The 71,812-nt window shown below is 44.3% G+C and overlaps 1 protein-coding gene across 1 annotated transcript; it reads left to right on the top strand.

Annotated features, from left to right (window-relative positions):
- Positions 1–17,894: 17,894 nt before the first annotated feature.
- Positions 17,895–62,111, top strand: N4BP1 (NEDD4 binding protein 1). The gene is made up of 7 exons (XM_030833042.2): positions 17,895–18,329; positions 44,775–46,468; positions 53,737–53,867; positions 55,436–55,532; positions 57,668–57,775; positions 59,429–59,536; positions 61,356–62,111. Exons 1-7 carry the CDS (start codon positions 18,132–18,134, stop codon positions 61,711–61,713), a joined length of 2,694 nt encoding a protein of 897 aa, XP_030688902.1. The 5' UTR covers positions 17,895–18,131; the 3' UTR covers positions 61,714–62,111.
- The last annotated feature ends 9,701 nt before the right edge of the window (positions 62,112–71,812 follow it).

Here is a 71,812-nt window from a genome sequence, read left to right as displayed (position 1 = left end):
CTTTTTTGGAGTATAATTGCTTTACAATGGTGTGTTAGTTTCTGCTGTATAACAAAGTGAATCAGCTATGCATATACATATATCCCCATATCTCCTCCCTCTTGCATCTCCCCCCCACCCTCCCTATCCCACCCCTCTAGGTGATCACAAAGCACATAGCTGATCTCCCTGTGCTATGCAGCTGCTTCCCACTAGCTGTCTATTTTACATTTGGTAGTGTATAATATGTCCATGCCACTCTCTCACTTCGTCCCAGCTTACACTTCCCCCTCCCCGTGTCCTAAAGTCCATTCTCTACCTCTGCATCTTTGTTCCTTTCCTGCCCCTAGGCTCTTCAGAACCTTTTTTTTTCTTTTAGATTCTATATACATATGTTAGCATATGGTATTTGTTTTTCTCTTTCTGACTTATTTCACTCTGTATGAGTCTGTAGGTCCATCCACCTCACTACAAATAACTCAATTTCGTTTCTTTTTATGGCTGAGTAATATTCCATTGTATATATGTGCCACATCTTCTTTATCCATTCATCTGTCTATAGACACTTAGGTTGCTTCCATGTCCTGGCTACTGTAAATAGAGCTGCGAAAACATTGTGGTACATGACTCTTTTGAATTATGGTTTTCTCAGGGTATATGCCCAGTAGTGGGATTGCTGGGTCTTATGGTAGTTCTATTTTTAGTTTTTTAAGGAACCTCCATAGTGGCTGTATCAATTCACATTCCCACCAACAGTGCAACAGGGTCCCCTTTTCTCCACACCCTCTCCAGCATTTATTGTCTGTAGATTTTTTGATGATGGCCATCCTGACTGGTGTGAGGTGATACCTAATTGTAGTTTTCATTTGCATTTCTCTAATGATTAGTGATATTGAGCATCCTTTCATGTGTTTGTTGGCAATCTGTATATCTTCTTTGGAGAAATGTCTATTTAGATCTTCTGCCCATTTTTGGATTGGGTTGTTTGTTCTTTTTTGATATTGAGCTGCATAAGCTCCCTGTATATTTTGGAGATTAATCCTTTGTCAGTTGCTCCATTTGCAAATATTTTCTACCATTCTGAGGGTTGTCTTTTCCTCTTGTTTATGGTTTGCTTTGCTGTGCAAAAGCTTTTAAGTTTCACTAGGTCCCATTTGTTTATTTTTGTTTTTATTTCCATTTCTTACATTTAGGTCTTTAATCCATTTTGAGTTTATTTTTGTGTATGGTGTTAGGGAGTGTTCTAATTTCATTCTTGTACATGTAGCTGTCCAGTTTTCCCAGCACCACTTATTAAAGAGGCTGTCTTTTCTCCACTGTATATTCTTGCCTCCTTTATCAAAGATAAGGTGACCATATGTGCATGGGTTTATCTCTGGGCTTTCTATCCTGTTCCATAGATCTATGTTTCTGTTTTTGTGCCAGTACCATATTGTCTTGATTACTGTAGCTTTGTAGTATAGTCTGAAGTCTGGAAGCCTGATTCCTCCAGCTCCATTTTTCTTTCTAAAGATTGCTTTGGCTCATCAGGGTCTTTTATGTTTCCATACAAATTGTGAAATTTTTTGTTATAGTTCTGTGAAAAATGTCATTGGTAGTTTGATAGGGGTTGCATTGAATCTGTAGATTGCTTTGGGTAGTATAGTCATTTTCACAATGTTGATTCTTCCAATCCAAAAACATGGTATTTCCCTCCATCTGTTTGTTATCGTCTTTACTTTCTTTCAACAGTGTCTTATAGTTTTCTGCATACGGGTCTTTTGTCTCCTTAGGTAGGTTTATTCCTAGGTATTTTATTCTTTTTGTTGCAATGGTAAATGGGAGTGTTTCCTTAATTTCTCTTTCAGGTTTTTCATTATTAGTGTATGCAAGAGATTTCTGTGCATTAACTTTATATCCTGCTGCTTTACCAAATTCATTGATTCACTCTAGTAGTTTTCTGGTAGCATCTTTGAGACTCTCTATGTGTAGTATCATGTCATCTGCAAATAGTGACAGTTTTACTTCTTTTCTGATTTTGGATTCCTTTTATTTCTTTTTCTTCTCTGATTGCTGTGGCTAAAACTTCCAAAACTATGTTGAATAAGAGTGATGAGAGTGGGCAAACTTGTCTTGTTCCTGATCTTAGTGGAAATGGTTTCAGTTTTTCACCATTGAGAATGATGTTATGTTGGCTGTGAGTTTGTCATATATGGCCTTTATTATGTTGAGGAAAGTTCCCTTTATGCCTACTTTCTGGAGAGTTTTTATCATAAATCGGTGTTGAATTGTGTTGAAAGGTTTTTCTGCATCTATTGAGATGATCATATGGTTTTTCTCTTTCAATTTGTTAACATGGTTTATCACATTGATTGATTTGCATATATTGAAGAATCCTTGCATTCCTGCGATAAACCCCACTTGATCACGGTGTATGATCCTTTTAATGTGCTGTTGGATTCTGTTTGCTAGTATTTTGTTGAGGAATTTTGCATCTATGTTCATCAATGATACTGGTCTGTAATTTTCTTTCTTTGTGACATCTTTGTCTGGTTTTGGTATCAGGGTGATGGTGGCCTTGTAGAATGAGTTTGGGAGTGTTCCTCCCTCTGTTATATTTTGGAAGAGTTTGCGAAGGATATGTGTTAGCTGGCAGGTGGATTCTTAACCACTGCACTACCAGGGAAGTCGGAATTCCCTTTCTTACAGTCCAAGTCCTTTTCCCCAGCTCCGTTCCCTCTTTTCTGTGTAATTCAATCTATGGTGGACTTAGCAGTTTGGAGCAGCTATGTTGTACTGAATCATTTTAAAATTCAAGCTCATTCAGATCCATAAACAGAGGTGTAGCACTTTGTGGGGGAATGCACATGGCAGCAGCCTTTCTCAACACACAGCCATCTTCCCAGAAATACAGTCAGTCCTCAGCTCAGCATTTCCCCCAATGGCAGTCATGTGAATACACCTTCATTATTCTGCCAACATTGTTATATTCACTTATCACCCAACTAATCTAATTTTCTTTAAATCAACTTCAAATCAGTTTTTTTTTGTTTTTTTTTTTTGTTTTTGTGGTACATGGGCCTCTAACTGCTGTGGCCTCTCCCGTTGCGAAGCACAGGCTCCGGACGCGCAGGCTAAGCGGCCATGGCTCACAGGCCCAGCCGCTCCGCGGCGTGTGGGATCTTCCCGGACTGGGGCAGGAACCCGTGTCCCCTGCATCGACAGGCGGACTCTCAACCACTGCACCACCAGGGAAGCCTCAGTTTATTATTTTTTAACTTAGCTCACTCTAAACAATAATAACCATGAAGTCATGAGTATGATATGTTAATATTTTCCTAATTTAAAAAGTTATATATATAGAATTACATTCATCCATATAACCTCTAACATCATTTCATGTACCACCATGTTCCACATACCACACTCTGGGAAACACCACCTGAAGTCACCACTGTGACCCAAGACCAGGCCTCAACATGATAGTAACACTAGTCAACCCAAACCCCCTTTTTATTTTTAATTTTAATTTTTTTATTGAAGTATAGTTGATTTACAATGTTGTGTTAGTTTCAATTGTACAGCAAAATGATTCAGTTATACACACATATATATCATTTTTTTTCAGATTCTTTTCCCTTATAGGTTATTACAAAATATTCAGTATACAGTAGGTCCTTGTTGGTTATCTATTTTACATATAGTAGTGTGTATATGTTAATCCCAAACTCCTAATTTATCCCTTCCTGCCTTTTCCCCTTTGGTAACCATAAGTTTGTCTTCTATGTCTGTAAGTCTATTTCTGTTTTGTAAGTAAGTTCATCTGTATCACTTTTTTTAGATTTCACATATAAGCTATATCATATGATATTTATCTTTCTCTGTCTGGTTTACTTCACTTAGTATGATAATCTCTAGGTCCATCCATGTTCCTGCAAAATAACATTATTTCATTCTTTTTTATGGCTGAGTAATATTCCATTGCACATATATACTACATCTTCTTTAACCATTCATCTGTTGATGGACACTTGGGTTGCTTCCATGTCTTGGTTGTTGTAAATAGTGCTTCAATGAACATTGGGGTGCATGCATCTTTTCAAATCATAGTTTTCTCTGTATGTATGCCCAGAGTGGGATTGCTAGATCATATGGTAGTTCTATTTTTAGTTTTTTAAGGAACCTCCATACTGTTCTCCATAGGGAGACCCCATTTTTTAAACAGAGCTTCCACTGTATATGCTCTGTCTGGATTGAGGTTATTGCTTTTGGAGGCTTATATTAGTCTGCTAGGGCTGCCACAACAAATTACCACAGACTGGAAGGCTTAAACAACAGAAATGTATTTCCTCACAGTTCTGGAGTCTGTAAGTCTGAGATCAAGTTGTTGGCAGCGTTGATTTCTCCAGAGGTCTCTCTCCTTGGCTTGTAGATGCTGCCTTCTTGCAGAGCATGCAGAGATGCTATAATGTAAACAGCTCAAATAGTATTACCCCCTCTTCTACAAACTCAGAAAGATTAGGTGAATGACTTACCTGCAACTCCCTGGGTAGAAGAGAGGGGCGCTCATGCCAGAACCCAGGTCTCTGACTGCCCGGCTCCAGTAAACAAAATAGCACAGGTCTAAAAATAGTCGAAAATTTGGGGGTCCACACCAGAAAGGCCTTCTTCTTTTGCTACAGAGGAAATATATCAAAACTGTTATAATTGTTTGCTCTAGAGCCAGGCTGCCCTGAGTTCCCTCCCAGCTCCAGCCTTCACCTCTGAGGGAGCCTGATCAAATCACCTCATCCCTCTCTACCTCTGCAACATGGGGGTAACAATAGTACCTGCTTCAAATAAACTAATCCATGAGGAAGACTTGGCACAGTGCCCGACATATAAGAAAGGCTCAGTAGGATGTAGCTATCAACATCCTGTTACCACAGACAGAAGTCACTCAGTTCTTATCCTCACCAGCGGCTTTCTGGATGGTAATGCCAGGCTCTTGCCACAGGGTGGCACTCTTGTCTCTGACCTCCTTTCTTGCGTGAGTCACTAAAGCTTCATTTCTCAAAATTCCAGGTTGGGCAAGGATGAAAGACAGACCCAGAAAAAGATTAAAAAGTTTGGGCACTACAGCCAAAAGAGTGTCTACCCTGTCACATCAAAAGTGCAGAAACTGGGCTTCCCTTGTGGTGCAGTGGTTGAGAGTCCACCTGCCGATGCAGGGGACACGGGTTCGTGCCCCAGTCCGGGAGGATCCCACATGCCTCGGAGCGGCTGGGCCCGTGAGCCATGGCTGCTGGGCCTGCGCGTCCGGAGCCTGTGCTCCGCAACGGGAGAGGCCACAACAATGAGAGGCCCACGTACCACAAAAAAAAAAAAGAAAAGAAAAAAAAGTGCAGAAACTGCTTCATTCACTCACCTCTGCTGGCTCTTAGAGCTGGGTTCCCAAGCCTGGCTGGTCCCCAACCTTCAGAAGAGGCTGAAGGAGCTGATAAAACTGGATGGTCCAGCCTCACCCCCGCACACCATGCAGGGTTTCAGGAGTCAGGCCTGGGATTCTGAGGGAGAAGGGGGATTGAAAGTCATTGCTACAGAGCAGAGCTCTCTCAGACTTTAATGCACTTGCAAATCACCTAGGGACCTTGCTAAAATGCAGATTCTGATTCAGCTGGTCTGGGGAGGGGCCTGGGATTCTGCGTTTCTAACAAGCTCTCAGGTGATGCCCATGCTGCCTTGAGTACCAAGAGCCTAAAGGACCTGGCCCATTGCCTAGCAGCATACACTCTTTGAATGCTTACTCTGTGTAAGCTCCTCATATGTCCTAATTCACTGAACCCTCACGATAGCCACATGCACTCAGTACTATTGTCCCTGCTTTATGGATGAGAAACAAAAACATTAACTAACTGTCTCAAGGTCAAAACAGCTAATTAGTAGCAGAGTGAGGCTCACAATACACTTTTGCTAAAGCAAGTATTAAAGTTAACACGATCCAGCTTTCCTCCCTCACTTTCCAGGACAAAGAGGAAAGGTCACGGAGGCAGCAGAGCAGTGAAGAGGACAGATTCTGGAGCCAAACCTCCCAGACTCACAATCTCAACTCTGCCACTTAGGAGCTGTGTGACTTTGACAGGTAGCCTGACCTCTCTGTGCCTCATTTTCTTCATCTCAAAACTGAGAATAACAATAGCACCTACTTCAGGGAGTTGTTACCAGGATTAAGTGAGGCAATTGAATAAGGTGCTGAGCAGGCCCCTGGCACGTGGTCAACACCCAGCGTTGCCTGTGCCCCAGTCATACTTTCAAGGCTGTGAGAATGGCAAGGAACAACGAGGTCTCCACTTTGGGTTTTCAGGAGCTCACGGTTTAACGAGGGACAGTGGGAGAAAGCGCTAATGGAAGGGCCATCAGAGCACCTATGGAGAGTGACCACTACCATGCAGCACAGCAAGAGGTGGCACCCCAGCACCCTCGTGTGCAACTTACATTAATTCATTTGTATGCATCTTCCCACCTACCCCCCAAAAGAAGTTTAATATCTTGAGTGACTCCACCCACCACTCCACCCAACAAGCCCAGAGAGGGCATGAGATGGGGGCTGTGAATCTGCTGGGCCCTGTATGCCAAAAGTCTCTCACGGTGTGAGCTGACCACAACGTGGGTGACTGCAGTGTGTAAAGACACTTGATTTGGACCCCAAGGCCCCTAAATGCACACCTGCTACTCCATATGGCACGTTATCCATTCCAGCACTGGAGGAAAAACAGCCTGGGATTTACTGAGGCAAGGGGCCGAGTCTTGAACATGGGCTGTCGGTTTTCAAGGGTGAGTCTAAGCCATACATTTTATTTTGAGGTCATGGTTTAAACTCTAGGTAAGTTGAACGGGCTCCTCTGGGTGCTAGTTACCAATATGTCTTCAAGAGACTGGAAAATATCTTAAGGCCCATCAGCAGGGGAGTGGTGAGCAGAAACTATGGTCTCTGTACAATGAGCTACCCTAGCAGCTAACAGAAGCAATGAGCTGCGGCATTATTTACAATAGCCGAGATGTGGAAACAACTTAAGTATCCATGGGTGAATGGATAAAGGAGATGTGATGTATATGTATATACACAATGGAATACCATTCAATCATTAAAAAATAAAAAAGAAGGAAATCCTGCCATGTGCAACAACATGGGTGGGCCTTGAGGGTATTATGCTAGGCGAAGCAAGTCAGAGAAAGACAAATACCATATGATCTCACTTATATGTGAAATGTAAAAAACAAGCAAACGAAAACCACACCCATAGCTACAGAGGAGGGGGTGGGAGGATGGAGAATATGGGCAAAGGGGGTTAAAAGGTACAAACTTCCAGTTAGAAAAGAGATGTCATGGGGATGTAATGTACAGCATGGCGACTCTAGTTAATAATACTGTACTGAATATCTGAAAGTTGCTAATAGATATTAAAAGTCATCATCACAAGAAAAAGTTTCTGTTAACTAGACTTACTGTAGTTAAGGTATAAGATGTTGAATCATTAGGTTGTACACCTGAAACTAATATAATGTTACGTTGATTATACCTCAATTTAAAATTTTTAATTATTAATTAATTTTAAAAAGGAATGAGGGGCTCTTGAAGTTCTGATATAGAAAGTTCTCCAAGATATAGTGTCCTATGACAATAACAAGATGCAGATTGGTACGGACAGTTTGTTACTCTTTGTGCAAAAAAGGAAGGGGGGGGATGTATTTGTATGTATTCGTGTGTACTTTAAAAAGGAAAGATCCATATAAAACTAATAGCGATGGTTACCCATGGTGAGGGGTCACCAGACAGACAGGGGACAAAGGCAAGAGAGAATCCTCCTACTGAACGCCTCTTTTTAAAAATTGTGGTTAAAAAAAAAACACATAACATAAAAGTCACCATCTTTAAATTTTCAAGCGCAGTTGTCAGGAATGTTAAGTGTATTCACATTGCTTTGCAATGGTACTGAATATATTTTAGTACTTTGAAAAATTTTTGAACCACATACCTGTATTGCCTATTTTAAAAATTAACTCTAAAATCGTTATACCCAAATAACGTGAAAAAAGAGAATTGTTGTACTGGGAAAAGTTAGAGAAAAAGTGCTTTGAAATCAGAATGAATTGAATTCCAATCCTGTCCCTGCCATTTACTGGACTGGGGCAAGTCAAGTAATCCTCTAAGCTTTAGTCTCCCCTTTCTTTAAAATGTACAGAAAGACGGTGCCCCCTCAAAGGGCAGTGGTGAGCATTAAATGAGAATTCTCATGAAGCCCAGGTGCAGTACCTTGCAGGAAGTAAGTTCCCCATCCACAATCAATTATTTTTTCACTGCGCCTGGAAGAAGCCTGGACAAAGGAGTGCCTTTCAGGCCAGTGCAGTGGTGTGCAACCCTTGAAGGACAAGAATCGCGGGGGGGAGGGGCGGGGGAGACTGCCTCCCAGGACTCCACTCCAAACCTACTGCCCCAGAATCTACTGGTGAGACCAGAGTACTCCGATTCTAACATCCCCCCTCCCCACCACCAACTCAGACCAAAGCGAGAGAACACCTTAGGTGGAGAGCCTGTGCTCCTGGTTGCACCCCGGCATCCAGCTGCAAAACCTACCTGGACTTTGAGCTGTTTGCTCAAGCGTCCACCAGGCGAAGGAGGGCGGGCGCTGGCGGTGGGGGCGGGAGGTGGCAGGCCCAGGCGGACGGACATGGAGATGTCATTCTGGACGCAGAGGAGTTCCAACCTCCTCGCTGAGACTGCTGAGAAAGAGAGCTTTGGGGAGCAATTTCCGTGTGTGTTGCGGGGCGGCGGGGGGAGGAGGTGCCTTTTCTGTACCTTGAATCTTGCATCGCTTTCCTTTCCACTTAAAGCAGCGAAAAAGAATGCACTGTCCCAATTAAATTGATTCATCATCCATTTATTGAGATTCTGATGCAGCTCCCCAGCTGCTCTCTCCACACCCGGGGATGCGGTGGGGAGCAGACCCAGTGCCCCTTGGTCGCCTGGAGGTGCCAGTGGTAAGCGTTTATCCCAGAGAAAAGCACGGCGAGACGCGGCGGCGGCGGCTGCCCACTTTCCTTCGGTTCTCTCCGGGCCCCTCCATCCGTGGGAGGCTTTTCTTCCAATTGCCCACATCCATTTACTTTGCATCCCCTTTCGGCCTTCCCAACTGCTCGCAAAAGACCTGCGTCCCCGGATTTCCCGGGGATTCTCATCCTCTCCCTCCGGATGAAGGGGGCTCGAAATCGGAGGCTGCACTGGCTCCATGGGGACAGCAGGTGGCGCCCTGGGCTTTGGTGGCCGAGACAAGACGGCCTTAAGTAACGACTTTCCTAGAGAGAGCAGAGGTGCCCGGTGCACAGAGGGGCGCAAGGAGTATTTGATAAGGAAGCGAGTGTGCATGTGAAACATGAAAACGTTTCCCCTTACACTGTCTCCTGGTCTAAGCTCCAGAGCTGGCAGGAGGGTGAAAGAAGGAGAAGGCGCCGGCTGGAAGGGCAGCAACCTCCTCAATTGCAGAAAAGGGGAACTCGGCCCAGAGCCAGGAGGCTCACGCAGGCCCCCAGGGGGAATGGCACAGCCAAGACTCCTGTCCTTCCAGCTCCTGGGCCGGCCTAGAGCCAGCCCTTAGACTCACCAACGGGGCTCTTCCAAAAAATTTGCCGGTATTCGCACAGCCCTTCTTAAGAGATGGTGTACTGGGCTCTGAACTAAGATGAGTATTTCCCACGCTCGAGCCCTTTACATCCTTGTTTGTGATTCTGGCCGTATCTCCACACCACCGGAGTTGTTAACCGGTTAACATTTTTCTTAAAATCAACTCACGTTTTAAATTTAAATATAATTATGAGGGAAATATTTGATTGTTGTAATAACTGGAAGCCCGGTATTTCTTGCCAAAAACAGGACTGTAGAAAGACATACATAACAATTACGATTCCTTAGAAGTCTGGCTGTTTCCCAGTGAAGATCGTTTGCCATACCAGCAGGGACGAGTTTTCCACACTTTAGGAAAAACTGGAATTCCAGTACAAGCTCTCCCAGTTATTCTGAATGAGAGGAGACAAGAGGTGGTGATGGGAGAGAAGGGAGCGGAGCTGGAGAGAGAGGCAGCTACATTTTTTACCGCAGTTGCAGAACAAAGGGAGCCTTGACTAATATTCCATGTCCTTCCTGCAGTATGCACATACTTCCGGGAACAGCAAGTTATTTTTTACTCTGGGAAGCCGGAGGCAAAGGGTGGTGACCCAGCTTCCTGTGAGCCTGCCCCACCCTTTCTATGGAAAGAAAGACAGCATCTCAGGGTGAGGAGGCCCTTAGATGTTGACCAGCCAGAGAGTTGGAGGGGAACCGAGGTAGGCCTCTACCCTTTCTGCTTCTGCGGAGAAGTCTTCAATACTGAAGAACTGCTGTGCCAGTCCTGCCTCTATCACTTCCTGGTGGCGGGGACTTCAGACAAGTTCCTTAACCCCCCTAAGTCTCAGTTTCTTCATCTGTAAAATGGGCATGATGCCTACTTCATAGAGTTGTGTGTAGGCGCTAAACAGGATCATCTGTGTAGAGTCAGCCAATCAATAATTTGCAGAACACCTACTGTTGTAAGTGCTGGGTGCATAGCCCAGTTCCTCACGTAGGGTTAAGCCTGCAAGGAGTATTTGGAAAAGCAGTGTATATAATATACTCGTAAGTTTGTATAGCATATCTTCCATGCCACAGCAACTTCAGCCAATCCCCTTCTCGTATGTGGTCTCTGCATCTTCTGAGGGCCCTCAGCACTCCCTGTGGTGGTGACAGCATTCTCCCTTTCATTATGGAGACATCACCTTCCTTCTCCTTCTCCAGGAAGACAAGCAGAGCCCACTGTAGTCATCGCTGCCCCTCCGTCCCACCCAGTGTCCGTAGAATGCCCTGAACATTACATAGGCACTCACGTGAAGTTTGGTATCTGAAATTCCACTGCCCATGTGGCTCAGACCGGAAGTCTTGCAAAGCAAACACCTTTTGTTTGGCCATTTTGTTCTGAAAGTGCCTGTAACCAGCCAGGTGTTGGACCCGATCGCAGTGCACGTGACTGAGCACCTGGAGTCTCCACCCCTCCAGCTTGGTGGCCTCACCAACACACAGGAGCCCTGCAGCCCCTTCTTCCTGGCTCAGCCACACCTCCAACAAACAGGAAACCTAACTACCAGGACACTGAAGCCCTTGCCTTTGTGACTTGGAGACCCCACTTATCAAGGAACATTGATCACCTTCTGGTGACTTCCCATCACATGTAAAATAAAGTCTGACATCCTTCCCAGGTACACTTGGCCCCCATGCTCTGGCCTCTGCCCACCTCTAAACCTCAATCCCTTCTCCTCTTCTCATGCCCCGCCCCCAGCTTCAGGCACACGGGCCTCCCTGCTGCTCTGCAAACACACTAACCACTGTCTCTGCCTAGAAGCTCTTCTCCAGATGTCCCCACGGCCCCCCATCCAGATCACTGCTCAAATGTCAACCCCTCAAAGAGGTCTTCCCTGTCCAGCCTGTGTTGAGTAGCACAAACACAGCTTCTCCTTGGCAGAGCCCTTGTCACTGCTGGGACACTCTTTTTCTCATATTCGTCATATTTCCACGTGGAGGAAGACCAGTCAGACCATCTCTGTTGGCCTGTCTCCCTACCCATCACTCCCTGTTCTCTGTGGGAGGACTGAGTTGTCTGATGGATGAGTCTGGGGGAAGACACTGAGCATGCTCAGCTTGGCCGCCTTCTTCGGGGAGCCAGCCTTTCTGCCGAGAGCAAGTTCTCGTCTGCTCTCTGTCTCACAGAAGGGGCCTCCCCACCTGCCCAGGAGGGAGGGGGAAGAAGAGAAGGCCTGAGGGTATCCAGTTGTGCCAGTCACTGGACTCTGTCTAGTTCATGAGTAAAGCATTAACTAGCTATATCCTCCAGTCAGCGTTACCAATTATAAGTTTAAATATCTGTTGGGCTCTTATGCTGGCCTGTCAGTGGTTATGGATTTAGATGTGTCTCTTTTATCTATCACTGCATAACAAATCGTCCCAAACTCGATAGCTTAAGTTAACAATTTACTATTTCTCAAGAGTCTGTGGGTTGACCAGATAGTTCTTTTGCTTCCCAGGTTGTCAGCTGGAATGCTGGACCGGCTGGAAGGTCCCAAATGGCCTCACTCACATGGCTGGTGTTTGGTGCTGGCCACTAGCTGGGAGCTCATCTGGGGCTGTCTGCTGGGGGGGGTGGGGGGGGGTGGGCGGGGCTTGGCTCTCCTCCACATAGCTGCTTGGGCTTGGGCTTCCTCCTGGCATGGCAACTAGGTTCCAAGTGGGACTGTTCCAAAAGCAAGTGTTCCAAGAGGAAGGAAGTAGGAGCCAACAGTCTTCTTAAGTCTTCTTCTTGGTCATAGAAGCCCTGGAATATCACTCCTACTGAATCCTATTGGTCGATGCAGTCACAGAGCCATCCCAGCATCTTGATGTAAAGAGCAGTCTGCACATACAGGGAGGGAAGGGCCTTCTTTGGAAACTACCTACCACACATGGGGGATAGACTATTGATCCGTCCAAACCCCTACAGTTACACCCCCACACTACATCATTCATTCATTCATTCATTCATTCATTCATTGTCTCTTCCCTTCTAGTAAGTTCACGAGAGTAGACACTTTGCTTTGTTGATTGCTGTATTCCCAGGACTCAGAACAATGCCCGACACATAGTAGGGGCTCAGTAAATATTTGTTGAATGAATGAATTAAACAGTCATTCAACTGCCCCTACCAGCCACAGGAAGTTGAACAGGCCAACAAGGATTCATGGAAGAAGTGAGACTTAAGCTTGGCTTTAAAGACAGCTAGTCCTGGCAAGAACATGTTCTGCAGATAGGCTGAGGAGAAGCAGTGATGGGTAAGGAGTGATGGGAGTTGTGTTGTTCAGTCACTTGCCTGGTGGACACACGACTGACCAGGACTCTCTTAAGCCATGTTGTTCCATATTCAATACAGGGAGGACAATAAGTCAAAGGGAACTCAGAGAGCTTTCATTATACTAGACGTGTGTGTGTGTGTGTGTGTGTGTGTGTGTGTGTGTGTGTGTGTGTCCCACAGGGAGTATGCAGAAGGGAGTAGGAGATGGAATCTGAATTCCCATTAGCTCAGCCCCAGGGACAGGGCTTTCCCTGAACTTGTAGAGACCAGTGGTTCTCACTGGGGGTAATGGTGGGGGTTAGTCTCTCCCCACTTCCCCAGGGGATATTAGACAATACCTGGAGACATTTTTGTTGTGGGCACAATTGCGGTGGGAGGGCACTAATGGCATCCAGTGAGTGAGGCCAGGGATGCTGCCAAACATCGTATAATTCACAGGACAGGCCCCCACAACAAAGAATTATCTGCCCCAAATGTTGACTGTGCCATTGTTGAGAACTCCTGCTGTAAAGGGTGATGGGAAAATACTGAGAATTAGGAGCATCAGGGAGCTGGCAGGCAGGCAATCTTTGTAGTAGAATTTGGTCCAGAAATTGCGTCCCACTTAAGATGACTGAATTTTATAAATAACTCCCCTCAATGCTGTAGTAGTAGTAGCAGGTGGAATTAATGTTAGGGGAGTTTCAACAGCATGGATAATGAAAATGCAAAGGAATTATAAAGGGAGAAAAATACATGATGAGAAGCAGCAGAAGCAGCAAGTTTTTTCTGCAGCGAAGGAAAAACAAGTCCCTTGCACTTTAATGTCAAGATTCTACCACCAAAATCCCTCTCAAATTCCCCCTCTTTGTCTCCATTCCAAAGTCCCTAGTCCAAGCCACCATCATCTCCCTCCCAGACCAATATCCCCTAAGTGCTCTTCCCAGGTTCACCCCGCCCCCCTCCCCCCCCCCAGGCTTCCTCCCCCGGGGAAAGGAGAAAGATCTTGGAACATAAAATAAATGGTGCACTTGCTGTTTAAAAACATGGGAAAGGACTTCCCTGGTGGCGCAGTTGGTTAAGAATCTGCCTGCCAATGCAGGGGACACAGTTTCGAGCCCTGGTCCGGGAAGATCCCACATGCTGTGGAGCAACTAAGCCCATACGCCACAACTACTGAGCCTGTGCTCTAGAGCCCGTGAGCCACAACTACTGAGCCCGCATACTGCAACGTCTGAAGCCCACGTGCCTAGAGCCCGTGCTCCGCAACAAGAGAAGCCACCGCAATGAGAAGCCTGCACACCGCAAGGAAGAGTAGCCCTCGCTCGCCGCAACTAGAGAAAGCCCACAAGCAGCAACAAAGACCCAACGCAGCCAAAAGTAGTTGGCCCACCAGGTTCTGGAGGATCCAACCCTATTTTACCTGCGGGTGCCCCGCTGCCTCAGCACATTCCAGCCATGAAGGGCTGCTCTCCATTCCTGGAATACTTCTAGCTCAATCCAGGCTCAGATCACTGGCCCCCTGGAGCTGAAGTTCTGATGACATCTGGAGATGGACATGCACCAGTCATATCACACAAATGCCTGTAAAACTGGCCCTAGTGCTGTGAGTGAGAGGGCCACAGTGCCCCACGAGCCTGGGACCAGGGGACTTGACTCATCAGAGAGACCAGTGAATGAATTCTTGAACAAGTCACTCCCAGAACTGAGATCTGACGGCTGAGCAGGCGTTAAGTCAGTGAAAAGAAAGCTAGAGGAAGCAACAGCTTGTGCAAATACCCTTGGGCAGTATAACCTGGGCCAGGTGGAGGGAGGAGGAGAAGAAAGCAGGGGGTGGGTCTTGCAAGTGCTGCAAGCCAAGTTAGAGTTTGAATTTTATTCTGAGCATAATGCGAAGCTCTTGTAAGGTCTTAAGCAAGAGATTAACTGATGAAATTTGTAACTTGAGAAGATTACTCTGGCCACAGAGTAATTTCTCCCAACCTTCCAGCAGTTGTAGCTCCTGAAATTTAGAGAGAGGGCAGGAAGAATGTGGGAGAGACCCCACAGCTGTCAAAGGGAGAGATGACGGTAACTTGGACTAGTGACAAGGGAGATAAGAGACATTGAACAGTTTGCCAATGTATTAAATTTTCTGTGAGGCTGAAGCGCAGTTGTATTCCTGTTCCTTACTCTAAGCCCTAGGTGTTATTACACCAAAAACAAAGAACCCAGGGAAACACTCCATCTTGAGTCTGTTTATTAGACTGGTTGGTGAGCCAAGCAATATGACAGGTTCAAGTCTGTCTGGTTTTGAGAGCATCCCAAGGCAAGGAGGGTCCAAACATTAAGGGGTTAGTCATGAGAACATATTATTTCCTCTTGCTTTTGTACAAGGGCAGAAAAGGGAGCCAGTTGCGTATATAACACCCAGTACAGAGTCAAACTGCCAGGATTCAAATGCCTATTCCTAGCACTTCACTTACCAGCTCTGTGGAACGTTCCAGAACCTATCTATGCTTCTCTTTCCTCATCTTTAAAATAGGAATGATAAAAATATCAACCACTGCTGGAGTTTTAGGAAGCCAGTCAACACTCTTCCTGACCCTCCTGCATTCAGGACTGAGAAATAAAAGCAGGTGTCAGACAGTTAGAGATCAAAGTGTCATCTTTATTACTGACAAAGCTGGACTGGAGGATGTGGTTGAGTGAAAATACTTCACACAGTCACTGACACCGTGGGCAACCGCAGACAGCAGATAATAACACACCCTCTCTGGGGGCAGGGTGGCCCAACCCAGCACTGATCCTTCTCAGAAAGTCAGCCGTCAGTGGGGTCAGAGAAGTTCTTCTCCTGCCCTGGGGGAGACAGGGCGAGGGGCACTGCATGTGTTCTTCCACAGTCAGCCCTGCTGGAGAAAAGGGTAGGAATCCACCGCCTGCCCTCACAATGAAAATATGAGAAGGGGAAATAAGTGATTCCCTCAACACCCTCTCATGGGTTGTTATGGAGATTAGAGAAAACAAACAGCTACAGTATCTGGAATATAGACTCCGTGAAGGTCTTATCCCTGGTGCTAACTGTCCTGGGTGGTGAGGCCAGCCAGGTAGGCAAGAACGGCCAAGTGACGGAAGTTGTGGTTCAGAAACTACAGGAAGCAAGGGAGTTTCCTAAAAGGGGATTTCTCTCTCTCCCTCTCTCTCCTTGTTCCCTACACTCAGGAAACCTTGAGAGTTCCCTAAAGGGAAATGCTGACCAGATATGAACTGGCAAGTGTTCTAAACAGAGGGAAAAAATCCCAAAGCTGTGTCTCTGGCGATACACCAACCCAGTGCCTTCTGAACACAGTCTAAAGGCCCAATTTTCTTCTGTGGTTGTGTGTATGAACTACTAGTGTTGTTTTAGGGCAGGTTTCTTGGGGGAAAGGGTAAGGAGCTGTAGAGTGTTTTTCAAAGCAGCCTCTTCTCAGCCCTAATAATTAAGCAATTAAGACTCACCAGCAGGGAAGTTGCTGGGAGCAAACAGGAACTGCCCTGGGGAAAGCCCTGTCCAATCACTGAACAACAGCAATTCCATTTAAGGTGAGTGCACCAGGAAGACAGGAAATAACACGTTGTGCTGACTCTTGCTCTGGGTGCAGTCTATCTGCAAGGCCACACTCTCCACCTGACCAGCCAATCTCAGGTCATCTACCTCATAGAGGAAGGCTGCTGGCTGTGTGGACACCCAGGGAAAAGCCCAGGGGAGCAGGAAGTTGTCAGTCCGTGAGCCTAGTGGCTCTCTTCCCTGTGCTGAGTCATCCTTTGGTGGGGCACCAGGGGACCACACCTGTCTGAATTTCTGAGGCATATGGAAAACCCCAGGAGCCCGGATCCTTGAGAGGTTTTACCTTGGGTAATCCCTCTTACCAAGACCATTCCCACTTGGCCTTTCCAACAGCAACATCTTTAGTTCCCCTTCTTTCTCCTCAAGGGGGAATCTATACAGCGGGAGGGGGCTCCCAGGCCCATTAAGTTCAGTATGGTTGCATAATCCACACAAAGCTTTTCTGTGAAAATGGAGCCTTAACTATATTGCTAATTTAACGATAATAATAGCTAGTATTTAATGATCATTTACTGTGTCCAGGTACTATCTTAATTTTCACAGTAGGAAGTACTATTGTTACCCACATTTCCAGATGAGAAATTACGACTTAGACAAGTTAAGTAATATGCCCATGGTCCCTAACTATCTACTATACCCACAATATTTAGCCCAGAGAAAGGAAACCACTATCTTCCACAATCTGTTTTCATGGACACAGAGAACATAATATCTGGAAAAGAACTGGAGATAACTAGAGCAACCCTTGAATTTACAGATGGGAAAACAGACCTGGAGAGGGCTTAGGGTGTACTTGCCCAAGTACCCCACTAAAATCACGGAGAAGCCCCTAGTCCCACACTTCTTGTACCTCTTCTATAACACATTCTCCTCCTCCCTTCCCAGAAGAAAACACTCTCTTGACCTTTCCTTAATCATTTCTTTGCTTTTCAATTCTCCATACACATTATTCCCATTTTCTTCTCTTCCTGTTACCATTTTTACTGAAAAAACAACGGAAAGCAAAGGAAAGGGAGAGAAAGAGAGACAGAGACAGAGAGAGAGATAGAGAGAGGTGGGGGAGGGATCGAGGGAGGAAGAGAAAAAAAACATCTATCAATAAATGAGAAGCTGGATAACTCAGTTTGCTAGAGTGCTATATTGGGCTTCAAGCTGTCTGAAAGCAAGCCAAATCCCTTGTGTGACACTGGGTCAGTCCCGCCTACTGGCTCGGAGCCTCAATTTCCCCATCTGTAAAACCATAAATTCATCATCCACCAGGCCACGCAAAAGCGTCGTGGCCTAACCAAAGGCCACCCAGACCCCCCTCCACAGCCATCGTTGGGCCCTCAACAAACATGGCGACTGTGCGTGACGTACACTTTCGTCGCCTCCGCGCCCCCCCCAGGGGGTGGCGACACTCAATGACGGCGGCGGGCGGGGCGCATGCGCGGCGGCGGGGCCCGGCCCGCGGCGGCGGCGGGGGTGGCGGCGGCGGCGAAGGGGCTTTTTACCCGCAGTTGCCCAGCTGCGGCTGCCGCTGCGGGATGGTGTAGCTGGGCGTCCGGCCAGGCGGCAGGGCGCGGGCCGGGCCAAGGCGGCCTGGAGGGCCGACGCCGCCTGACGAGCTCGGGTACAGGGGCAGCACGCTGAGGGGGCGTCGCCGCCGCCGGCCCCCGGCGCCGCCGCGGGAGGCCGCGCCCGCCATGGCGGCCCGGGCGGTACTGGACGAGTTCACGGCGCCCGCCGAGAAGGCGGCGCTGCTGGAACGGAGACGCGGCCGCATCGAGGGCCTGTTCGGCGTGAGCCTGGCCGTGCTTGGCGCGCTCGGGGCTGAGGAACCGCTCCCTGCGCGCATCTGGCTGCAGCTTCGCGGGGCGCAAGAGGCGGTGCACAGCGCTAAGGTGAGTCCGGCCGCCGACCCCGCGCGATCGCCTTCCCCAGCCCGGCCCCCGCGGCCTTCTGTCGATCGGGGTCCCTGGGCGTCCCCACCCCCTTCTTTCCTGCCCTTCCTGCGCTGACCGAGCCAGGCGCGGTGGTGAGAGCGCGGTCTCCCGAGCCTCCGCTCTAGAGCCATGTGACCTTGGGCTAGCGGTTTCATCCCGGGCGCCTCAGTTTCCCCATTTGTAAAGTGGCGCTGACGAAAGCAGCTGACTCGGAAGGCCGTCGCGAGGATTGGAGTAGGTGATGTGCGTAGAGCGCAGAGTGCAGTGGCTGGCAGGCACGGAGTGAACGCTTTGAGAGTGTTGCCTGTTGTTATCTTTCCCCCCAGCCCGCGGGCTGGTGCGCAGGGCCTGATGGCTGGGCCCGCAGCCTCCTGGCCTACCACCTCAGCCACTTATCTCTTCCCAGGTCTCCGCTACAGGGATTCTGAACCTCTTGGGGATGTCAGACCCCTCTGAGAATCTGACAAAATCATCACAGTAGTACAGTACTCAGAGAATATCAAGAAGAGATAAGGATGATTAATAATAGTATTAAAAATAGCATTATTCCATGTATTGATTTTGTGTACCACTAGCATTTATCGAACGGTTGTAGCACATCAGACGTTATGTTCAATACTTCGGAAGGATTATCGAATTCAGTCCTTAAAAAATCCAGTGAGGTAGATTTTATTATCTTCCTGTTTTTAACAGCTGGGGAAACTGAAACTTTCGAAGAGGTGACTCACCTTCTCTCTAAATCAGCATTTCACACTTAGACTTACTTCGGGCACCTTCAGCTACTCCCTTCCCTCCCCAAGCCCAAATACTGCAAGAGTACATCCTCCCCCTCCCGGGGAGCCAAGTTTCTCCAGGTTTTCCCATCGAGTAAGTGGGAGAGCCAGGATTCAGACCGAGGGAGTTTGTTTCCAGAGACCTTGCTCTTGATACCTACCTCCCAGATGCTGAGCACTGGGGGTGGGGATCCATTTTTGGCGTCGTACTTCAGAAATTTCCCAGTGCCCTTGAAGAATCTGATTAGCTGTGACTCTTGACTTTCTTAGATTAAAAAAGAAGGCTGTATGCTTGCTTTTAACGTGCTTAGAGGAGATAGGACACTTAACTGTATGATTCTTCTCCACAGCTTAACTTAAAGCACAGCAGATGTTGAATCAAGTTTGCTTTCCTGTTCTTGATTTTTTTGAACCAGTTGTCTGGTCTAACTCCTTCCCAGTCCCCTCCTTGTTTTCTCCCCAGCTACCCAATTTCTTCCCACTCCCCAGGGCTAAAAAGTTTGACATGACTAAGTCCTATTATGGCTTCTGAAAGTCTCTTACATGCATTCATTCCTTCCTTTTCCATTATTTTTGCAGCAGTTAAGACCTTCTTTCTTGGTATGTGCCCTCTCCCTTATTTCATTGCCTTCCCTCCCTCCCCAGTACAACTTGCCTTAGACTAATCCTCCCACAAAAAGTCATTCTCCTGCCCTGGGATCTAGTAGAGCCTCCTGTTGCCTATCTCATTCACTCTAAACTTTTCTGATTTACAAAACACTTATTTATTCAACCCCACTTTGTTTTCCTAATTCTCTGCCTTAGCAGGTCTCAGCTTAAATCTCCACTGTAGCCTGACTAGTCTCACTGCTTTTATTGTGTACTCTGCCTGATCCCAGTTCAGCTTTACTCAAGGCTCACTGCAAGCATGGCAAGTGCTTCTTTTGCTCTACAGAAAAACCCTGCTGGACCCTCCCAACTCCAGTTGCCTCGCTTGTCCCTGCCATGCAGTTCAGCATAAGCTAATTGGAAAAGGTGTGTCTTACAGTATATTGGTAGTATGTGTCACCTGCCCATTTATCTTTTTGATGTGTGCTACTCATAATCTAACTCTCCCACTTATAAGAAATCCTTTTTTTCCCTTTGAGATTTATGGGGAAAAGTTGAATGCCATACTCAAGGGGTTTTTGTTCTTGTTAATTCATTTTGGAGTGTGTTTTAATTTCTTTAAGGAAGAGAAAACCATTAACTTGATTTTTAAAAATTAAAAACAGAGGGAAAGGGCTTCCCAGGTGGCACAGTGGTTAAGAATCCGCCTGCCAATGCAGGGGACACGGGTTCGAGCCCTGGTCCGGGAAGATCCCACATGCCTCACAGCAACTAAGCCCGTGCACCACAACTACTGAACCTGCGCTCTAGAGCCCACAAGCCACAACTACTGAAGCCCGTGCGCCTAGAGCCCGTTCTCTGCAACAAGAGAAGCCACCGCAATGAGAAGCCCGCACACCGCACCAAAAAGTAGCCCCCGCTCGCCGCAACTAGAGAAAGGCCACACGCAGCAACGAAGACCCAACAGAGACAAAAAAAATAAATTAATTAAATAAATTAATTGAAAAAAAAAAAACAGAAGGGAATTCCCTGGCCGTCCAGCGGTTAGGACTCTGTGCTTCCACTGCAGGGGGCACGGCTTCGATCCCTGGTCGGGGAACTAAGATCCCGCATGTCCCGTAGTGTGGCTAAAAAAATTAAGAACAGGAGAACAATCTTCAGCGTATACAATATTTTAAGTTAAGCTGTGGAGGAGAAGAAGGTTTGGGGGAAGGAAGATTTAGAGTAAGGACTTTTTTAACTAGCTGGTAGAGTCTCCAAGCAGCTTTGTGGGTCCCATCAAGTGGTTCGTGTCGTTTTCCTCCTTTAAAAATGTTAATTCACTACCCTTTAGAAAATGCTTGAGTAGAGGAGAATGTGGAGCTTTAGTTAGTTAGGGCTCCATTCACTGGAGAGAGGTGAGATGGGGCTACTGGTAGAAAGTGATAATGTCCTGGGAAGTTTTTGTTTTTTTTAAAAAAGGCACATGCTCTTGAGTGACCACTTTTGTCAAAGGGGAAATTTGTTGGAGGAAGCAGTACTTGAGCTGGGCTTTGAAGATCTGGGAAGATTCCCAGGTAGAGGTGGTTGCAAGCAAGGGCCTCGAAGCCAGAACAACATGGAGTGTCTGGGTAGGAAGAGTCATGCTGCCCTGTGAGAGATGAAGCCTCCAGGGACCCAAATGCTGTGCTAAGGCCACTGGGCCTTATCAGTAGGGAGTCAGTGAGGCTTTGGGAGAGGAAGGATTTGCTTGAAACTCTGTATTTGAAGACAGGCAGACCCAACTGTGGAAGGAACTTTGTTCCAGTTTAGAACTGGACATGGGTGGGGTGACACGGTTTTCACTGGGACTTGGCAACTGAGTGGATGCAGGGATTGAGGGAGAGGTTTGAAGCCCTGGTGTCAGGAAGGATGGTGGATACGTTGTTTGACCTGTAGGTTGGTGGGACCGGGTAGCCGATACTTAAAGACAACTTCTGTGCCAGGAAATACACTAGCTGTTGCCTCTGGACCTCAAGGAACCCACAGCCTAGTAGGGGAGAAAGTTGGAAACAACATTTAAGAGTTGAAGTATGTGCAAGTAATATAGGAGAGGAAGGGTTGTTCTGCCCAGTGGGATGCTGGAGGATGAATGAGAGTTTTCCAGAAGGAAGAGCATGTGCAAAATCACAGGGATATGAAGTAGTCCCGTTTTTTCATGGATTCCTCAAGTGAAGGACAGGAATGGGGGAAGGTGCCAGCTCACAAAGCACGTGCGACCTGCTAAAGAACATGGATTTTACCAAGCAGGGAGGCAGCGGAGAGTAATGGAAGGTTGTAAGAACAGCAGTGATGCTGTCAGATTTACATTTCAATGCCTCCATCATCAGGTCCATTGTTGGCTACTGATGATATAAGTATAGAAATTGGGGATAAGTGTTTAGAACTTTTATAGCAATGTGACATTACTACAAGGGCTAGAGAAGCAATGTCTGAAAGTGAGAGGGAAACCAAAAGCGGGCATTGTCCATAGGGGCCCAGTGGGAGGGGACTGAAGTCCAAGGTGGCAGACGTCATGGAAACAAAGGAAGTTGAGGATTGAACGTCAGAGAAGAAGTAGAGGCACTGACCGAGCTGCCTCATTCACAAAGAAATCGAAGATTCAAAGCAGGGGTGGGATCTTGGAGTCTGGCCTGGGTGAGGAGAGATGAGGCTGAAGAGATCTCTGTCCTGGGGAGTGCAAAGAGTTAGATCCTTCCCTTAGATCAAAGAGCCCCTGGGACTAGGTGGGGGACTGCATAGGGAAGTGGCTGGCTGGTCGGAAGGAACGGGTGAACCGAGATGCTCATGCCCTGTGGGAGAGGGCAGACGCTCATGCTCAGTATCCGCTGGTTACACATATGGGCCTAGTGATGTCTGATCTTCTCACCCAAGGGAAGCCAGTAGTCTGCATTTTGTAATGGGAAATCTGTTTTGTTTTAAGAGGCAGCTAATTTATGTTTTAAAAGCCACGTATGCTATGAATTACATCTCAGTAAAAGTTTTGCACTAATACATTCTTTTTAAAGTACATATTCTAAAAAAAGAAATATAGGAAGCAACCACATATGCTAAACAAAACATGGCAGTAGACCAGATTCAGCTTTTGGACTGCCTTTTTAGGACCTCTGCTTTAGGTAGTAGGAGACAAGATAAGTGAGGATACACATTTTTTTTCCTATTTGGTGAAGTGGGTAATTGAAGGCCTTAATGGCCTATAGTACTGTCTTAGTAAAGTGGGATGCCAGTTTATGCCCAGAGAGGGAGGGTGAGACCTTGAAGACAGTGCAGTATGTCAACACAGATACAGTGGAACTGTTGGAAGTGCATTAGAAAAAAACAAAAAAGGACTGTGGACTTGAAGTGAGGGCCAGGGAAGGTTAGGTGGTTTGAATTTATAGTATCACTTGATCCAGAAATTCTCAAGTAGGTGATGATTTCCCCCACTCAGGATGTTGGTGAAGCCAGCACATAAAGACTAAAGGAATCTGAAGTGCAATTGAGCAAGGCAAAACGGGGCCCAGGAACTGTTTCTGAATGGTCAGCCTTATTTGAGCTAGGACAGTCCAAAAATATGCAAGACTTACCTTCTACTGTTAGTGAACTAATAGCTTGAGAGGTTCAGACTGGAGAGGAGGCAGGTGAAGGCAGAAGGGCATAATGAACTGTAAGAATAAAGGGAGGGACAGGACCTTAGACCGTGTCCCCTCCTAGACTCAGGGAATCATGCAGGCAGAGGACAGTTTCAGTAAGTGTTGGAGAATTCTAGAGGTGGTAGTTAAAGAAGCATTTCATAGATCAGAATCTTGGATCTGGAGGAATTCTGAGAACCAAGGGGTGGTACCTCAGTGGTCATGGGTGAAGTGGAAGCGTTCCTTTTAACTTAGAGAAGTGAGAGGCTAAAGGATGGACGTGTGAGCCATCTGGAGATAATGCAGTGCTGAGATCATGGAGGTCCATAGCAGGGAATTGGGTGCTAAAGTTAGTTGGTAAGCTAGGAGCCTGTCCTGGAGGTTAACAAACAAAAGAGGAGTAATTGGAAGTAAACAGCATGGCTACTTGTTGTATGGTTTCTCCCTGAACCTTTAGGGTACTGAATTTGCTACCTTCAGCTGCCCATCAGGTGGTGTTATTTCAGGCATTACTTCATGGCAGTGAATAGCCACTGTGAAGCATAGCCAGTGACCTACCAAGAACACCAATCTGGAGGACTTATAAGGAGAGTAATTTGGAGGACTCATCAGTCTTAAACATTGAAATTACAATGCACCTGAGAAACTGTGGTAAGGTAGGCTAACATCCAGTCTGCTTTTTATTTGAGAGGAAAAGAAGAGAGGGTCTTATGAAGAGTTGATGATTGTCCTTTACCTGAGTTTTTGCTTGCATATTTGTGGAGTAAGAGAGGAGAAAGATAAGGGTAAAGAAAATGCAATTCCAGTAGAAGTGGCCTGTTACTTCATTGACTTCAGAGGGTTAAGATGGACCCTATATTGTTTTATTTCCTTTTCCGTTAGGAGAACTTGGTACCTGGTTTCATGAATGAATTCTTGAACAGTAGATTTGTTCATGGAGGAAATAATTCATAGATGTAATACTGGGTAGTGACAGAGTTTTTTGTTTTGATTTTACCAGAAAGGAGGTTGGAGGCCTTTTTGCTTTTTCTAGAATGATAGTTTTTAACTCACCATGGTTGTAAATCATCTTCTCAAGAAACAGAGGTTTGTTCAGTCTCTTTTATGGTTAATATTTTGGGGTTATACCAGAATGTTGAAATAAGGGATACTCACGCTGATTGTACTAGGGTCAAAGTGATTGCTCATGACTGTAGCTTCCTCTTCCCTATTTGTTTACCAGCTAGTATTACAGGGTTTTAATTAAATCAGGGACAACATCTTGTTCTATGTTGACTTTTTACTAAATTAATATAATTGTATGAAGTTAGAAGGCTTGCATTTCAGAAACAGAATTATAGGGGGGAAATCCTTACAGTAATTAATTAAAGAACTGTTTTTTATAAAAATAAGTTATGTCATATGGAAACAACATAGGAAAATCCTTTTGTTTAAAGAAACTGAATTATTTCTTTTAATTGTTAATTTAAGAGGTTCCTTTGAACTTAGAGAAAGTTTTGTTCAGTCTTAGTGCTTACAGAATTACTTACTTTAATTGATGAATAAGAACTGTGTGGATTCACATCTGAATTTTCTATGTAAAAGTCAGTTGTGATTATGACACCTTTTCATCGAAAATCCCTATCTACCAGTCATCTGGGATCTTCATCCATTCTTGAACCTACGTGTTTAGTTCACTGTATGTTTCATTATTAACCCTGGTATTTTTTAAATTAAGATAATAAAGTCATTACTTTGTTATAATAGGTTAATGCAGATGATATATCTCTAACAGTTAGACTGATAGATAGATCAGGATTTGGCTGCAGTGATAGCAATTATACAAAATGGTTTAGTTTTCTTTCACTCAATAAAAAATCTTAAGATAAACAACAGTCCAAGGCTGAGCAGTGGTTAGGAGCTGTCAGGGTGAAGGTCTCTGCAGTTCTTTTGGCCTTTCCCTCATGGTCACAGAATACCTACTGCAGCTCCAGCCATCAAGTCTCTATTTCAAGAAGGAAGGAAGAAGCCACAACACCTTTCTACAACACCCCAGCAGACTTTTCCTTGTCTCTTTCTGGACAGAACTATGTCATATGGCCAATACTTGCAGGAAAGAGAGCTAGGAAATGTTCAGTTTTAACTAGACACATTGCTGCCCTGAACAAAATCTGGGTTCTGTTTGTTAAAGAAGCAGAACGTGGATATTGGTAGACAATAGGAACGACTGCCACATCATATTATCTACTTCTCAAAATATGCCTTGAATCCTCACCATTTTTTTAGTTTTGTTTTTGTAAATAGGAATTTTTTAAATGAGCACTTTATTTTTGGTTGTTTTTTGTTTTTAATTAAAATGTAATTCCTAAAGATACAAGGTGAGCACATGCCAAGCATTTATTTATAACTCATTTTTGAGGGAACTAGCTGGATAGGAAAACTGGTTCAAGGAACAGTACAGGAAATGAATATAGGTACTGAAAAAGAATGTTGAAATAAGACTGCTAGATTGGATACAAAACTTGTTCATGTCCTACAGGATAATGAAACAGTAATTTGGGGGTTGTCACAGAAATCATCTGTGTCTTTACTGGACAAAAATATGCAAGTTAAATGTGTAATTTCACAGATTCTGGGCCTTTTTCAATATAAATAGTATGTCAAACAAAAAACACATTCCACTAGAGCATACAAACATGGGCGAGCTTTTTCTGTAAAGGGCCAGGCGATAAATAGTTTCAGACTTTATGAACCATACAGGGTCTCTGTCTCATATTCTTCTTTGTTTTTGCTTTTTACAACCCTTTAAAAGGTAAAAACAATTCTTAGGGCCCGTACAAAAATAGTTTGAAGGCTGGATTTACACTGTCCAGTGTATTGCCACTACCACATGTGGCTGTTTAATTAAAATTCAGTGAAATTAAATATTCATTTCCTCAGTTGTATTTCACGTGCTCAGTGGCCATAATGTAGCTATTGGATACCAATTTGTACAGTGCAGATACAGAACATATGTCGTTACAGAAAGTTCTATTGGACAGTGCTGCCCTAGCTATGAAATAATCCTTGGTCGGGCCTGCTAGACAGTTCTCTAGTATGACACTGAGAGAGCATGCAGCTATTCTTTTACCTTACTTCCAGAGTTTCTGTAATTTGTGTTAATTGTGCCCTTGTAGTTATAAATGGCTTCAAAGATTACTCTTGATCACATACACACACACACACACACACATACACATGCATGTAGACTAGCCTGATTGTATATAGAGTATGGCAGGAGGTATTAGCAATTACTGACACTAGAGAATTATCCTCTCTGGAAATTTCATAAGGAACCTTAGGTTACCTTTTCAGTAGCTGGGTGGTTTTCATTTGTTTTTGGTTTTAGTTGTCTCTTTTGTCTCTTCTATTTTAAAGCTAGGAAGCAAATCTCCAAAAAAAATCAACAAAATCATCTCTACATATTTCACCTGTAGCATTTATACATTTGGATGAATGCTTCTCTCCTCAAGATTCCCAAAATATGCTAAAATTTCTTGCCTGCCAGGAAGGGACTTTCTTTATACTGCATGCCACAGAGTAGGTACCAGAGCAGTATCCTGAGTTGGTTCCATAGATGAACTACAATCCTTGTTTTTTAATAGTAACCTTGCCATACCTGATTAAGTGAGGTTTATTCTTAAATATGACATTCTAATTATGGTCTGTGTTGCACAATGAATTTGTCTGATTTTGTCCTAGTAAAAGGGAGGACAGATTCTTAATGATCCTGTGCAAGTAACTACATTGCCATGAAAAGTAAAGAGACTCAGTAGAAGTAGACCAAGCTTCCCTTTTGATTTGACACAGTTAGTAAGTGTGATTTAAGAAATTCAGAGTAACCCAATGAAATTAATAGTTTTAGCATCCTTATAAGGTGAAAGACAAATCTTTGTGATTGATTGCCTGGGGACCTTTGCGAAACATCGAAGATAGTTTAGGTGTAAAAGACATTCAGAGTGGTATACTACATAGCAATAGAAAAGAGCAAATTACTGAGACATGCAGTAATGTGGATGAATCTCAAAAATAGTATGCCAAGTGAAAAAAGCCATACACAAAAAGAGTGCATACTGGGCTTCCCTGGTGGCGCAGTGGTTGAGAGTCTGCCTGCCGATGCAGGGGACACAGGTTCGTGCCCCGGTCCGGGAAGATCCCACATGCCGCGGAGCGGCTGGGCCCGTGAGCCATGGCCGCTGAGCCTGCGCGTCTGGAGCCTGTGCTCCGCAACGGGAGAGGCCACAACAGTGAGAGGCCCACGTACCGCAAAAAAAAAAAAAAAAAAAAAGAGTGCATACTAATTCTATATGTGACATACTAAGCAAGACAAGAATTGTGTAATTATGGTGGGGAAAAAATCAGAATAATTAGAACAGAGCAACTGGAAAAACACATTAAATACAGACTGGGTATTAGATGATACTAAGGAATTACTGTTCATTTTCTTGGGTGCAGTAATGACATTGTGGTTATACTAAAAAGAAAACGTGTAATGTGTGTGTTTATGCTTGGCGACTCTCACTTGGAAATTAGCCATGTATCCAAAGAGTGTCCATTAGTTAACCATTTACTGTTGGTCCAACCAAGGTCTTAAAGTTAACTAAGGATGTTGGAAATTATGCTTAAGCTGACAATTACTGAGCAACATAACTTCTGATATCAAAAAATGTAGCAGTGTTATAATTCAATTTAGTTTAATGTATAAATTTTTATTTTTCATAATCAGTCTCTTCATGAAAGAAAACTTTTAAGTTAAAAAAATCTTATGATGCATTGTACTCTGCACTGATAAAATCAGAGAAAGGCCATCTATTTTTAAGTTAGTATTAAAATTATCAAGTCAGATTGATTTGTCCAAGGATTTTTTTTTTTTTTTTTTTTTGTGTGGCCATGTCTTACGGCCTGCAGGATCTTAGTTCTCCAACCAGGGGACCAGGGATTGAACCTGGGCCACAGCAGTGAATGCACTGCTTCCTAACCACTGGACTGCCAGGGAATTCCCTAAGGATTATTTTTATTACATGAATTTGGATTCTAAATACAGATGCCTTTGAATTTTCAGCTTCTGTGCATTTTGCATTGTTTCTCTTTTGTCCTTAAAAAGCTAACACATTATAAGTTTGGATGTTTAGTTTCTTTATTTTCTAAGAGTTCTAGATATATAGATTTATGTAAAAGCTTGTTCTCTATAAACCAATTCGAACAGAAATTCTTTTTTTTTTTTTTTTTTTGCGGTACGTGGGCCTCTCACTGTTGTGGCCTCTCCCGTTGCAGAGCACAGGCTCCAGACGCGCAGGCTCAGCGGCCATGGCTCATGGGCCCAGCTGCTCCGTGGCATGTGGGATCTTCCCGGACCGGGGCACGAACCCATCCCCTGCATCTGCAGGCGGACTCTCAACCACTGCGCCACCAGGGAAGCCCCGAAGAGAAATTCTTTAAGAAACTTTATTATCTACTTCATTAATAACCCCTGGAGATAGGAATATATTTCACATTCACACCATGAAGAAGTAAAGGCTTTTTCTCATTTATAGAGACAGACACACAGAGAGCTTTCAGCTTTGGTTCCGTAATTGTAGCCACAGGTCGAAAGTAATCCAAAAACACAAAACTGGCCCAGATTTCATAAGGGCTGTTCTTCTGTTAGTAGTCCTGAGACATGTTCTTGCACAAACAGAAGAACAGAAAAGACTAAAACCAGATTTTCCTGTAGTCTCTCATGCCACAGAAAGTGGATCCCTGTTATCTGGTGACAGATCGCCACATGGTCAGACACCTAAAACTCAGATTCCTGCAGACTAGATTCATGTGTGAGACTGACCTGGTAGTCTGTAGCCACTTGGTCCCTGAGGCAGTGTGGAAACGGACATGTGGCGAAGAACCATAAAGTGAAAACACAAAATCAGAAGGGAAAAGAACAGGGTAACAGCATTAGTAAAATTCACTTCCTGCTTGGGATTCACTCTAGGAGCCAAAATTAGGTAAACCTGGGCTCCCAGAGCCAATGAGGTACCCTTCTTGGGCCACTCAGTTTAATAGCTCCAAGCAGGTGAGCTCACTTGGACATCTCCATTGGTCCTACAAGACTGCCAAAGTGAAAATTTATTTTAAAAGTTATAAACATGACTTTCAGACAGTCAGGTATCTCATAAATGAGGGAACCAACAGGAACGGAAAGGTGTTTCAAAGAGCTTTTGAGGATCTGATTATTTGAGGCTCTGAGTATCTGCACCAAAAAAAAAGAAATGATGGAATAAAATTGCATGTAGATATAAACTGGCTAATATCTTACAAAGCAGTGAAGTTATAACTGTTTCTACCAGATGGAGATAATTGGCATCTCGGCTGGACAGAAATCTACATTTTGACATGTAGCATCACAGTCCGGGCCCTAATCAATAATAAATGGTGTGTAAGACAAAGGTACATTTCCCAGAGAAGTAAATCATCTTTGGGTGGGCGAAAGAGAGTGCTCCGTTGTGATTGAGAGGCCATCCTTTTGCCATATTTAGAAGTGTTTGATAATTTTTCTTAATGTTATGCAATCTATTAAAATGAACACCCTCCCCCACTTTTTCGTCATTTGGCCACACTCTCTCTTCAACAATGTTACACACATCATTGATACTACTAGGCTGGATGTCAGCCTGTGTTCCCAAACTTCCTAATTCCTGTTTTGATATGTATTTGTTAGACATTTATTGATTGATTTCAGGTTTTCTCAACAGTGGCACTATTGACATTTTGGTCAGCTAATACTTTGGTTGTAGGGGGTTGTAATGTACGCTGCAGGATGTTTAGCAGCATCTCTGGCCTCTACCCCCAAGGTGCCAGGAGCACCTCTTCAGTTGTGACAACCAGAATTGTGTCCTGACATTGCTAGTTCCCCCAGGAAGAGCAGAAACACCTCTGGTTAAAACCAAGGCCAGTACCCGCACTGTCTAGTAGAGTTATGATAAATGCTGTTGTTTAAATAATAAGATACTGTTGTGTGTAGAAAACAGATTAACATCCTCCCACCCCATTTTTGCCAATTCTTGAAGGAAGGGTTAAATTAGGCTCCAAAAATAAGAAACCATGCTGAAGTCCAAACCAACAAAGACTTTGAGTATAATTCTGAGGATCTTGAACATTAATCCTTCTCAGTGAGGAGCTTTAGAAAGTATTTGAGTAAGGAGGTGAAGGGTGTGTTTTCAGGCATAGCTTTTATACTGTTACAAGGCAGTGGAGTGGGACAAGACTGGCAACAGAAAGAAGAGGTTAGTGTTGGTTGTAGTGTTCACATGCAACTAGGTTTGTGAAGGATTGCAAGTGAAGGAAGAGGAAAGAAAGCTTTGAATCTAGGCATCTACGTTTCATAGAAAGGAACTTGGACCAAAGATGGAGTGGAGGAGAGCTGAGAGCTCTGATTCAGACCTGTAAAGTTTGAGGCACTTGTGGGATAGGTAGAAATACCCAGGGGATAGTCTGCAGCCTAACAGTATTAAAGGCTAGAGGTGGACATTTGGAGTTACCATCAGAGAAATAAAAGTTACGGTTGGAACTTGAAAAGCCTATTAGAGTATAATTGAGGGAGAGGACCAAGACAGAACCTCACGGAATATCTACATTTAATGTACGGTAGGAAAAGGCAGCAAAGGATTTGGGAGGATAGTCAGAAAGATAGGAAGTAAGGACAGCTAGTGGTATCTCAGAAGTGTGGAAGGGCAAGAACTTGTCAAGAAGTTGGTCAACGGTAGATATCGTGCTACCTACCAAGTAAGTAGAGAGCCCAAGTAGGAGAGTACAGAGAAAAGGGCCTTTGGGTTTGGCATTAGTTGTCATTCAGGAAAGTGGTTTCAGCTTGAATGGGGGCAGAATCCAGATTTCAAGGGGTTGACAGGGAAAGGGCTTTAGGCTACTTTTTCAAAAAGTGTGAAGATGAAAAGACCGAGTGGTTGCATGCATAGGCAGGCGGGCTGAGGGAAGTGTTCTGGGGGATCAGGAAGGCTCACGCATGTTTGTAGACAGAGGGGCGGGGTAGGTGGCTAAAGGGGGAGGGATGAATCAAGGTCTGGGAAAACGGCATGGCTTTGAAGCAGAAGCAAGGAGAAGAATTTGTGAAAGGTAGAATTTTTAGATGAAAACAGAGAGGCAGTCAAAGGAATTCATATCTGTTGGCCTCCAGGCTCTGGTAAAATCACATCTTTTACGAAAAATGAGAAAATTGACAGAAATGAGGTTGGGGACCTGAAGACATTATTTGGGTAAGAGTGAAGATAAGTTGCTCAGGAGAGCTGAAAGTTTTGGAAGCTGTAGAATTTCAGAGATTTACAGATGTAATGGGGATGAGGTCTAGGGTAGAGTGTGGCCCCTGGTGTGTCTCCAGAAGTAGACTCAGAGTGAGCATGCAGGGAAGTCCCTGTGGGGCAGTTAAGGTGCTCCTCCTGGGGAAGAACTCGGTCGGCATTTTGGAAATAAGATTGAGGAGGAAGATGGAACAGAAAGCAAATGTTGGAAATGCATTGGAAAAATGACTAAAATGGTTATTTTTATTTTATAGTGATATTATTAATGTAGGTGACCAGATAGAGACATGTTATCTTAACAGGTTAAAATGGACCTGTTACAGATATGTAGGTAATGATATTAAAAGTTTGTTTTATCTAAGGCACTATGGTGCTTCTAATTTATGTACGTTCTGTAGGACTCATATGTCAAAGTCTAAAAATCATATTAATCCTCCTACTTTCTTTTCTCTTAGAGATAACATATATCACCATTTATGCGAGAGTATCTTAAGTTATAAGAAATCTTTAGAATCCTGAAGTGTGCAGCCAAAGCAGAGAACTGCCGGTCCGAACAGTTTTAGAAATCTATCTGTAATGTATTAGGAGCCTCCTTGCCTTTGTAGTTTCTCCCTCCTCCTTGATTTGTGGTGGACTTGAGTATCTTCGGTTATATTTGTGCCAGGGTGCAGTTATGCTCCTGGCAGCTGCCAGAGCGTGTCAGTTCTACACTCATGATAGATGATCTCAAGTTGCTATGTTTTTTAACCATTATGTCTTCCTTATTTTTGCACCTGTGCTGTCAATTATCATTTGCTGTTGCGTGCTCTGCAGGTAGCACCCTATGCTGTTCCTTTTGTATTTTCATTCAGCTGCTTCAAACCATGTGCAATCTGGGAGACAATCTGATAAAGTCCCTGAAGTGTGTGCCCATAAATAAGAGGTGGTAGATAGTGAAGAGTGGTGCCAAGAACCCTTTCCCCAGGTCAAACCTGCAGACTCTTGAATAGCCACTTTGATCCTTTCAGGTTTTAGCTATGTTCTGAATGGCAGGGGTTGCCAGGAGCTTCTCTCTGATTCGTGAATTGTTATATAGTTGAGAAGAACTGAATTTGTAGAAAGTAGAATAACAGAAATTCATTTTGCCATACGAAAGGGAAGTTACTGTTGTGTATATTATATGCTCCCCCCCTTTTTTCTTAAAATCCTGAGTAAAGTAAAACAATATATGAATGCTGCAGGATGGAGGGGAAACAATTTTGACTAACATTCAAATGTTCAGGTACCAAATCCAGCCAAATGCAAATGACGACTACTTAGATCCACAGAATCTTTCTTACCAATACAACTGATGGCCAGACATTTTTGTAACACTGTATGCCTGTACACTTTATTGCTCACTCCTGAACTGGAGTATAGAAATCAATTGTTGCTATTAGTAATTTCCCAAGAGTAAATTGTTAATGAAAAAACTGAATCTGAATCTCAAGGGATAATTACTCATTCCTCTTAGGGGACACACAAAAAGGAGTTTTGGGTATGTGAAGCTATAACAAGCTCCTAGCACAGCTCTTCCTCAAATCTATGCAGTTAATCTTGCATTAATAGTTTTGGTTACTTGGGGGTAATGTCAGACAGCTGTGCTTGTATTGGGCACTTCTCTGCCAGTCTTCCTAGTGCTTACACAATAGGAGCTCTCCTGAGGCCCTCTGTAATCTTGTCATACAGCATCACAGCATGTTATGCATCCACTTTTAAACTTTTTTATTAAAATTAGGAAGTAGGGAATGTAATAAAATAATATATGCACATGGTTAAAACAAATCAAGTACTAGAGTTTTTATTAAGAATAGCAGTCCCTTTGCTTCTACCAAACACCCTAGCTTCTTGAAGGTAACTACTTCACATTGTTTTTAGCTGTTTGTTCTGATGTTTACCTAAATAATTATAAATAATATACTGCTATTTCTTATCAATATTAGGCATTATGCACTTTCTTTACGATAAATGATGAGGCAAAAACTAGGCCCATTTTCTCAATTGCTATGGTCTGGATATTTGTATCTCCTCAAAATTAATGAATGTTGAAATCCTCATGCCCAATGTGATGGTATTAGGAGAATGGGGCCTTTGGGGGGTGATTAGGTCATGAGGACAGAACCCCCATGGATGAGATTAATACCCTTAGAAGAGAGGCTTGAGAGAGCTCCATTGCCCCTTCCACCATGTGAGGACACAACAAGAAGTCCGCAGTCTGGAAGAGGGCCCTCACCCGACCGTGCTGTCGCTCTGATTTTGGACTTCGAGCCTCCAGAGCTGAAAGAAATATCTGTTGTTTATAAGCCACTCAGTATGGCATTTTGTTACAGTAGCCCAAACAGACTAAGACACCAACATAGTTTTTCGTTTGTTTGGTTTTTGGTTTTTTTAGTTAAAGCAAGAAACAGGTTTATATAATTATGACATATAAATACTAGTTGTTGCAAGGCCAAGTACTTTATTATATTACATTATGTTCTCTTTCTGGTATAGCTTTTAATTTTTCCTGGGATTTTTATCTTCCCTTTTCTTACCTACTTATGAAATTTGCTTTAAACATCCCTAATATTTTACAAATATTCTTTTCATCTTAAGATATAAATATTCCTTTATATCTTAACTATTCTTTAAGCCTCTTTTTCTGGGAGAACACCCCTGGAGTCCTCTTCCCTCCTCCAGTCAGCTGGTTGCTCAGCTTATCTGCCGCATGGCTAAAATCTGTGGACTTCTATTTGCCACTCTTGGATGGAATTTAGTAATTACTTTATCTCTCATGTTTTTGGTGGCCTTCATCTTAAAATAGTTTCTCAAGAAAAGAATCCATGGGAGTAATTTTCTCAGCCTTTGGCATGCTAGAAATGTCTTTATTTTGCTTTATATTTGGTATGTAATGTGGATGTTATAGAATTATAGATTGAAGATCATTTTCCCTTAGCATTTTGAATGCATTGCTACCCTGTTTTCCCTGACTATCCAGACTTGCTACTGAGAATTTGATATTCTGATTATCATTCCTTTATGTGTGCCCTATTCCCACCCCGCCCACAGGATTTTTCTCTAGTGGGCCTTTAAAAAGTAATCATGCTTGGATATTCTGTGGACCCTTTCAAGGTGGGATCTGGGTGCACTGGCTCCCAAACAAGATTTAATGTAACTTTTTTCACTAATGCATGGGGTCTTACGCATTTTAGTTCCAGGAAATGATTTGTGTTATTTCTTAAGTGCCATTCTGTCTTTTTGGAATGCCAGTTATTTGGACTTAGGATATCCTAGATGGACGTTTAAAGTTTCTTTTCTTTCATTTCTTTCTTTTTCTGATACTTTTGGAGGGATTTCTTCCACTTTGTCTTTTGGTTCTTCTATTGACTCTGTTTTGGCCATCATGTTCGTAATTTGCTAGTGCTCTTATTCTAATTATTTTTTTCTTAGCATTTTGATATCTGTTTTATGAATTCATTATCATCTTATATCTGTTTGAAAGCAGTAATTAAAATTTTGCTTTAGTTTTCTTTTCTACCCTGCATTACCTACTTTCCTCCAGTTTTTCTCTATTTTGCGTTCTGCTTTATTGGTTTCTGTCTTCATATTTGCCAGACTTTCTTCTGACATGGTTTTTTTTTTAATGTTTCATACTAAATCTGAAAAGCCAGTTGGAAACCTTGTGTCTGGGCAGGATCTGTTGATAAGTGGCCTTTATCTTGGATCAATTAGAGAATTAGCGGTTGTTTGAGAGGATATTTTTTTTTTGGAAGTCTGTTATCTGGAGAAGAAAGCTCTTCTTCCCAGGCTGGCTCACTGTTGCTGGCATTCCACTGAGTGGATGTAATCCACTTTTTCTTATCCAGTGGCTGCATAGTAGTCAGCAGTATTTGACTCCTGTGAATTCAACCATACACTTACTTAAGCTAAACAGGCAGCCTCATTTACATATTAGCAGGCAGCAGGGAGCAGCTCCAGTTCTGAGTAAGATGGACTCTACCCTGCCAGTCCTGTGACTATAGTGATAAAACCTGGACAGAATGCATGGAACAGGTATTTAAGGACTCTGAAAAGTAAACAGTAGCAGGCAGATTGGGAAAGAAAACCAGAATTCACAGTACCACCAAACCAGTGGTGAGTTTACCATTTTTTCCATTGTTATCTCTCAGCCTGAACTCAATACAGCCTAATCTGGAAGTGGAAATGGGCACTAGGGCACAAAAGGAGCACCTGGAGAAGCCCTCTAGTTTAACTCAAGGGGCAGAAAATGGAGCATGTAATACTGTGCAAAAATCCGTTTTTGTTTTTCTTCATTCCATTGCACACCAGTTTCCAAACAGTCCTATGATGGTGGCAGTGGGAGCTTGCAGGACTCAAAATTCTAAAGGAGGAGAACCTTCCTCTCTGATTGGTGGGGTTGTGGTTCCAGGAGGATGGGGCTAGTCTCATTGCTTTCTCTCCCTCTCTGTCCTTTGGATGGACCAGGCACAGTTGCAGAAATGTAAGGCAAAGTGGGGTAACCAAAGCCCCATCTTTCTGACTGGAGGACTGAAAAGAAGAGCGCAGGGAATCAGAAAACACTAGAAAGATGGCAGAGAGGGAGGAGCTCAGGAAAATGACTCCATCAAAGTTGTGTGTGATCTCCTAGGTTCATCCCCAAGCTACACACATGCATGGATCTACTCCTTATCAGCAAAACAAAGACTTTTGAGAACAATAGAAAAACCACCATCCAGGTCCCAGATTGGCCACTGGGTATCGCACATGTGGGACAGATACAAATAGCACTGCAGAGGCTTTAAAAACTGAACTGATATTGGAACCACAGCTCACAGAAGACTGGGTACAGCTTGCAACCTGAATCTAACTAGGTCAATTACCTGCTAGAACAGAAATGTTGACATTCATCATGGGTTTAAACAAGACACAGAACTCATAATATTCAAAATGGATACAATACAAAATTACTTGGCATATGAAGAACGAGGAAAATACCAAATCTCATGAGAAAAAACAGTGGACACCAGTGCCAGGATGACACAGGTGTTGGAATTATTTAACAAAGAATTTAAGACATGTATTATAAAAATGCTCCAACAAGCAATCACAAGTACTCTTAAAGCTAATAGTAAAAGAGAAAGTTTCAGCGAAGAAATAGAAGACATAAAGAAGAACCAAATGGAAAGGTTAGAACTGAAAACTACAGTAACCTAAATAACACCTCTCTGGATGAACTCAGTTTTTATTTTTTTAAAGATTAATTAATTTTTGGCTGCGTGAGGTCTTAGTTGCAGCACACAGGATCTTTCATTGCAGCGTGAGGGCTCTTCGTTGTGGCACACGGGTTTCTCTCTAGTTGTGGAGTGCAGGTTTTCTCTTCTCTAGTTGTGGCGTGCAGGCTCTAGAGTGTGTGGGCTCTGTATTTGTGGTGCGTGGGCTCTGTAGTTTGCAACATGCAGGCTCTCTAGTTAAGGCGTGCGAGCTTAGTAGTTGTGGCGCGAGGGCTTAGTTGCCCTGTGGCACGTGGGATCTTAGTTCCCTGACGAGGGCTCGAACCTGAATCCGCTGCACTGGAAGGCATATTGTTTACCACTGGACCATCAGGAAGTCCCTGAACTCAGTTTTTAAATGGAGATGACGGAGTAGTCAGTGAACTTGAAGATAGAACAATGGAAGTTATCTAATCTGAACAAGGTGAGTAGAGGAGAAAGTGTGGTGCTAAACAAAATATTTGGAGAAATAATAGCTGAAGACTTCCCAAGTTTGGCAGAAGATGTAAACATAATGATTCAAGAAACTGTGAACTCAAGCATAATAAACTCAAAGAATTCCACACCAAGCATGTCATAACCACACTGCTGAAAACTGAAGACACATTAAAAATCATGAAAGTATCAAGACAAAAACACAGTTCAGGGAACAGCAACTACAGTGAGTACAGATTTCTCATCAGAAACCATGGAGACCAGAGAAGTGACACAATATTATTTAAGTGGTGAAAGAAAAGGACTTTTAACCAAGAATTTTCTGTCAAGTGAAATGAAAGTGAAATAAAGCATGATAAAGCATTCTCGGTTGAAGAAAACACTAAAATCATTGCCAGTAGCCTGCTGGAAAAGAATTGCTGAAGGAAGTTCTTCAGACAGAAATGATATACTGTATCTGGGTAAATACAATAGATTACTTTCTCCTGTTGAGTTCTTTAAAGTGAGTTAATGGTTGAAAGTAAAATTTATGACATCATCTGATAGGATTTCAAATGTATGTACGTGGAATTGATGAGATAGCTGTAACATACAAGAGAGAGCAGGGAGGGTAGAGACTGAGGGTAAAGGAACCCATATGATGGTGGTGTTCTAAAATTTATACCCACAGGAGTTTAAATTATGGAGGTGACTGAGTGATGGCACGGAGAAGTCAATGCCATTGAAAGAAGAGTTTGATTACTTAACATTTCCCAAGACAAGAGGGCATGCCTCACCTTGCAGGGCCATCAGGTTTTTGGCAGGAGGCAGAAGCAGGAGTAAGGGGAAAGGCATAGCAGGGTAAACAGTTTAGGACTGGCTAGTTTGGATAATCCCTGCCAGCTTTGGGGCATAGGGGATGCCCTTAGTTGTTTGGTACCTGGTCCTGGCTTGATACAGGACTTGATTTGTGAATTAGATAAGGAGAAGGGGTGGGGGCACAGCACTGTACTCGAAAGGCATGCTGTAAGCAGGCTGGCCACAACTCCTAGGAATTAGCTAGCTGGGCGGGTGAGTCTCTCCCCAGGTCTGAAAGGCCTCCCAAGATGTCAAAGCATCATAAGATATAGAAAATAAAAAACACGAATAGTATGGGTGGTAAGGTTTATACATTCCTATTGAAGTGATAGACTACTGATTTTAAGTGGACTGTGAAAATTAAATATGTAATTGATCGCATGACTACTTTAAAAACTACATAAAGAGATACAGTAAAAATGCAATAAATTACATTGTAATACTAAAAAATGTTTGCATAATGCACAAGAAGGCCAGATAGGGAAAAAAGGAATTAAAAATAGGGAACAGGCAGAAAACAAACAAATGGTAGACCTAAATCCAAACTTACTGATACTTTCATTGAAATTAAACAGTCTAAACACACCAATTTAAAAGAGATTATCAGAATGGATTTAAAAAACAACCAAACTGTGTGTTGTCTTCAAGAGACTTATTTCAAATATAATGATACAGGTAAGTTAAAATTAAAAGGAGGGGAAAATATACTGTGTAAACATTAACCAAAAGGAAGCTTGGAGTGGCAATATTACTGTCAGACAAAATAGCCTTCAGAGCAAAGAGAGGGTCAATTTACTGAAAAGACATAACATTGCTAAATGTGTATATTCCTAATAATAGAGCTGCAAAATAGTTAAAACAAAAACTGGTAGAACTGAAAGGAGAAATTGACATACCTACAGTAATAGTTGGAGACTTCAACATGTTTCTCTCAACAGTTGATAGAACCATGAGACAGAAAATCCGCAAGGATATAAGAGAACTCAACACCGCCAACCAACCAGGTTCTAATTGATGTTTATAGAACACTGTGTCCAGCAACAGCAGAATACACATTCTTTTCAATGCCCACGGAATGTATATCATGATAGATTATAACCTGGGCATAAAACGAATCTCAACAAATTCAAAAGAACTGAAATCATATAGAGTGTGTTCTCTGACCACAAAGGAATCAAACTAGAAATCAGTAACAGAAAGATAACAAGAAAATATCCAAATACTTGGAAACTCAACAACAGACCTCTGAATATTAGATAATTTGAAGAGAAATTTTAAAATACATTGAGCTGAAGGAAAATGAAAATAATATATATTAAAATTTGTGAGATGTAGCTAAAGCAGTGATGAAAGAGAAATATTTTTAAATTTTAAAAATATATTTATTTATTTATTTTTGGCTGCATTGGGTCTTCGTTGCTGCGCATGGGCTTTTCTCTAGTTGCGGTGAGCAGGGGCTACTTTTCGTTTTGGTGCGTGGGCTTCTTATTGCGGTGGCTTCTCTTTGTTGCGGAGCACGGGCTCTAGGCACATGGGCTTCAGTAGTTGTGGCACACGGGCTCAGTGGTTGTGGCTTGCGGGCTCTAAAGCGCAGGCTCAGTAGTTGTGGCGAACGGGCTAAGTTGCTCCGTGGCATGTGGGATCTTCCCGGACCAGGGATTGAACCCCTGTCCCCTGTATTGGCAGGTGGATTCCTAACCACTGCGCCACCAGGGAAGTCCCCTGAAAGAGAAATTTATAACACATATTACATTAAAAAAGAAGAAAAGTCTCAAATCAATAATCTAAGCTTTCACCTCTAGGAACTAGAGAAAGATGAGTAAAATAAACTCAAAGTAAGCAAGGGGAAGGAAATAAAGAGCAGAGGTCAGTGAAGTTGAAAATACAGAAATAATAAACTCGATGAAACAACAAGCTTGTTCTTTAGGGGAAAAAGTCAGTGAAATTGACAAACTTCAGCAACACTGAAGAAGACATAAATTACTAATAATCAGGATATCAGCTACAGACCCTGCAGACATCAAAAAGATAAGGAAATCCTACAACTTTATACACGTAAATTTGACAACTTAGATGAAATTAGCCAATTCCTCAAAAAGTGGAGACTACCATAACTTACCCAATATGAAATAGATAATTTGAATAAGACCTACAGCTGTTAGGGAAATTGAATTAATAATTTTAAAATTCTCAAATCACAGCAAGATCCTTTTTGACTCACCTCCTAGAGAAATTGAAATAAAAACAAGAATAAACAAATGGGACCTAACGAAACTTAAAAGCTTTTGCACAGCAAAGGAAACCATAAACAAGACAAAAAGGCAACCCTCAGAGTGGGAGAAAATGTTTGCAAACGAAGCAACTGACAAAGGATTAATCTCCAAAATATACAAGCAGCTCATGCACCTCAATATCAAAAAAACAAACAACTCAATCCAAAAATGGGCGGAAGACCTAAATAGACATTTCTTCAAAGAAGACATACAGATGGCCAATAAACACATGAAAGGATGCTCAGCATCACTAATCATTAGAGAAAGGCAAATCAAAACTACAATGAGGTATCATCTCACACCGGTCAGAATGTCCATCATCAAAAAACCTACAAACAATAAATGCTGGAGAGAGTAATGTAGATTGATACAGCCACTTTGGAGAACAGTATGGAGGTTCCTTAAAAAAGTAAAAATAGAACTACCATATGACCCAGCAGTGCCACTACTGGGCATATACCCTAAGAAAACCATAATTCAAAAAGAGTCGTGTACCACAATGATCATTGCAGCACTATTTAGAATAGCCAGGACATGGAAGCAACCTAAGTGTCCATTGACAGATGAATAGATAAAGAAGATGTGGCACATATATACAATGGAATATTACTCAGCCATAAAAAGAAATGAAATTGAGTTATTTGTAGTGAGGTGGATGGACCGAGCGACTGTCATACAGAGTGAAGTAAGTCAGAAAGAGAACAACAAATACTGTATGCTAACACATATATATGGAATCTTTTTAAAAAAATGGTTCTGAAGAACCTAGGGGCAGGACAGGAATAAAGATGCAGATGCAGGGAATGGACTTGAGGACACGGGGAGGGGGAAGGGTAAGCTGGGACAAAGTGAGAGAGTAGCTTTGAGATATATACACTACCAAATGTAAAATAGATGGCTAGTGGGAAGCAGCCTCATAGCACAGGGAGATCAGCTCAATGTTTTGTGACCACCTAGATGGCGGTGGGGGATAGGGAGGGTGGGAGGGAGACGCAAGAGGGAAGGGATATGGGGATATATGTATACATATAGCTGGTTCACTTTGTTATACAGCAGAAACTAACACAACATTGTAAAGCAGTTATACTCCAATAAAGATGTTAAAAAAAAATAAAGTAAAATTCTCATAAAAGGGACTTCCCTGGTCATCCAGTGGTTAAGACTTTGCGCTCCCAATGCAGGGGGCCTGGGTTCGATCCCTGGTCGGGGAAACTAGATTCCGCATGCTGCAATGAAGCTCCTGCGTGCGACAATAAAGACCCCATGTGCTGCAACTGAAACTCGGCACAGCCAAATAAATAAATACTAAAAAAAAAATTCTCAAGAAAGAAATTGCTGAGCCAAGCTGTTTCACTGGAGAAGTCTACAAAGTGTTTAAAAGAGTTAACACCAATTCTGCACAATCTCTTCTAGAAAATACAAGAGCAGAGAACACTCCTATATTCATTCGTAATCAGTATTTTCCCGATGCTAAAACCAGACAAGGCAGTACAAAATATAGCAAATAGAATCCATCAATGTATAAAAAAATTATACATCATGACCAAGCGGTGATTATTCCAGGGATAGAAGGCTGGTTAAATATTGAAAAATCAGTTAATGTAATCTATCATACGAACAGGCTGAAGAAGTGAAATCATAACATGATTACATCAGTTGATTTAGTAAGGCATTTAACAAGTTTCAACACTCATGTTTCATGTTCATGCTCCTAGAAAAGTAGGAATATAGGGTAACTTCCTTAATTTGATGAAGAATATCTACAAAAAGTTTAACTTAATGGTGAAATATTGAATGTTTTCTCCAAAGACTGAACGAAAGCAAGCATGTCAGCTCTCACCACTGCTTTTCAGCACAGTGCTGGAAGTTCTACCAGTACAATAAGGCAAGAAAGTAAAAGGCATATAGATCAGAAAAAAAAACAAAAGGAAATGACATAATTGTCTGCATAGAAAATCCCAGGGTATCTAGAAGAAAAAAATCCTAGAATTAGAAATATGATCAGCAGGGTCACAGGATATATGACCAATATACAAAAATCAATTGTATTTCTATTTATTAGCAATGAACACATAGGAACCAAAATTAAAATGCAGTGCCATGTTCAGTTGCTCAAAAAAATGAAATACTTGGGCGTAAACCTCATAAAATGTGTATAGGACTCAAAACTATAAAACAGTGATGAAAGAAAGCAGAGATCTGGAGAACTGGAGAGACATACCATGTTCATGCATCAGAAGAGTCAGCAGATGTCACTTGTCCTCAAATCAATGTGCAAGTTTAACATAATTGCTAAATAAGATTATGCTAAAATTTGATTTGGAAAGGCAAAGAAACTAGAATAGCTAAAAATAATTTTTAAAAGAAGAATAAAGTGGGAGCAGTCATTGTCCAATTTTAAGACATTAGATAATTATAATAGTCAAGACTGGTATTGGTGAAGGGATAAATTCATAAGTTGATGGGACAGAATAGGAAACCCAGATATAGACCCACACAAGTTTGGCCAACTGATTTTTGACAAACAGGCAAAAGCAATTCAATAGAGAAAAGATAGTCTTTTCAGGAAATGATGCTAGAGCAACTAGATATCCATAAGCAAAAAATGAACCTCGAACAAAGCCTCACATTTGATAACAAAAATGAACTCAAAATGGATTATAGATTTAAATGTAAAACTTTTAGATGCTAACACATGAGAAATCTTTGGGACCTAAGTCTTGATGAAGAAAAAACCAATAAATGGGCTTCCTTAAAATCAAAAACTTTTTCTGTCACAAAAGAGGATGAAAAGACAAACTATAGATAAGGGGAAAATATTTGCAAGCCACTTACTTGACAGAGGATTCATTCATACCACCAAGCCCATAGATATTCCACGTTTATCCAAAAGAACATAAGAGAGTAAAGAATTCATGACTGAACATTATTATAGTGCGTGGGTTGAGCTTTTCCCCTTGATGTTTTCCTTGTATTTCTGGTGTTCCATTTCCTTGTAGGAATCTTGTAGTTCATGTGTAAACAAGGAATATGTACACATTTGTATATAAATTCTAGTGGAGGACATGTGGCCATTATAACAGCAAGTGTACATAGTACGTGCAAGTTTGTAAAGCCTCATTGTAACCGGTTGCACAGGTTGAACTTTTTAAAATAGCACCATTTTGGATAACGCCATTCTGATTTTAGTGTAAAGTATAGATCAGATATCGCCAGGCTCATTTCTTACAGATGTCTGTCCAGAAAGCTCTCACTGATAATTTGAAGTAACAGTGTTTATTATTTAGTAAGCACGTGTGAGACACTATTGTCAGAACTTTACATTTATTATTTCTTTGAATTTCCTCAAAACACCTGAGATTGCACTAGCCTCTCTCTCTTTCACTGTTGCAGAAACTGGGCTCAGAAGGGTTAGGTAACTTGAGCAAGGTCACCAGTTGCATGGCTGGAATTTGAGCCTAGGAACTGGCTCCAGTGCCCAGGTTATTAACAAGTATGCTCCATTGTTTGTGGGAGTGCTTTTTGCATGTTTACTTGATTCACACTTCAGCCTCCAGTGGCAACCTAATTGCTTAAGAACCCAGTTCCCTTTTTTACCTCCTTCAGGCCTCTTTCAATATCAAATTTCACTGGAAACCGTAGCTTTATATCTGAGAAAGGCAGTACTATTCAGCATTCTGTGGTTCTTTATATTTAGATCTACATTTAAATAGTCTGGTCTTCTTGGAAAACAGATGTAAAAGTATATAGGGTATATACATTGTTCCAGCCAGCTAGAAGAATTTTTTTGTTAAACTGATCTTGTTATTAAATGCCTTCAAAAAAATCAGTCTGTTTCATCTGGAAACAATAGTAGCAAAACAAAAGTCAAGGTTTGTTCTAGAGTAAATCATTTGATTTGATTATCTTCTCTCTTAATGATGTCATAGTAGTAATAAATGACTAGTAACAAGCAAAGATGTTTATTCTTTATAGACATAAATAAATCCAGTCTTGTCATTGTCCACTGTGCAGCTGGGCAAACTCCTAAGATCACATTGCAAGATACACTATTGAAAATGTTATACATACCTACCTTTTAGACTTAGATGCAAAGTTTTCAGTTCCCTGAAAACAATTAAGTGACTTATATCTGTTATTTTAAATATTTCAGTTAAAACGTGGTATTTTTTCCAAGGATGTTAGCATGCTTTTGACTTTTGTGCAGCTTGATATTGGTAATTTCATGTGTAACATAGTAATGTGCTGTAAGGAGCTTTTGTAAATTGATCTAATTTCTTATTTTCTCTTTACAGGAATATATTAAAGGAATCTGTGAACCCGAACTAGAAGAAAGAGAATGTTACCCCAAGGCCATGCACTGCATTTTTGTTGGGGCACAGAGCCTGTTTCTGAAGAGCTTGATTCAGGACACCTGTGCCGATCTCTGCATTCTCGACATCGGTCTTCTTGGCATCAGAGGAAGTGCCGAAGCTGTGGTCATGGCTAGGAGTCACATTCAGCAGTTTGTAAAGCTCTTCGAGAATAATGAGAACCTACCCAACAGCCAAAAAGAATCAGAGGTAAAAAGGGAATTTAAACAATTTGTTGAAGCTCGTGCAGACAGTTACACAATGGACTTGTTGATTTTACCCACTTCCTTGAAAAAAGAACTTTTGGCACTCACCCAAGGTGAGGAGAATCTATTTGAAACAGGAGATGATGACGTAATTGAAATTAGAGATTCTAAACAAACAGAGTTTACACAGAATGCTGCCACAGGGCTGAATATTTCCAGAGATGAAATTGTTTTGCAGGAAGAGGCAAGAAATAAAGCTGGGACTCCTGTTTCTGAGCTTACAAAACAAATGGACACAGTCTTTTCTAGTTCACAGGATGTACTTTTTGTTCCAATAAATGGTGTAATGCCAGATGAAGAGGCGCTTTCCAAAGACAGAGTGTGTCACAAAAGGAGGTTTTCTGATTCTGAAGAAAGGCATACCAAGAAACAGTTTTCTTTGGAAAATGTTCAAGAGGGAGAGCTTTTACATGATGGTAAGACATTAGCTGGAAGTGTCATCATTGACCTATCTGATTCTTCTACTGATGCTGAAAATTTAAGTCCAGATGTAAAAGACACTACTGAGGAAATGGAATACAACATCCTTGTAAACTTTTTTAAAACCATGGGCTATTCCCAAGAAATTGTAGAAAAGGTCATTAGGGAGTATGGGCCGTCTACTGAACCATTATTACTCTTGGAGGAAATTGAAAAGGAAAATAAAAGATTCCAAGAAGACAGAGAATTTCCACCTGGTACTGTGTATCCAGAGACCAAGAGAACCAAAAATAAAGGTGTTTGTAGCAGCATAAATGAGCTTACAGCAGATTCCACTCCAAAGAAAACACAGACTCACACACAGCAAAATATGGTAGAAAATTTTTCTCAGTTACCATTCAAAGTAGAATCGAAACCATGTACCTCAAATTGCAAAATTAATACTTTCAGAACAGTGCCAATAGAACAGAAACAAGAAATCTGGAGTTCAAATCAGAGCTACCTTTGTAATATGGACCTTGAAACTGATGGCCTTTTACCCTCTCTAGCCCCTTCAAGTCCCAAAGAAATTGTCAGTTTTGTTTCAAGAGGAGCTTCAAGTCACCAGCCCAGAATTCCAGTTTTTCCTGAAAATGGTGTGCAGCAGCAAGCAGAACCCTTGCTTCCAAATAATATGAAGTCTGCCTGTGAAAACCGCTCGAGGTGTTGTGCCTCTCCTCAGTCTAAGCCAAATTGTCCACCCCTTTCTCCACCAATGCCGCTGCCCCAACTGTTACCTTCAGTTACTGATGCAAGATTGGCAGGACCTTCTGAGCACATCGATTCCTCAGTTACTGGGGTTCAAAGATTTCGAGATACTCTGAAAGTGCCCTACAAGCTGGAATTAAAAAATGAACCAGGGAGGACGGATTTGAAGCACATTGTTATAGATGGGAGCAATGTTGCAATTACGTAAGTCCACTCTCTTCAAATTATCGTTTTCAGTAGGCTTCTTAGCCATGTCTCAGAATTGCATGTGTTTGTAGGAACTATCCTGTGTGTCTGTGTAGTTGACCTATAGCCTTACCTGACAAAAAGAAAGAAGAAAACAGCTGATTGGGAAAGTTTTGTTATTCCACCCTCTGGCATCGTATAAACTCTTTCTTCACTCTGCTGAACCTGTATTTCTGAGAGCAAGGAATGATAGAAAACTTGCCTTTTCACATTGCGTTTCCCAGTGATAAGCAGTAAAGAGACTTTTAAATCCTTAGGTTCTTAATGCCATGAACACCATTAGGTTTTGAATACGAGGATGAAGCTTAAGACAAAAAAGAGATTTTTTCTTTTTATGTACAGCATGCCAGGTCTTTAGCCATGTATGTGCAGGGATAATAGGTGTGATGTACTCCTGTTATACTTTTGTTGATAGAGTGATAGCAATTTCCTTTCTAAGGAAATTCTTCAGTTTGGGCTTCTTTATGGGCCTCTGCTCCTACTAAAAGTTTGTATATTTGTTTTTAGTAAAAGGAGTTAAATGATCGTTTCCATTTAGCCTGTCTTGGAACCCTCTTAGGATTCTGATTTTATACTTCCAGTGTGGGATTGGATTTGTTCTCTAAGGGGCGGTTTGATATAGTGACTAAGGAGAGTTTGGGGGTCAGAGAGTCTCCACCTCACTGTGGACCAGCTGTTTGACATCAGGCAGGTTTCGGCCTCCTGAGTTTCACTTGCTACAGCCTTTTGCCCCGTCCTAAAGGACATCTTTATCACGCCATTTCAACAACTGCTAGGTAGTCTCCCTCCGGTTTTCAAAACCAGTTACTCCACTGATTTTGAAGAAGTCTTCAAGGTGTAGCATTTAAGTAGCTGCAGTTCAAGAAATGGGGCATGGAAGGTTGGCAGGACCTTCTGACATGGAATGAAGTCGTTGAAATACAATTGGCCCTTTAACGATGGACATTGGACATGGAATGAAGTCGTTGAAATACAACTGGCCCTTTAACGATGTGAGGTTAGGGGGCACCGACCCTCTGCCCAGGCAAAATAACTTTACTATTCAGCCCTCCATAAAGCTGTTCTGAGTCCTTGGATCATACAGTACTGTAGTATTTACTACTGGAAAAAATAATCCACGTTTAAGTGGACCTTGAAGTTCAGACCTTGTGTTGTTCAAGGGTCAGCTGTACTTTTCTGAATTGCTGAATGTTTATGTGACCTCTTTCCTAGGAGTTCTAAAAGATCAGTTAATCCCCTGATTTTTCAGGAATACTTGATAAAATTGAAAAATAAAGTGAATTTTATTATTAAAATACACATTTATTATGTATTCATTATTTTTTGTTTTGTTGATTTTTTTTTTTTTGGTTAGAATTTTCAAAGAAATTCACAAGAAGATAATAGGATGAATTCCATGTGGGATTCGCATGTGCGAAATTCCATTTGGGATTCGCATGTGCCCATCACATACATGGCCCATCTTGTTTCATCATTTCAAACATTGTTTCACCTATACCCCCACCTGCTGCCTTTCACCCATTTTGAAGGAATTCTCAGATATTTCATTTCCATCTATAAATATTTTAGTATCTATTTTTTAAAATGCAGGGATTCTTTTGATTTTTATTTTTTTGAATGGTGCTGTACTTTGCTGTCAAAAAAAGAAGAAAATGCCAGCATTTCATATGTTAAAGTTTGAATATAGGCAGTAAAAATGTGTAATATACTTGTCTTCATTTCCAAATAATACTGTTTATTGTCATTTCACTTTGTTTTTTGGCAGTTCTTTTGGGGGAAACCCAGCAAATGACCCACAGCTGCATAGCATTATCTAAGTAAAAATGTAAAGTGCAATTTCAATCACTCACTGTCCAAGCCCCACAGTAGTTCCTCCTTGTTACAATTTCTTGAGCCAAATGATGATATAAAATTTAGGTCACGATTATGAGTAATATTAATCCTTTCTCATTTTTCTGTGTATGGAGAGATTTCCCAAATTGGTGTTCAAAGACTAAGAAATGCAAATTAAGGTAGAATGAGCAGTGATAAAGACACTTTTAAAAAACCTTTTTGTGGTAACTAGTATATTTCTCAAAGGGGTCACTATTGGAATTTAGAGTGGCACTGGCTATCCAGGACAGGGTGTTTTGCATATCTAGTCCCTCCTACTTTGCCCGTACTGCCCTCCGGCCATTGTGACACCCCAAAACAGTGTCACATATTTCCTAACACCCTTCAGCACAGTACCATTTCTTTTGAAAACCGCTGAATTAGTGCACTAAGGGAAACCATAAGCTGATTATTTGAGAGAGGATTTCGATTTTCTTTGAATTCACAGGTGTCTCAAAAGCAACTCTTTTACAAAGGATGTATTATCCTAAGAAGACAGACTTATACTTAATTTGATGTAGATTGATCTGAAAACATCAGTAATTAAAATTAACTCTTATTCTGGGAAGAAACTCTTTAATGGGTACAGGGTTTTATTTTGGAGTGATGGAAATGTTTTGGAATAAGATATAAATGGTGGTTGCACAACATTGTGAATGTACTAAATGCCACTGAATTGTTCACTTTAAAATGATTATTTTATGTTATGTGAATTTCACCTTAATTTTTTTAAGTCAGAAAAAATTATTATTCTAAATCAACTGCTTCAATATTATATGTGAATTATAGACTATAACTTCCATAAAAGAAGCGATGCGTGTCTGTTCTGTTCCCTGAACTACCCCCAAGGTCCATGGTGCCTGGCACATAGTAGCCAATTGGTGATGATGGCTTGAATGAATCAATGAATTAAAGACTAAGAAAGATTAGGATTGTTTAAATGATTTTTCACCACCCATTTATATTGCTATTCCAACTGCTATTCTACTAATCAATTTGGATTACATTTGAACAAATACTTGGAGTCTGTTTTTTTAAATAAATTTATTTATTTTATTTTTATTTATTTTTGGCTGCATTGGGTCTTTGTTGCTGCGCTCAGGCTTTCTGTAGTTGCGGCGAGCCGGGGCTACTCTTAGTTGCATTGCGCTGGCTTCTCATCACGGTGGCTTCTCTTCTTACGGAGCATGGGTTCCAGGCGCACGGGCTTCAGTAGTTGCAGCATGCGGGCTCAGTAGTTGTGGCTTGCGGGCTCTAGAGTGCAGGCTCAGTAGTTGTGGCGCATGGGCTTAGTTGCTCCGCGGCATGTGGGATCTTCCTGAATCAGGGCTCGAACCCGTGTCCCCTGCATTGGCAGGCGGATTCTTATCCACTGCGCCACCAGGGAAGCCCCCAAGTATTTGGAATCTTAAAACAAACACTTGTTATGTGTCAGGTGCTCAACTTTATCTTTTAAAATATCATCTTCACACCAGTTTTGTGAAGTAAAAATTAATCTGTAATGTATATAATATGATATGGCCTAAAAATCTTGTCCAAGATTATGCAGATATGAGATTTGGGCCCATGATATTACTCTCCAGAGCCATCACACACCCTGCCTCTTCCCACAGAAGCTGAGGTTGAACTTTTAGGCCTTGGCAACATTGGATACCTAAGTCTTGAGTTGCTCAGGCACTGCTGAGTAAACCTCGCTAATTTGACCCAGCTAGTTGAGGAAGTAGTTAAAAAGGAAATTTGAGTTCTTAAGCAATAGGTTTGAACCCCACCTTAGAGCCATTCAGGCCCACCCATCCCTGGGTTTCTGCAGAGCCTTGTTTATTTGTCTGTCCAGTGTGGTGTCTGCAGTTTATAACACACCGTGAGAAATTCCAAAATACCCTACTTAATGCTGCTGATTATGCATATCTCTACTTGGTTTTTCCCATTTGTCACCACGAGTGAGTCAAACGATGAGTAAATGGAAATTGTTTGTGTGTGGCTAGGCATCACCATGGAGGCCAGATAACACTCGGTCTCTGTCAGTTTGAAACTTCAGCATAAGAGCACCTGACTTATCTGTGTAGATAATTTTCCATGTAGATGAGGTTTGTCCCTTCACTTGCCTCTACATTTTAACCATTTTTCATGCTAGTCTTTCTATATCAGGGTTCCATGGCTATTTTTATTAAGTGGAAGCTATAGAAAGGGATTATTCTTTCCTGGGTAACTCAAAAGGTTTCTCACTCTTTTCCCACACTGCCCTGTCTTGGTTCTGTGATGGCCATGAGTGTTTATCAGGTATTTATCTCCCACCTCCTCTCTGCTTTGGGCCCTCTTTCTAGTTGACTGTCTGCTACAATATGGAAAGCAACCAGATATTATAAGTTGTTCCCAAGTTTATGGAAACAGGAGTTTAAATCTCCCTTGAGAGCCTGCACATCTGGCTTCTCAGGCTTAATATCTGTTAATTCTATGTTTGGATCTGCGAACCCCAGAGCTTTGGCCTTCACAGATGTAGAGAGGTGTTATTGTACGTATACCCTTTGTCTCTGAGTCCGAAAAGACCACTGGTCTGAGTTTACCTGTCAGCAAGTTGCTCTGGTTTGATTGCAGGGAGGCTAGGAGACAGCACATTTTTTGCCTGGTCAGGGTGTGAGAGTAAAAGTAGGCAAGGTCAAGGACACTTCGTATTATTTTAAGGTCAGTAATTTGGCTCCACTTGATTTTGTTTCTGTTGTTTTATGGATGAGTCCATTTGTTCTCTACCAGAATTTTGAACTGCTATTTATTCCTAAAACAGCGCTAGAGATTTTTCAGGGTATTAAAAATGATTTGATCTTATCACTGAGGATAACTAACCCTTTGGAAATTTGTTTTAGTGCTAATGATTCTAGAAACTCCACTTTCCCCCTCTAAGCTTGTGAGGGGTCCAGGGCAGCAGAATTTTATCTACTGTCATTTCCCTCCTTTTCCTTAGTGTCCCAAGGTAATGGACTGGGGACTTTATTTCCACCCAGTTTCTACTGTTTCCATCAACAGAAGCATTTAAGGAAAGGAGGAGAAAAAGAGTTCATACACATTTGTGTCTGATGAATAAACTAAGAAGGCACTTTATAAGCTTTTTTAGTGCGTTTATCTCAAGGGTAAGACCCCCTGTACAAAAACTACCCCCCCTGCCCCAGTAATAAATGTCATATTGCTACATTCTTGCCATATTTAAATGCTTTTTTATAAATAAACCACTGCTAAGTTATTTCATCAAGAATGGGTTTGTTTACTTGCATACGTTTTCTGGGGTATAGCTGATGCCTGTGCAGTCTCTTATTTATGGTTCACTGAGAAGAGAGTGGGCTTTAGCCTCTAAAAGGAGGCATTTCTGAGCCACTCTTCTGGACTTTAGATGTTTCTTACAGGTCCAGCCCATTCCTGCTCCATGAGAATGTAGATTTAGTTGGGGACAGTACCACTGGGGGGATAGTTGAAAGGGCACTGGCCCAGGAGTGAGGAAATGTCAGTCTAATCCCAGCTCATCCACCCTCTGACAGTGCAAGCTGGGCAAGTGGCTCCGTCTCTCGAGAGGTGTTTCATTCTTTTTATCTCTAATGTGACTTTTAAATGCATTCCTAAGTTCTGTGGTTCTGGTGCACAGTACAAGATAGCAAGTCAGAGAAAAGAAGAGGGATGGTTGAGGGCCTGTGTCTAGAGACAGCTTCATAGAAGAAGAGTGACTGGCCTTGGGTCCTGAGGGCATTCGGGGAGGAGGTTTAAGAGAGAAGAAAAAGCTCAGAATCCAGGAAGAGTCAAATGGCAAGACCACCTGGGCCAAAATCCAGAGTGTGATGACGGATGGTGGTAGAAGCAGAAGGTATGCTTTGGCCAGATCCCATCTGACTAGTCAGGTGTGGAGGCGCCCTGGAAGCCAGGCACTGGATTTGTGTAGAAGAATGATGCTGTAGAAGGCCCTGAGCAGAATCAGAGACTGCATGGCTGCATTTCAGGGTCAGTCTGACTGGAGTCAGTGCAGGTGGGTTAGAATTAGCAGAGCCTGGGGGTGACTTGGGACACTTTGTGCCTGAGGAGGCAGAGCTCCAAATGAAGGAAGTACCTGCCAAGTGGTTTTGAGATGTGAGAAGACAGGACTGAAGATGCAGAATTTACTGTCATTGCCTCATAGGCGATCATTGAAGCACTGAGGACAGATTATGCTAATCTCAACTGTAACATCACAGGGATTTCTCCCTTTTTCTAATACTCATGAGTAGACAAATGGATTACTACCTGCAAAATTTCAAACTTTTAAAAACACTTTTTAAATAAAACCTTTACTTTTACTTAACTGCTGGAGAATAAATTTTAAATATTTTTCTTCTTTTCTTTTGAAATTTGTTACCAGGTTTTGGGGTGGGGAACAGCTTTTAATCCTCTATACCAGGGGTTACAAGTTAGGGGCCAAATCTGGCCACCACCTGTTTTTATAAACATGGAATTTAGCTACACCCCTTTACTTACGGTTGACAGTTCAACCGTGGCGCAGCAGACAGTGCCTGGCCTTTTGCAGAAAAAGTGTACTCAGTCATGTTCAGTACTGTCCCGTGTTTATTTTCTGCCTGCTTTCTGCTTCGTTCAACAAAATCACAGCCATGGCCCCCAGGTAGTTTCATTTGAGCCTTGCCCTCAACTTGTTTCCTGGAAGCTGTAAACTGAGTCACTTTCACAGTTCTCCAGAAAAGGGGATGCAGCCCTCCTGGAGCCACAGGCATTCGCGAAGCCTTTGGAAGTTGTGGTGGTGAGGACCCTGTCATGGAATAGTTCTGATCGCAGCTGCTTCTGCTTCAGCAACAAATTCCTTCATAAGATTCATAGAACATTCTTAGAGGCCCGTGGACTAGGTCTCTTTATCTGAAAACAAAAATAAAAGGTGTCATAAGGGCTTCCCTGGTGGCGCAGTGGTTGAGAGTCCGCCTGCTGATGCAGGGGACACGGGTTCGTGCCCCGGTCCAGGAAGATCCCACATGCCGCGGAGCGGCTGGGCCCGTGAGCCATGGCCACTGAGCCTGTGCGTCCGGAGCCTGTGTTTTTTACTGCAGGAAAAAAAAAAAAAAGGTGTAATAAACAAGTATTCCCCTAAAGCTAAAACTGCCTTCTACCACAAAAGGGCACTCAATTAAATCAGCTGAATAAAATACAACAGAAATCACAGAGCTATTAAGAATCCTACCTCCTATCATGGGTCCTCTCTTGGCTTTGCAGAGCAGCAGACTATTAAAGGAAATTATTAAATTAAATAATTAATTATTAAAGTTATCATGGTGAAACTTAACATACTTTAAACATGCTTTAAACTGAAATAAATTTTACTTTTTCTCATATAGCCATGGTCTGAAAAAGTTCTTTTCTTGTCGTGGAATTGCGATTGCGGTTGAATATTTTTGGAAGCTTGGCAACAGAAACATCACTGTATTTGTCCCGCAGTGGAGAACAAGGCGTGATCCTAATGTCACAGGTGAGGCAAACTGATTTTTCCAGATTACTAATTAGGTATTTAATGAGTTGGCTTGTAATTGCAACACACACTACTTAGAATAGAGTCATGTGCAGCAACTTTAAAAACAAAACTGTAAATTCTTTGCACCCAGTAAAAAAAAATCAGTTGAAGAGTATTACAGCATAAGAAATACTTGGGGGAAGGATGGAAAGTTAAATAGCTGTTTATGTAGAAAGTTATATTAGACTTCATTATATATCACAAAAATTTTCTTTGACTTCCTAAAAAGTTGATTAAATATGTCTTTCTAGTAGCCTGGGTTTCTTACTCTTTAAACAGTATTTTTGAAAATGGCCATTTGATAAATTTGGAACCCTCAAAGAGAATGCCTTTTTAACAGCCTGTTTAATAGCTTAATATGAGTCATTTATGTTAATTGTATGGTACTGCGTGGCTGACCTGCAGGCCACACACAAAAGATTTGAACTTACTATAAATCCTTAAATATTCCAGAGAAGCTTGAAGTTTTTTGTTTCTTGGGTCGTAATAGGAAAACCAGTGAAAGGGCTATGCCAGGCAGCTTAACACATCAGATTACCTGGAAATAAAAGGTAGATTGGGAGGAGGAAGCGTGAGAACAGGACTCCCCCAACACATTTACAGCAGGAAGTAAAACTTAGTCACTGTTGAGGTGGAAATGGTAAAACCACATTTCCCAAGTATCCCAGTTTGCCTCACTCAGGGGAATGTATTGGTCCTAACAGAAGGTACTTGAGAAATGAGGCAGACCCACTCATTTCAGTTATTTTTGCAGTAAGATCCCTGTAAGAGTCTTGTAAGCCTTGTGTGCTGTGCATTTCTAGAATCATAAAGACACCATGTTTGGGCACTTCAGCTTAAGTCAGTGGTGAGTACCATTGTAGGGAATGTAGGTGTGGGGATCTTAGATTCTGAGCTTTTAGCTTCATTTTTGCCCATTACTCGTTTGTGGCTTTGGCCCTCCTTTATCTTCTGTCACAACCCACTCCCATGAAAATCAGTAAATATTTGTACAGATAACAGAGAGAGATTAGATAGGATGCCAACCAGAGGGAGATTTGACAAACTCTTGGAATAGAGACCAAGCCTGCCTTTCCTGGGATCGGGACAGAGCAGTTTGTCTGCTTCTACTGCCATCACTCTTCCTGTTCCCACCCCTGCCCTCCCTCCCAGGGACTCTTGCCCTTACTCTCTTTGTCCTCTACTGCTTGTAATGTGGCTGTGAAAAAGTTCTTAATGGTAAGATCCATTAAATATAAGTTTATGGTTTACTCTTCTTAATTTAAGAAGCAAATGAGTTGAACAGTTTTAAGTTTAAAAAATAGCTAAAGTCAGTTTTTATGTTATATTTGTCTTAGTATATGTCTTGCTTGATTTTTTTTTTCCCTTCCGTCCCAGTAAGTTAGTAACATTGAGTCTTCTTGAGTCAATAGAAAAAGGGTTTCCCACAACTCTTCAGGTGAAACATTTGGGAGTGCTTTCATTTATTTAAATATCTGGGAAGATAGCCTTTTTCTGAATGTGTATTCAACTTATTCCATGAACAGAACAGCACTTCTTAACCCAGCTCCAGGAGCTCGGAATATTATCTTTAACTCCTGCACGGATGGTCTTTGGAGAAAGAATTGCTTCTCATGATGACAGGTATGAAAGGCTGGTTTCCTTTCTAAAGTGGGTGTGGGGTGGTGAGGGGCCAACCACCTCCTCCACCGGACGATGGACACGCTTGGCTCGGGTTTGAGAATTTTAACATTTATGGTCATTAAGGTTATACATTCAGTGGTCTTTGCTGTACGGTTTAGGAGATTACCAAAGAAGCTGCTGAGTTAGAATTTTTAATAAAACATGACTGAGAATCTATAAGTAAAAGCAGATATTGAGTTTGTAGTCTTTTTGATACTTCCTAAAAGTAATGTTTGTCTTGTCCTAGTGTGGCAGCCTCAAGAGTGGTTTTCAAACATCCCTCTGTCTCCTGCTGGTTATACTTGGCCAGTGACTTAGTCTGTCATTGTGATGCCTGAGCCCTCAGTATTTCTTCCACATCATAGAACATGGTCTCAGCTGCCCCTCATGTTATAGGAATAAGCTGCATTTCTTAGGTTGTTACATTGCTCAGAGAACAGGTGCTGAGATGACAAGTGTCTGGGAACCTAAACAGTGGCTGCCTGTTCTTTCCTCTCCTACCCTCATCCTCTTTCTTTCTCTCTGGCCTCTAGCACTTAAGCCCCCTAGTGGTTTAGCCTCAGCGTTCTACCACAGTGCTCCCCCACATTGAAGACAGTGCTTAGCTTGTAACCCAAGGTAGTGAGTGATGGTCAGATGGGTGAGAGCTGAAAAGAGGGGCGTAGCAAGGGAAGGGGACTTGGGGTGACAGCGGACATTCAGCAGAACGTCCAAAGGGCCTTCTCACTGACAGCCCCTTACCCTTCACCAGACTGGTATGAGAGACCAGATCTGATGGGGAGAGTCAGGGGTGGCATGAAGAAGAGTGTGGGAGGGGGCACCTTTGGGCCGGGGCGTAGGTGAGAAGGTACTGGGAGAGTGGGATGGAGGGCCCACCCTTGCTCCAGCTCTAAGATACTGGGTAGGGACCGTGGAGTGCTCAGGTGAAAAGGCAGGTCGGACCGCCAGGCTCGTGAAGAACCTTCAGATGCTCTAACGCTGCAGCTTCATTCTCACACCAGCAGAAATTGAATGCATACGCAAGTGTGTAGGCTAGGCCTTTGCTTAATTTATATGGCTCTCTGGGTTTTTAGCAGATGTGAATATGAGTCCTGATTCACAGTACATGCACGGAAGCCCTTACTACCTATTTTTGTTAATACGTCTGGGCAGATATTACCACTTACAGTTCATGCCAGTTAGAAATAATTTAAGATACTTATTAATAAATCCAAAATGCTAAATCATATTTACTTACCAAGGTTTCCTAAGATTTCTGAAACTAATGAGGCTTGTTTTTTAATCTTTTAAGTACTCACTGCTATTAATAAAAGCAGTTGTTTGCACCTTTAATTCTAGTAGTGATTCTCTTACTTTATTGTTTCATTATCTTTGTCTACATTGCCTCAGGCAAATGCGGTTATCCTGATTAGGAGATAAAACTCATATTATCCTCACGAATCTCTCATTAAGAGGGCTTGAACATGAATAATCTCCAACAATGAAATAGAATTCTCCTTAATATTTAATTCTTAAACTTTTTGATTACCATGTATCTTTTCATAATTTGCATTTGAGTGGATCTATAACTTGGACTAAACTGAATGGCAGTTCCGGACATCTCTTCTTAAGTCAGAGCAGAAAATGTGAATTTAGGCATTGAAAAAAACATTGCGAGGCCAACTGTGTCAAGCAGCTACTCTTAGAACCAAAGTACCGTATCTTATCAACTAAAACCCTAACAGTGATTTCACAGGCTTGTCAACCCTTATTCATTCTCTGCTCTAGTCCTCATGCATTATCTTATTACCACCCTTTATTGATAATACAACTTCTCTAGAAAGCTGTATAAATTATGGTTGAGATTATTTGGAAAAAGAGTTAGATTGTATGAAAACCAGATCTTCATTTATAATTATTCTAGTAATTTCAGATGTTCAGTATTTCAGATTGATCTTCAGTTGACAAGGGCTTAACTTTCTGCTTCCCAGCCTTGGTTAAATTCTTTGGTGATTTTCCTGTGAAGAGGAAATCCTTTTGTTTTCTTATAACACAGCTTCTCTGAGCCAGGGATGCCTGCCTCCTTGCCCGTTTTAACCACTTTTATATTACCATAGGTTTCTACTACACTTAGCGGACAAAACTGGTGGCATAATTGTAACAAATGATAACTTCAGAGAATTTGTGACTGAGTCAGCCTCTTGGAGAGAAATAATTACAAAAAGGTAATATTTTCTTCTTTGTCTTTGGTCAGAGATGTCTTTTGTTGTTTATTATTTGTTTTGCGTCCACCTTGGAAGCAGTGTCGGGGGCCTAAAGTATAAGACTATGCTCCCAGTCCACAGGATGGCTGGCCCTTCTCCGTAAGTGGGAGGACTCAACACAAAGCAGTAGCTCCAGCAGGTGATGTGTGAGCATGCTCTGTGCCTACAGGTGTCTTCTGTAGATCAGTTTTCCCTGGCAGGAGGCAAGAGGCACATCTCTGTGGCACAGTTAACTCTCTGTTAACTGTGATGGAGCAGAAATGGCCACCTGACTTCACCTTGCCCTGATGCCGAGGGATACTTGAGCAAGTCATTGGGCCTCCTGACTTTACTCAGTTATGAAATATGAAGGTTGGGGTTCAGTGACAACTATGAGTTCATCAAGAGGGTAGGACCAAAATCAACATACTGATTGGGCTTTCACTTTTGGGAGAGGAGAGAGTGTTTCTACTTTTTACTATCTGATGCTTTTCTTGAGCATTTTACCATCATTTTACCAAGTTTAGTCATCTGTATTGAAAACATGTTGAATATCATCCAAAATAACAAAGTCAGGAGTTTGCAGTCACTACTGTAAGTTTTTTGTTTGTAATGACACTCTGAATGTGTTCAGCTGCATTAAGATCAGTGAACACAAGCTTCCAGGACTTTCCATTAGCAAGCATCGTCTGACAAGTTACTTAACAAAAAGCAATATTCTTATGGTAGTGCCAGGGATGAGTCATAAATGCCACAAATCTAAAAAACATACCTCAAGGCTGTGTATATCTAGTATAACTATTCTATAACTAGTGTAACTACCTACTTACCTCTTTAGGGGTTTCACAGTTGCCACTTGTCTGATATTTATATTTTGTTGAATCATTGGAGGATTTTAGAAAATGATTCTTTGGTTCATCATTCTAGAAAATGATGCCCAGGTGAAAGTTAATTACTATATGCATTTTGACTGAAAAAACTGTTGTTGATAGCTGAGCTCAGAATTGGTCTTTGACCTGGGTACAGTATGTGCTTCTGTTGGATCTGTGCCCTGGGCTCATTGTCAGTATTGGACACTCATCTGTGTACGCATGGAAGGTTTAAATGAGTCAAGACTCAGTCACACACCAACCCATTGCCTTCAGAATTCATAAAACAAGGCAGAAACCAAAGTCCAAGCAGCAAACCAGCCATTTGGACTTTTTTCTTTTTTAAATATTTTTGTAGACTTGATAAATCATGCTCAACTGACCTTCAATATTCTTTCTTCATACACTGTTTCCCTTTTTTAAAAGAACATCAGTGGGTTTGCTTATGGACTCATTTATTCAAAAATTAAACCTTGGTTGAGCACCTGTTGTATCCTAAGACAGTCTTTCAGTCTTATTTTTCAAAGTTACATTGAAAGTCAGGAGAAGGAACTGCTTCCCAGGCCCAGATAAAAATCTGAAAGTCTTGCTAAGAAATGTGAGAGCCAATAGGGTAAAAGTTTCTTACTCTATTGTATTGACCAATATTTGTATCCAAAAGAGAAATTAAAATGGTTTAACTGGGGTGTATTTGTTTTTTGCTTTAGCCAGTTAAGCAGCCTTTAATTTTTTTCCTCCAGCACTGTAATTGTTCTCCATGTTGTAGATTGCTCCAGTATACCTTTGTGGGGGACATATTTATGGTCCCTGATGATCCTCTGGGAAGAAGTGGACCTCGATTAGAAGAATTTCTTCGGAAGGAAGTCTTCCTTAGGTATTTCCTTTTCCAGATTGTCTTGCATTTACAAGTTTGTTTCAGTTCTTTGTGCTTCAGGGTGAGTACTCTCTCTCTAAAGATTAAAAATGGTGTTTTATTTTTTAAAATAGCCTTAGATTTAGTGCTGGTGAAATATATGTGGAATGTCTCCCAAAGACCAAATCTTCATTTGTGGTCCTTTTGGTTTTAATCCCAGGAGAGGATGGGGAGCCAGATTTTCTGTAGGTCTAAGAAGACAAAGCAGATTTTGCTAGTGGTCACTTATTAGTGAATGCTGCTTGGGTTCATGGTGTGTGTCTGAATATCTTTTTTAAGTTGATTTTCCCAAATCATTTGCTTTGAATATTTTATGCTTATATTAATTTATTTACTCTTCAGGAATCACTGCCTGCGGAAGTGTTACTTTCTACCTCACTTAATAGAGAAGCCAGTATTCTCTATTTATCCGAAATTGATTTGATAGCTTAGGTTTTCTTTGTTGTGGATTTGGGTTTTTTGTTTGTTTGTGTTTAAAGACATGTTGCTAGTGGTTGTTTCTGTTTTCAGAATTCTCAAGTAATGGACGCTGTTAACTAAAGTGTCCTGTGTGCCTGAGTGGCAGATCATATTCCCCAGTGATAGACCTTTTCCCTTTTTTAAAGTAAAACAGGCTACATTTCTGTGTATTTCTCAGCAGATGTTTGCACAGGGATGCTATGGAGGTCTAAACTGAAAGGAATCAGACGCACAGCTCCCCCAGCTTTTTAAGGCAGTGAGACTATAGCTGATCCTTTCCATTTATAACAGGATCCTTTGGGGGGACGGGTGGTTCACACAGAGCTGTCTTCTGCACACAAGACCAGCATGATTTCAGCTCCCAGGTCTTGTGAATCATTTCTCTTTTGAGCCTTTGGGTTTCATTACACAGATGAGGACTTAGTTCCCAAAGGTCCTGCTTCTCTACCGACACCAAGAGAACGGCAGCCATTTTTAACACCTGTTGAATGTCCACATGTCTCATTTTCTTTCAGAAGTCTGAACTTGGAAATCCTCTGCTAGGCTTTAAGACCTGAGGCCTGTGTGCAAGCATCAAGGCCCATGGGTCAAACAATGGAAGGAGAGTTCCGGCTCCTTCTACAGCCTCAGCAGCCTGGCAGCAGGGTCAGTCCTGCCTGCTCACCTAATGGCTCTTCACAAAAGTGTTAACTAATTGAATAAGAAGTTAGTAATAGCCCCCCCCACAGAGGGACTGAGCTTTTGAAGTTGGGAGAAGTGTTCAGGCAGCCCCATTTCTCAGCTGCAAGGCAGAGTCAAGTGGGAGGCTTTTTCACAGTACGGACGCTGTATACACACTCACGTGCATTCAAGTTGTGGGCACCAATGTCTCACTCAGACTTGGGGGGCTGGGGAGGCAGCCTCTCTGCCCAAAGTGGTTTCCTTTTTCTCAGCCCTGTCAACCAGGCTCCACAGAGAATCAGAATCTGCAGGAGAGTAGGGCCCTGTTTCCAGTTCTTTTGAAAGCTTCCAGGTGATTCTGGTACACCCTGGTTTAGAGCCAAGCAGCTGGTTAGTCCTCACAGCAGCAGGCCAGGGAGGTGGAGTCGCTCATGAAGAGCTAGCATTCCCTGTCATGACTGATGGGGCATTGGTGTCATTGGCATCCTCACGGGCCCCACTGTGGACAGCTGCCATCCCTGCCTTGGCTGCAGTCTTCTATCTTGCCTTCAGAGGCCAGAGAGCAAGCAGCTCCTTGAGCCTTGGTGTCAGCAGCAGATGTTTAGACAGATTTCTTGTTTATCTCATAACCCAGCTCACCAGGACTTGCTTCCGTTCACAGAGATATGCAGCCCCTACTCAATGCCCTGCCAAATGTGGGCATGTTTGACCCCAACTTCAGAGTCCCTGGCACCCAGGCAGCCAGCACCGGCCACCAGCCTCCAGCCCGGATTCAGGGCACCCCACCCAGCCACTGGCTTCCTCAGCAGCCCCGCTTCCCACTTTTGCCAAACCTTCCCAACATCCAGCAGAATCTGCCCATGCCAGCACAGAGATCTTCTGCGGAAACCAACGAGCTAAGGGAAGCCCTTCTGAAGATCTTCCCTGACTCAGAGCAAAGACTGAAAATCGACCAGATCTTGGCAGCTCATCCATACATGAAAGACCTGAACGCGCTTTCCGCCATGGTGTTGGACTGAAGGCCGTCGGGAACTGGGGCTCCGGGCTGAAGATGCACTCAGTCTAGTATCTGCACGTGGCAGCAGGAAGTGACAAAATGTGAAGAAACCAATTTCCCAGTGGAAATGCTGTTGTAGTGTATAGAAAAAAAACAGATGTTTTGTGTATAAAAAAATCTGGGTTTTCAAAACCAGCTTTTTTCTATATATAAATTATGCTGCTATTACAGATTTAACATTTTCTGTAAAAGGAAAGTCTACATTTTCTGCCTGTTCAGAACTGTTTAATAGCAGTTACTCTTGAGTGTACTTACATTTTTATGTTTTTTAAACTATTTTCCTTAACGCTGAAAATATTGACAAATGGATATGATTAGCCTTTCTAAATAAAAAAAGAGTTGCTTTCTTAGGGAAGGCAAGACCTCTTATATTTTCTTGAGATGACTATGTCACATCCGCTAGCATGAAGTGTGCTCACCCCTCCCAGCTCCTCTGCCCTCAGCCCTGGCATTAGAGTCCCGAGGAGTTAATTTTGCTCCTCTGGAGTCTTTCATTGGAGCCATTTGTGAGAGTGAAAAGTGGCGCCGCTAGATGGCACCTTGTGCCTAGCCGCTGTTAATGACCAGGGCAAAGTTAGACGCACAGAACATCCAAGCCGAAGAAACTTGAGAGCTCACTTAGTCTAGCCCTTCCTCCCCTCCCACCCTGCAGAAGAGGGAACTGAGGCTCAGAGTGCCCTCTGTCTGGACACGCCCAAGTCCGCAGCCGTGGACCGGATTCCTCGTCCTGGGCTCAGACACACTCACCAGCCAGTCCCTGACTGACTCTAGAAGTCACATATTAGCTTCTGAAGATACTAGTGGGATGTGAGAAAGTTTAGTGAAGAGCCCCATCATTAGAGTAATTTTGTGTCCACAGCCTTGGGAGACCACCCGCCATGTGAAGTTTGTGCAGCTTTGCCAAAAAAATGGTTTTCTATTCTCAAGAATGACCCAAGCCAGTAAACAGCATTAGTAGCTTCTGTGGGGACCCAGAGCCCCATATTTATTTTTCCTGTGTTTGTCTCTCTAGTGTCCTCCTAAGCTGCCCTTCCTGTCTGTGAGTCTTTCTCAGAACTGATATCTTAGTATTGTGTTTTCAGTGTTGCCTAAATTCTGTGTCAGTGAAATACTTTTTCTGGCTAATTAATTCCTAACATCTTTATTGTTCTCTGGACCTTCAAAGGGCTTCGTATTTTATACCTGTTCTCTCCGTAGGCTGCTCGTGGTCAGTCTCACGTCTGCCTTGTAGATCACATCTCTCCCGGTCCCCAGAAACAGCTGCCGAGGACTCGGTGCTGGTTCGTTCTTCACGGTGAAGGGACTTAGCTGGCCATGAGCACACCTAGGTGTCTCCCCCCAGTGCTCCCTCCAGGCGTGTCTGACCCCCGCATCCCTCGAGGGGTGAGTCCAGAGTCCTCCAGGTGGCCAAAGTCGTACTTCAATCATGTTTTCTCTTGGATGCCTTTAAGATGCATCCTACTGTGGAGCTGCTTGTCAGCAAGGGGGCAGGTTGCCCGAGTCACCCAGCTATGCACGTGGAGGTGGAAGACTCGAGGCAGGCCGGAAGGCGACATTAGTCCCAGCCCCTGTGCCTCAGCTTCACAACTGGTGGTTTTTAAAAATAACAGCAGAGGTGTGAGGTTGGGTCTTGCAGTGACTCTGACCTTTGGGGTCAGGGTTTTGTCCAGCAGCCTTGCCAATCCAGCACTTCTCCTGTTTCAGAGAAGGACCTAGAGGGCATACCTTGATTGCCAGGACTTAGCCACAGGTCTTCCTGGAAGGGGGCTGAGCCTCCACTGATGCCAGGTAGAGCTGGCTAGGCCTAGAGGTCAGGAGTTTTCTGGGCTCTAGAAGTGACTTGACCTTTGACCTATGAATTGTGTAAGCCTCTGTGGTCTTAGTATTGTTTCTGAGAGCTCTACCTGCCCCTTTCCACTTTCTCGGCTGCAGGAAGGAAGAACATAGAAGACCAAGTGGGAGGAGTGTCAGAAAAGCATTACTTACTTACCTTGGTAAATGAAACAATTCATGGTTCGTTCTTAAATCTATCAAATTTAGTTAAATTTAATATTTTACAATTCAATTTTCAAACGATTATTAAAAGAAGTCCGTTACTTGTTCCCAGGCTCCTCTTAATACTAGGCTCAGTGTTGATGCTGTAAACTATTTCTTGATGGTCTGCCTCCCATGGGAGAGTTCTAAACCACCTTGGGAGTGTCAGCAGCAGTGCTTCCTGTAACGCCTTGGGGCTGTAGGGGGCTGTCGTGTGCGGTGGCTCTGCATCCCGTATTCCATGGCATTCCATGGAATGAATGAAGTAGGTGGCAGGGCAGAGGATGCCACCCTCATTCAGTAGACTGGTGTCTGCTGCTCAGAGAGGTTGTCCAGGGTTAAAGAATAAGTAGGTGGTGATGCGGAGTGATTCCTGGGCCTGCATTCTTCCCCAGGCCCCAGGCTGCCGCCTCTGGGAGAAGAAAGACTGGTTTGACCTTTCTGTCAAGTAGCCGGTGTTTGAGACCCTGTAGGCTGCCAGCTGGAAGAACGGTAAGAAGGCCTCTCAGCCATCCTGGATGAAGGGTCAGCATTGTTCTGGCAGGCATAGCGGGCCGTGGCTGTGTCTCCAGGGACTCTGGGGGCCTGTTGCAGCTTTTGGTGTCCGTGACAGGAGGGGTGGTTTTGCTTTATTGCCCGGGCTTATTGTGGCACGTGGGGAATATGATCCACGCATAGAAGCCCCTGAGGCTCTGAGCGCACCCCGCCACCGCCAGGTCCGTGCCCCTCCCCCCAGGCCCTGGGCCCGGGCACCACCCCCTCTCAGGCCCAGCCTGCCTCCCACACACCTCTGAGACACCGCGTCCTTTGGAGGTCCCTCCCCAGTTCCACCTCCCCACCAGCCCTTCCACGTCCCCACCTGTCCTTCCTTCCGTCCGTCCGTCCATCCATCCCTGGGCCCATCTCCTCTCATCTCCCAACGGTAGTTTGTTTGGTTAGTTACTCAGACTCCATTTCTGCATTATCTACCTCTCCATCATTCCCCATGTCCTCCAGATCCTTGAGATTAAAATAACCTGAAAGGAACTCTGTTTGTCGCTACTTCCCCCCCACACGCTTGCCACTCTTCACTCCCCTGTCTGCAAACTTGGCCTGCACCCCACCACGTGGGAATAGTCTAGGAAAGTCATCGGAGACCGCCCAGTTGCCAAATTCAGAGGCCTTTTCCCAATCCTTAATCTCCGTGTCCACATTCAGTGACCGTAGCATGACATCGTTGACCTTATTTCCCTATTTTCTGAGATTTCCCTCACTCCTAAACGTCTTCATTCCTCTTCCTTCTTTTACCTAAAGGCCAGTTCAACAGGTGGTTCTCAAACCTTGGACCAGCTATGGGACTCACAGCAGGGAGGGCAGCTATTAGTAAAAATGCAGATTGCTGGGCACTACCCCCAGAGATGTTTATGCAGTAGCTCTGGAGTAAAGCCTGGGAATCTGCAGCTTCAGCAAGCTCCCTGGATGGTTCCCATGCGGGTGGCCCAGGGACCACATTTTGAGAAGCCCTCACCCTTAGGGGCCAGCACACTTCCCTGACTCCCACCGCCCCTCTTTGCAATGGCTTCCAGTCCCAGCTCCAGCCCTGCCCTTCACGAGTTCATTTCTAGCTCTACCTAGAGGCCCTGGGACATCTTCAGACCCACTGTCCCCCAGACACTGGGCCTGCGTCTGTTCCTTGCTCTCCTTTCCCGCCCCCCCGCCACAAGATCTCCTTGCCCACTCTTGTCCCTTTTTGACCACTGCCCCCCAGTCACGCTCTCATGGCCTCCGTGTGGGCGTCAGCCTCTGACCAGTCAGCCCGCCTCTCAGCTTCCCCCTCCCTCCCAGGCTCCACAACCACTAGATTTATCTTCTGAGAACACATTTCTGCACACCCCTCTTCTTGTTCGGTGATCAGTGGCTCTCTTGACCAGAGCGTCAAGTTCAGACCTCCTTGAGCTTAGTATCCTTGGCTGTCCACCTCCCAGTTGTACCTAACTGCCCACTTTGTATAGCCCACCTGCCCACTCACTGCAGCCACCCAATTTCCTCTGTTACCTGTGAGCTCCCACCTCTGAGTGCATCTCTCCTCTGCTAGAAATGCCCTTTCTCCCAAATGGCTTCCCCGCTCAAAGGCCCAGCCCTGCGTCCTCTGTACCCTCGCCTAAAGCTTCCGACAGAAGCAGCCTCATGGTGTTCTGTGACCCCATAGCATTTGTGTCTTGCTTTCGGCACTTGCCACTCTGGCTGGTGTCACCGCAGCTGATTGTGTACCGTGTCTTACCTCCTTTTCTAGACTGTGAGCTCCTCGTGGGCAGGGCTGTCTGTGTTCACTCTCTGTATTTCCCACAGTACCTAGCACAGTGCCTTGCACTTAATAGGTGCTGAATAAAGTCTGCTCAATTGAACTGGAGGATGGTGCCTTCTTGACAGCGGCTCTAGCAGCCAGCAAGGCCTTCGGAAATCAGATTCTCAGCAGTCACTCCTGGAACCCACTACTCTCCATTTTCCCTTCACGTCAAGGCTCTAACACCACCTGGTCCAGGGATGGGCACCTGCCCCAGGCTGAGCCAAGCAGTGTGCTCTGTCGTCCTGCCCACAGGTGGCCGGGACAGACACCTGGCCAAGCTAAGGCCAGTCAGGACCACTCCTTGGAATTGTCCCCTCTGGTAGTGGTGGGGGAGGCTACAGAGTGTCACACCCAGGTCTGTTGGAGGCTGCTTCCTGCCCTGGGTCAGGGGAGGAGCTGGTCTATAGTGGGAGAGAAGCAGAAGCATGACAGCATGATTCCTGGTGGCATGAGTTCCAGGTTCCTGTTGTCATGGAAACCTGAGGGCTCTCATGCCTTTCCTCAGATGTTGAGGTGCCTGTTATCCTGACACACTTCACTTTTTCCTTAAGTTGGGTTTACCAAGAGTCTTGAGTGACATACATATCACTGTCCTTACACTTGGCAGATCAAATGAGGGAATCTCATTGTATCGTTAGGAAGATCCCAAAGACCAGAGCATCAGCACTGCAGGAGCGTCCCCCCAGTCAGTTTCCAAGTAACCTCAGGAGGCTCCACCCACACCCTCACGCAGGGTGGCTCCTCCCTGGAATCCTCCGTCCTCTTTTTTTTTTTTTTTTTTTTTGCAGTACACGGGCCTCTCACTATTGGGGCCTCTTCCATTGCGGACGCGCAGGCTCAGCGGCCCAAACGCTCCGCGGCATGTGGGACCCTCCCGGACCGGGACACAAACCCGTGTCCCCTGCATCGGCAGGCGGCCTCTCAACCACTGCGCCACCAGGGAAGCCCATCCTCCATCCTCTTGAGGTTGTGCCTTAACAAATGCCCTGATGTGAATTTCCTTGCTCCGTTGCCTAGCTGGGCAGAGACCAGGCCTGCTTCGTCAGAGTTAGACCTTCTGTACCCTTCCGCGTGCTCACCGGTAAGAGATCGGTGATGGGATCCTCTTTCCTAGCCCAGGGCTGTCGTGAGGAAGAAATGGGCCAGGAACTGCCTGACACAGAGCCCGCTCAGTGACTGTGGTGACTGGCTCTGCCCAGCAGCGCTGTGGGCACTTACGGAACTGTTCACACCCTTACAGATCATCCCAAAGGTAGAGATCTTGTGTCTCCAAAAGCTCAGCGATCTCGTGTTCTGGATTCTGAATGTTCTTCTCTGTCCCTGCTGGCTCACCCAGAGTGTGGTCCAGACCCTCCTCAGAGCCTCGGCAGGGCTGCAGAGAGGTCCTGCTGTGACCTGGAGAGGACATCGCTCCCCTTAACAGGCTCGGCTCCCTGGAGAGCCCGTTGGTGTCGCAGCAGAGAGGGAACCAGAGGGACACCAGCGGAGCCGCTGCTTGGCCACAGGATGCGCGGGAAAGCTGATCCCTGGCTGACACAGCACCCGCCAGGCCGGGTCTTGCCTCATCTGCTCCTTACGCCGCTGCTTTGAGGTCTCCATATTGCAGGAGACGAGACAAGGCCCGGCGATGCTGAGACTCGCACTGCTCAAAGCCCGTGTGTCCAGGATGCAGGGTTTGAATTCCCGCAGCCATTCCACCTCCCCGAGAGGCAGGCTGTGCCAGGGCGACTTAGCAGCCAGAATGGCGCCCGAGATGGACCCCCTCCCCCACCCAGGGAGCAGAATGGAGGGCTCGTGACCCGGGTCAAGGTTGTCAGCCTGCTGGGCAGAGGGAGGCTGTGGAAGGAAGCTGCCTCCCACCTCCCACCTTCCTGAGTAGTGGGGCCCGTGTCCAGCCCTGTTCCTGTGGGAGGACGCCAGGAACACGTTTTTTTTTTTAAGTTGACCAGCACTGCAGAAGCGCCGTCCAGAGTATGCCTGTGTGCACGTCATACCCGCCTTCCTCTTCATTTAGGGGGATGCACAGCAGTAAAGTGACCTTTGATGGGTTTTGAAAACTGAAAGCAGCCCTTTTTACAGCTCAGTTTCCAGTCTTGTGACATCTGTAGTTCCAGGGCTGGTGACAGTCATCGGGGAAACTGAGGCTGGGCACGCAGGGATTTGCCCAGAAACTGGGCATCAGTGCCCACAGCCAGTGCTGGAGCTGCAGCCCAGGAGCCCCAGGGCTCCTGGAATCAGCCCCCTGCCACCTCTTCCCACACGACTCCCAGCCGCAGACTAGGGCCTTTGGGCCTTTCCCTCCCACCGCTCGCCCCACAAGTCCCCAGGGAGCCCTACTCGCCCCACAGTCTGAAACCCAGTCTGGGGTCAGGCCTGGGCAGGCCTGCCCTCCCCGCTCCCGGCTTCCAGAGAGAGAAGGAGGGGGCCTCCCCTGAAAAGAATGCGCTTGTCTGCCCGCCTGTCTGGCTCCGGGATCAGTCTAGGGTTTCAGCCACCAAAAAAGGCTGCAGGAAGGAGAGGGCCTCCCGCAGCTGGCCTCGAGGAGCTGCAGAGGCTGCTTTGCTCACATGACCTCCCCAGACTAGAGGGTCTCTCAACGACAGCGGGTCCCTCTCCCCTTGCCAGCCCCTCCTGAGGGTACAACACGTGCCCCCTTCCCACCAAGGTGGGCAGGGCACTGGTGCTTCTTCCCATTTTAAGGCTGAGGAACCTGAGGCCCAGTGGTGAGTGGCGGGAGTAGAGCTGGAGCCCCAGTACCCGCATCCTCTGCGTGCTCTCTTGCCAGCCCCTCTGTGATGCCTCCCTCTCCCCTGTCCCTAAGCCGCCGCTGTGGGCCTGGGACAGTGCTGGGGGAGGCGAGAAACAGCCCTAAGGGGCCTTTGCAAAGCGCCCATGCTCCTCCCGCCCTGGCGATGAGGGCGTGGGCCCTTCTCTGGCACTTCCTGCTGTGTGACCTTGAGGAAGTTACACAACCTCTCAGATGAGGCTGGTCCCCTCATCTGTGAATGAAGTGAGGATGTTGCCCTCACAGCTGGCGGCTTTCAATCCTGAGGCACATCAGAGTCATCTGGAGGAAGGGCTGTAAACATGCTTGTGCCCAGGCCGCACCCCAGACTAGGGAGATCAGCGTCTGGAACCCCCGGGGATCCCGGGGTGCCCTCAACACACCGACACCCTATGAAGAGTTGTTGCCACCAGGATAAAATCCTAAGACAAGGGCCTGGCACCTGCGAGTCCCTCCCTTTCCTGACACCCCCCTTCAGTGGCTCCAGGAAGGGCTTGTCCTCCAGGCTTCATCTGACCTTCAGTGTTTTCCAAATCCCAAGCCCCACAGAGGCGGAAGAGTGCAGAGCTGGGCAGCCAGGGGGCCCCTCCCTCCTGGGACAAGCGGCTGGGACTGGCTTGGTCTCCCCACCCCCAGCCCAGCTGTGCGTCCTCACTGCCGGGCAGAAGCTGGCTCTAATTACCTGGGACACTTCTGAACAAGGACAGAGGGAAGGGAGCGCCCGCCGCCCACCAGGCACACGGGCCTCTTTCCACCAAACCAGGGTCTTCCCGCAGCCCGTCGCTTGCCCCGCAGACCCCAGTCACTGCCCTGCATGGCACTGGTGGGCCCTGGGAGCCCAGCAGGATCGGCGCACGCCGTTGAGGACTGGAAGAGTCCGCCACGCGGAGACCTCCTGTTTCACAGGGCAGAGGCCGGCAGGCTTGGGCTCCGGGGACCTTCAGCCGTTAGGTGAGGCAAGCCTTGCGTCCAGATCTCATACACTGCCCCCCTGGGAGACGCGGGGTCTCCTCTCAGAGCGTTTCCAGCCGCCTGACACCTCCAGCTTTCTCGCCCCCGACCAGGAACGTGGGCATTGAGGACCAGCCTGAGCATCGCGCGCAGATGGAGGTCGTGCTGAGTGGGGACACTGGAGGGTGACTGCTGGCACAGCTGGTGGGAGGAGGCCCTCGTCTGCCACAGAGCTGGCGGCCGCAGAGGGGCTGCCTACCTCAGACGTCCCAACCCCCCCGCCCCCTGCCACCAGCTTGGGGCCATCTGCTGCTGCCATCTGAGGCTTAGCGGAATGATCGTCCCAGCCTAAACCACCCCTGGGGCTCTGCAGCCCCCGTCAGGGTCGTGGTGAGCCCCAGGAAAGTCTGCGGCCTGGGGCTGGCCCTGAGAACCCTCGCAACAGGAAGTGACTTGACAACACGAGCCTCGACCCCCTCCCTTCTCCACAGCCCCCTCCAGACTGAACCCAGACCTCATCTGTTTGGTCTTTCCAGGCGTCCGTCACAGTCCCAGCCACAGCGCCCCACCATCTTCCTCCTTGGATGAGTCTGCAGCTGCCCAGTGGGACAGGCAAGAATGATTCCCCCACTCTACAGATGTGGAAGCTGAGGCAGGCCCGCCCTGTGACCTGCAGAGCCAAGACTTGAACCCAGGCGTCCACACTCCGTCCCTCCACTGAATGACTCAGGAAGCCACAGCTGGGTGTCCATGCATGCATTCATTGATGTCAACCTCTAGTCCCTTCTGAGTACTGCATTTCTGCTGGGATGGGCAACGGTGGGGGACCGACAGCCTATTTGGGCGAGGAGACCAGAGACAGAAGTGCGAATGGGGTAAATGGGATCAGCCACGAAGAGAGGGTGGGGCTGTGAATGGAAGAGCGTTCCTGGCAGAGGAACAGCACATGGAGAGGAAGGCCACAGCGGAGGCTGGAGAGGTCAGGGAAGAGGGTTTGCTGCGTCCTAAGGGATGTGTTCTGCCTTCTTTCCCTGAACTGGGGGCCCGCGGGGGGCCAGCCGGGGTGCACGCTCTGCTCTTTGGAAAAGCCCTTTCCAAGCCTGTTCCTGCACCTCGCAGACAACCCTCGCTCCAGCCCTCCCTGGCTCTTGGAACGGGAACGTGACCTAAGTTTCTGGCTAACCCAGCTCCATTCCTGCAGTGGGTAAAGGGAGTGGCGGAGGGAGGGCACTGCCTGAGGAATCCCTGCTGGGCTCCCCAGGGTGTCTCCTGGGAGGCCCACCAGTCAACAGCATGTGGTGGTCTGTCACCAAATGGTCACGACTAGATCTTCCCCAAGACTGAGCTGGGTCTCCTCTGCGGCAACACCTCTGGCCCTCCATTTGTCTCCTCCCTGAAGAGCCAGGACCAAGGAGTGATTCCGTCCTGCCGCCTGTGACCGCAGAGTTCCAGGGCTTTCCCTGGTATCAGGGAGACCCACTGGCTCCTCTTTGGGAAAGGGGCGAGGTGGCTTTTCTAGGGGCAGAGATTCGTTCCTAATCATGACAGCGTATGAACTCCTTAACTCCTCTGCGCCTCAGTTTCCCCTATCATACACTCCGTCACCCCCGTTTGGCAAGATAATGCCTGCTGTCTGCCCCTTATTAATTAAGCGGGCTTAGTTCCTTTGTCCTTTTTTCAACTTTTTGGGAAGAGCACACACATCATAAATAGACGGCTCACTGAGTGTTCCCAAACCCATCATACCATGTCACCAGCACCCAAAGGAACGGAGCACGTGAGCTTCCGGGAGCCCCCTGTGCCCCCCCCACACCACCAAGGTAACCACGAGCTTGACTTCCCATGGGCTTTAAGAAGGCTTCACCCTCCTCCTTCTGTACAGAGCAGACCAGGACCCTTCAAAAAAGGGGGTGGGGGATGGGCTTCCCTGGTGGCGCAATGGTTAAGAATCCGCCTGCTGGCTTC

Source organism: Globicephala melas, chromosome 19 (genome assembly GCF_963455315.2).
Source record: "Globicephala melas chromosome 19, mGloMel1.2, whole genome shotgun sequence".
NCBI lineage: Eukaryota > Metazoa > Chordata > Mammalia > Artiodactyla > Delphinidae > Globicephala > Globicephala melas.
The sequence above is the reverse complement of the archived record's forward strand: the minus strand, read 5'-3'. Positions and strand labels throughout refer to the sequence as shown.

What these genes read in the sequence shown, in the direction of transcription:
- N4BP1 (XM_030833042.2), top strand. Translation starts at nt 18,132, where the DNA reads ATGGCGGCCCGGGCGGTACTGGACGAGTTCACGGCGCCCGCCGAGAAG. An exon ending in GGGAGCAATGTTGCAATTAC is followed by an intron (nt 46,469 to 53,736) that starts GTAAGTCCACTC and finishes TTTCTCATATAG; the next exon opens with CCATGGTCTGAAAAAGTTCT. An exon ending in ATTGCTTCTCATGATGACAG is followed by an intron (nt 55,533 to 57,667) that starts GTATGAAAGGCT and finishes ATATTACCATAG; the next exon opens with GTTTCTACTACACTTAGCGG.